General features: G+C 37.3%; 1 protein-coding gene and 3 non-coding genes across 4 annotated transcripts; 2 read left to right on the top strand and 2 right to left on the bottom strand.

Moving 5' to 3' along the window:
- The first annotated feature begins 3,780 nt into the window (after positions 1–3,780).
- On the top strand, positions 3,781–3,853 carry TRNAF-GAA. Its single transcript has one exon. It is a non-coding gene; the product is annotated as a tRNA-Phe (tRNA).
- Positions 3,854–32,637: 28,784 nt separating this feature from the next.
- TRNAF-GAA lies at positions 32,638–32,710 on the bottom strand. Its single transcript has one exon. It is a non-coding gene; the product is annotated as a tRNA-Phe (tRNA).
- A 1,441-nt stretch (positions 32,711–34,151) lies between these two features.
- Positions 34,152–34,224, bottom strand: TRNAF-GAA. The gene has a single exon. It is a non-coding gene; the product is annotated as a tRNA-Phe (tRNA).
- A 24,921-nt stretch (positions 34,225–59,145) lies between these two features.
- LOC121058517 lies at positions 59,146–68,666 on the top strand. The gene is made up of 4 exons (XM_040534145.1): positions 59,146–59,534; positions 62,167–62,514; positions 63,808–63,908; positions 66,867–68,666. Exons 1-4 carry the CDS (start codon positions 59,483–59,485, stop codon positions 67,038–67,040), a joined length of 675 nt encoding a protein of 224 aa, XP_040390079.1. The 5' UTR covers positions 59,146–59,482; the 3' UTR covers positions 67,041–68,666.
- Positions 68,667–72,089: the final 3,423 nt, after the last annotated feature.

The raw sequence follows: 72,089 nt of genomic DNA, 5'->3' as shown, positions 1-72,089 counted from the left end.
AACTCAAAATGAATTATAAGCTTCTAACCCTTCTAAGCTCACATGAAATGTTTTGCACGCCAAATTAAATCCCTACTGGCTTGTTATTTTACCAAGTATCAATTAGTCTTCAAACAATTACTAATCAATTACTATTAGGCTTGGAGCTTCCTACACCCTACACACACAGACACACAAATCTAATATCTGATTTTGAAAGAAAAAATAAAATGCAAACTTACTGGAAATAACTATACCTTGTTGAATGTGTTAGTTATAACTGCCTGAGCACACTATTTTTATGACAATATTCTCTTGCATAGGTAAAAATTAAAGAGACACAAATCCACTATTTGATATGTGCTATCCTTCAGAGGGACCTCGACAGGCTGGAGGGTTGGGCTGAGAGGAACCTCATGAGGTTCTTCTACAAGGGCAAGTACAGAGTCCTGCACCTAGGGAGGAATAACCCCAAGCAACAGTACAGGCTGGGGGCTAACCTGCTGGAGAGCAGCTCTGCAAGAGAGACCTGGGAGTCCTGGTAGACAGCAGGCTGACCACGAGTCAGCAATGTGCCCTTGTGGCCAAGAAGGCCAATGGTATCCTGAGGTACATTCGGAAGAGTGTTGCCAGCACGTCAAGGAAGGTGATCCTCCCCCTCTGCTCAGCCCTGGTGAAGCCTCACCTGGAGTATTGTGTCCAGTTCTGGGCTCCCCAATACAAGAGGGACATGGAGTTACTGGAGCGGGTCCAGAGGAGGGCTACGAAGATGATTAGCGGACTGGAGCACCTGTCATATGAGAACAGGCTGACAGAACTGGGCCTGTTTAGTCTGGATATGAGAAGACTGAGGGGAAGCCTCATTAATTTATGTAAATTTTTGGGGGGGGGTTGGTTGTCAAGAGAATGGAGGTGGTCTCTTTTCAGTTGTGCCCAGAGACAGGACAAGAGGCAACGGGCACAAACTGAAGTGCAGGAGGTTCAGGCTGAATATGAGAGGGCAGTTCATTACTGTGAGGGTGACAGAGCACTGGAACAGGTTGCCCAGAGAGGTTGTGGAGTCTTCTTCTCTGGAGATATTCGAAGTCCACCTGGATGCCATCCTGCACAGTGTGCTCTGGGTGATCCTGCTCGGCAGGGGGTTGGACTAGATGATCTCCAGAGGTCCCTTCCAACCTCATCCATTCTGTGATTCTGTGATTCTATGATTTTGTGGTAGGGATCAGATCTACCTCTAACCATTGTGTGAGATGTCTGTCACCAAGCCTTTTCATTTATTATTTTAACCTGCATTTGGCAAACAAAAATACTAACTGTATGCATATTGAAAAAGATAAATGCCTGTCAACAAATGACAATCTCAGTGATGATATCCTAACTATTTGCATGTAAAGACATTTCAACTCTATAAAGACCTTTTATTTTTTATAATATAGTATATTTTACAATATAGTATACATTTCCATATATAGTTATACTGTGATGCACGCAAAGTTTCTTTCTCCTTTTATTACATTCTATCTTCATTTTCTTTAGCAATGATAGTAATCAGCTGACAGCATCAAACCTTTATTATTATTATTATTATTTCAAACTAAGCGGTTTTTTTAACCCCTTTGTTTTCAGTTCTTCAGATGAGTAAATAATCTGTTTATCATTTGTAATCTACATTGCAAGTAGATTGACTATCTGTATTATGTTGTTTGTATCAAATATTGGATAAACAATTATTTGTTTTTCTATTCTAGATAAATCATTGTAAATAGCTTTAAAATATATATGTTTTTAAATCAGTCTGGTATTTTCAATTACCAGACAGTTTATTGTGTTTAAATGTTATACCTGGTTCAGTTATTAATCTGTTTTGTAACTCTAATACAGAGAGTGGTACTTAAAAGTCTGAAACAAACAAACAAACAAACAACAACAACAACAAAAAAAACCTCCAAAACTGTGCTAAACACACTGTAGTTTCTTTTTGGCTTGCTCCACAGATTGTGGCATAGCACAACATATGGAAATGAATATTGCCATTTATGTTCTTGGTCTTGAACTATCATTTATTCTTGCATCTCGACCAAAACTTTTGGGTCATGAATAACAACCAAAACAAGCTTACATGTTTCTCTTTAAGAACTATTAGCTATTTAAATAATAATAACTTAATTAACTTAATTATTGTTAAGTTAATAACAATAAACTATTTAACTAATAACTAGTATAGTTATTTAATAACTATCAATTGTCATTAAGAGAAAAAATTTTTTTTATTGTTGACATTCTAAAGTAAGTTCTGTTTTACAAATATCATGATATATCTTCTTGTGGCTGACTTTTACAACATTATAATAATGAAATCTCAGTTAAAATGTCAAAACTGAAATATTTCTAAAAACATTAATGAAGAAATCTTCTGGTATAAATTATAGTGGCATATTTGATAATATTTTCAGCAAAATATATTAGAAAAAAATACAAAGTCGTAAAAAGCCTTTCAGTACAAATCATTTTTTCACTTTTATTTTGAAAAATAGTTGTGCTCTTATATAGAAAAATAGATTTGATATCTATCAACTCATTCCAAAAGTGTAGGCTGATTACTATAGTTTACTGAGTCTCCAGAGAAAAATTCAATTAACCTGCTGTTAAGGGCAAAAATCAGCTGCATAAACGTAGATGACTAGTGATATTTTCAGTGTTGTGTGGTATAGAGTTGTCCATTCCAGAAAAGCACGTCCCCAGTAAGTCCCATATCATGTAGCAGCCACCAAAAATATTTCAGATTCCTTCAAATAATCACAAGATAGCTGAGTTTGGAAAGGAACTCTGGAGGTCATTTGGTCCAACATCAGCCGCCAGCCCCATCCCAAACTCAAGTTGGGCAACCTATAGCATTATGCAGGGGAATGTCCAGATATCTTTTGAGTATCTCCAAGAATGGAGACTCCACAACCTCTTAGGACAATCTGTGACAATACTCAGTCACCCTCACAGTAAAGAGGTGGTAAAGTAAGATGTTCAGAAGGAAGCTTCTGTTTTTCATTTTGTGCCCATTGCCTCTTGTCCTGGCACTGGGCACCAGTGAAAAGAGCTTCTCTGTCCTCTCTGCACTCTCCCTTCAGGTATTTATAGCTATTGAGAAGATCGTCCCTGAATCTTTTCTTTTCCACGCTGAGCAGTCTGAGCACTCAGCTTTTCCTCATAGGAGAGATGCTCCAGTCCCTTTGTCATCTTTGTGGCCCTGAGCACAACCCTCTCTGGTAGCTCCATGTCTCTCTTGTACTGGGGAGCCCACAGTTAGAAACATTACTCCAGATGTGGCCTCACCAGTGCTGAGAAGAGCAGAAGGATCACCTCTCTTGACCTGCTGGCAGCACTCCTCCTAGCACAGCCCAGGATGCTGTTGGCCTTTGCCTCTGACTCACATCAAACTCGTTATCCCCCAGACCCTTTTTTGCAAGGCTGCTTTCCAGCCTGTACTAGTGCAGAGGGTTGCTCCTCCCCAGGTGTAGGACTCTGCACTTCCCCTTGGTGAATTTCATGAGGTTCCTGACAGCCTGTTTCTGCTGCCTGTTGAGTTTCCTCTGGATAGCAGCATGACCCTCTGGTGTAAGAGCCGCTCCTCCCAGTTTTGTGTCCTCTGCAAACTTGATGACAGTACACTCTGCCTCATTGTCCACATCATTAATAAAGATGTTAAACATTTTTATGTTTAACATAAAATGTTAATCTCAAGAAGAGAACGTTAATCTCTCAAGAAAGACATTTCATTTTAAAAGCTTATCAAATTACTCAGGCAGGGCTGAAGTAGCTCAGCTGGGAGAGCATTAGACTGAAGATCTAAAGGTCCCTGGTTCAATCCCGGGCTTCAGCAGTGTTTTGAGAATCACAGAATATCCCGAGTTGGAAGGACCCATAAGGATCATCAAGTCCAACTCCTGGCACCACAAAGGTCTACCCAAAAGTTTAGACCATGTGACTAAGTGCACAGTCCAATCTCTTCTTAAATTCAGACACGCTTGGTGCAGTGACTACTTCACTGGGGAGCCTGTTCCAGTGTGCGACCACCCTCTCCTTGAAGAACCTCTTCCTGTTGTCCAGCCTAAACTTCCCCTCCTCAGCTTAACACCATTCCCGTGGGTCCTATCACTGGTGATAACGGAGAATAGGTCACCTGCCTCTCCACTCCCCCTCGCGAGGAAGTTGTAGACTGAATCATAACTGTGAATTGTCCAATATGAATTAGGAAGGACTCCTCTAAACAGGTGATGCGATCCATAACCCAGCTGAAGTGCCTACACCAATCCATGCAGCATGAGAAACAAGCAGGAGGAGTTGGAAAACAGTGCAATTAGACAACTATGATCTAACTGCTGTAACAGAAACGTGGTGGGACAAATCACACAGCTGCAACATTGGAATGGAGGGCTATAAGCTTTAACAGGAGAGACAGGCAGGGAAGGAAGGGTGGGGGTGTTGCCTTCTATGTTAAGAAATGAATAGATGGTGAAGAGTTGACTCTGAGAAACAGCCAAGAGCAGGTTGGGAGCCTGTGGGTAAAAATTAAGGACTGGACCAACAAAGGACCAGATATTAGAGAAACCAACCAGAGGAGAAGCGTTACTGGTGCATGACCTGGTGCTCAACAATGCGGAGGGGCTCATTAAAGAGGTTATAACTGGAGGAAGCCTGGATTGCAGTGAACCCTGGACGAGTTTGTGATCTCAAGGGAAATGGGCCTGGCTAAGAGCAAAGTCAGGATCCTGAACTTCAGAAGAGCCAGCTTCCAGCTGTTCAAAGAATTAGTGGATGAGATCCCATGGGACACGGTCCTTAGGGACAGAGGATCTGATCGGAATTGGCAACTCTTTAAGGATATTTTCCTTGGAGCACAAGGGCTCTCTATTCCCATATGTAATAAATCAAGCAGGGTAGGCAGGAAACCAAAATGGCTGAACAAGGACATGCTGGTCAAACTCAGGCAAAAGAAGGAAATGCACAGATGGTGGAAACAGGGCCATCTGGCCTGGGAAGAGTACAGAAACGCTGTCCAAATATGTAGAGACAGGATGAAGAAACCCAGGGCACTGACAGTACTAAACTTGGCGAGGGATGCGAAGAATAATGAGAAGGGGTTCTACAGGTACACTGGCCACAAAAGAAAGACTGAGGAGTGTATACTGCTTCTGACAAACAAAGACCAGAGCAACTGGTAGCAATAGATATGGAGAAGTCTGAGGCACTTAACTTCTTTGCCTTGGTCTTCACTGGTGGTCAGGCTTCTCACATCTCTCAGGTTCCCAAACCTCTAGAAAGGGGCTGGGGGAGCAGTGTCCCTCCCACTGTAAGCAAAGAGCAAGTTCAGGACCTCCTGATGCAACTGAACAGCTACAAATCAATGGCGCACAATGACATGCATCCCAGAGTCCTGAGGGAATTGGCTGATATAGTCGCCAAGCCATTCTCCATCACATTTGAAAAATCATGGCAGTCAGGCAAAGTGCCCGGTGACTGAAAAAAGGGAAACATCACTCCCATTTTTAGAAAGGGTAGAATAGAAGACCTGGGGAACTTTTTTTTTTTTTTTTAATTTAAATAAAATATTTCTATAAATATGTCTTTATTTGTATCATTCTATGAGTTACTTTAAAAAAGGATTAAATTCAAGAAGCCGTACACATTTCAGTTCATGGACATTGATCCTGGCACAAGACCTTATGCTATCTTCTGTTGTACTGACATATTTCAGGGGTCAGTGACTGTGGCATCCAAAGAGAATAAAGGGATAAAAGGAAATAGCAAACAACTTTCTGTACCTCATCCATTTAGGACTACAGAAGTACTAAGCACTAATAAGTACTAAGTGCTTGTACGTGAAGTGAAAGAACTGTGAATAATTTCTTTCCTTTGTGTTTTGCTTCAATATTCAATGACCATGGATGAAAGAATTTTCTTTCAGTCAAAGGTAAAATAATAATAAGAATGGTAATAATAATAATAATAATAATAATAATAATAATAATAATAATAATAATAATAAATCCAGGATTTGAAGATTTGTATTTATTGTTTATTATTTTTTATTATTTATTATTTATTTTTTATTATTTATTATTTTATTATTTATTATTTTTATTTATTTATTATTATTATTTATTATTTTATTTATTTATTATTATTTATTTATTAAAATTGTGCTATCGACAAAACTGAAACAGGGTAGCATCATCTAATTTATCTAATTTACTTCTTAGTCACTTTGTAGCATGTACAAAAGTAAAAAGCAATTACTATTTTTTCTTTCTTAAATTGGCAGACTGACATAAAAAATGCCATATACAAAATGACATGCATAAGAAGGAGGAAATTGTTTTTCTTTCCTTTTTTATTCAGAGTCTGATTATTGTACTGTTCCTGAAATACTAAACCCACCATGTCCCCAAAGGCGCCCTCAGCCCTGACTGTCCCACATCAGCCCCCAGGTCTCCCTGACCTGCCCAGGCCCAGGCACTCACTGCCAGCCCTGGTGCCACCAGCCCCTGCCCCTGCAGCATGGCCAGGATCCAGCTCCCCACAGCCTGGCCCTGTCTGGCCATGTCCCCTGCCCAGATGGGCCCACCTGCAGACCCAGCCTCAGCCTGTCCCTGTCCCCAGGGAAGTGCCTGAGGCATGCTCTGAGGGCTCCTGAGCACCCATGGGTAGCCCAGAGGTGCCCTGACAAAATCTTAAAGATATTTGGAAGATGGAAATTTGTCTGGGCAAAGCTGCTATCACTTTATCCTCTAAAATCCCTTTGGCCTTCAAAGAATCATTGTACAGGGTGATGTCTAAGGATATTTTCAGGTTGTTTTTATGCCACACAGGCATCTCCAAGAAAGGGTGTTGGGAAGCATCATCTCAGAAGGCATGCAGCACCTCAGCAGGCATTTCCACTTCTTTTATAGAAGTTGAAAAGGAATTCAAATGCTTCTCTGTATTTTACTGAATTGCTTTATGCCTCTAGGTCACGGCAGTAAGGCTGTGCCAGATTCTGATGCACTAATTATGCTGCTTTTGAGACTGTTTACCGTTGGATAATGGTGCTCCAGGCAGAAAAGACCGTGAAGTAGTCTATTCTACTTGGATAATAGATTAAGTATGTCAGAACTGCTACTTCTACTTCCAGTTTTTGAAAAATTATTCTCTAGGAGAGATGTGGTGGTTAAAAATTATGCTGGAGGGGTAGCACATAGGTCCTAGTGCACTGAACGACTGTCTCAGGAGCTTTATTCTTCCATTTGATTTGTGCAGCTGTGCCAGGGATGAGTTTACAAATATTTATGCTTGAGGCAGAGAGGAAGCATTGAAAGCAAAAGAGAAAGGAGGTGTTGAGGTATTGGCAGGGGAAATTGAGTTTTTTTTGTGTGTGTTTTTGTTTGTTTATTTTCAGTGAATTGGTAGAGTGCAAAAAGAGTAAATTGGTAGTAATGCAAGTGAGACATAAATCTGATAAACAGAAGTGGTCCTCTTCCACTGGATCAATCTCTTTCAATTTCATCTTCCTTTTGGTCGGAGCTATAAAAGCTAAACTGCATTACTGTGTAACATGAATTCAAGACAAAAGAGAGTTGAAAAGAAAAATATTCTTCCTTGCTTCCAAAGGAAAGGGACAAACAGAACAAACAGCCACTCACAGGGATGTTTGACTTTGTATGTATAGCTTGTTTGAAAAAATAATAGAAATACTCATTATGTATCTTCTGTGAAAGTAACTGAGGATATTTCTTTTAAAGTAAAAGATAAATAACTGATAACAGCTAATATGATATTAGTTAATTAGTGCTCGAGACCAAAGATGAGAACTTTATGGTTCAGTTTAGCTAGTGGTCCTGAGGCAATTTTGTTGTTAGTAACATGGTTAGTATCATGATTTCTGTTACTATCTTAGTGAACTTGCAAAATTACTTGCAATTATTTTCAAATTTAAGGTTTCTTTCTGTTCAGGAGAGGAAACATGCTCACAGAATTATGAGAATCATAAATTGTAATGCTATAATCTTACACTAGAAATTCATCTGAGTTCTTAAAGTTGTATCTAATAATTAACAATTATAAACTCAGTTGCCACTGAAAATTAATGAAGCAATACTTTGCTCTTTTTGTTATTTCTTAAGAACTAACATTGCAATGCCTAAATTTTGGAAACATACATTTGGCATTTAATAAAAGTTACTAGGCTATTGCAATTTCTCTTATTTATTTATTATTTAATTGAAAAAAAAAATCTGGCTCTATACTCTTCTCAGCAGAAGGTAGAAGCAAGAAAACATGTCATTTAGAAATGCTCAACAGCAAGTCTTGGCTTATTTATCATTTCCAGAACATAAAATATACAATGGAAAGTTTTTCTTGTGCTGAGCCAGGAGAGTAGAATGTGTCTCACTAAATTTTTCTATGTATTTCCATATTCTTATCTATCTTGGCTTCACCCAGAGGTGCAAGATGACACAAATTCGCTAGTTCAGTTAGGATCTACTGAAAGATGTTATTCTTTCCCAATACCAAGATTTCAGTATGATAGAAGATATTCTATTGTCACTGCCCATGTAATTGTTGTCCAAAATATGCCTTTATTTCTTCATTATTGAAATAAAAATACAGGGAATTCCTTAAACATTAAAAAATGTCCTTAACTTGAACAAAGATTACAAGAAATTACAATAAAAGCAGTATTTCTGCATAGCAAAATAGTTTCCATATATTACTCAGCCGCTATCAGAGTACTTTGCAAGTCTGATGTACAAAGATATTAACCACAGCACGTTCACAAAATCAACAGTATTGTCACTCTATACATGCTGGAGTAAGAACCGAAAAAACACACTGGAAAGACAGCAACAATCCTCAGTTCTTATGTTAGCATATACACTCACAATTGATCCCTGCATGATGTTTACCTGAGTCATATATATTTTGAATGGCACACGCTGAAGTTTTCCAAAACACACGAGAATTTCCCATATTGTATGCATTTTACTGTCATCTTTCTAAGTGTTGCCTACTGCATATCATTCCCTTCCTTAATAGTTCTGCAGAATCTCTCTTCATATTTAGATTTTTACACAAAACATTGTTCAACAGTCATCTCATTTCAAAATTTCAGTTACATGCAAAATTATGGGTAACAATTTAGTGAAAAAATACAGTTCTGCGTACAATTTGCAAATTACCTTAATTAGTAATCCCTCACATTGTCATCTTTACCAAGGTTTGGGGTTTTGTTTCCTTTTTTGTTTGTGTTCACTCTTCTCTTTTTTTTTTTTTTTTTTTCATAAATTACATTTATGTTTGTAAAAATTTACTCCCAAATGATTATAGGTTATACTATGCTGGCTTACTGAAACATAATTCAGGCATGAACATATGACTGGACATGGTGGTCCCTTTTTATACAACCAAAAAATTATTACACAGAATCACACAGAATCATCTATTGGATATATAATTCAAAAAAATTAATTGAAGTTACCTTTTGACATTAATTAATTGAAAAATATTTTACCAATAATTGTAATAAATCTTCAGCAGAAATTAGCTTTTGAACTGAAATGTGAATGAAGATGATACCATTTTCTTTATGTCATAAAAGGACAAAACTCATCTGGAGCTCAATCTGGCTACTGCCGTTAAAGATAACAAAAAACATTTTTACAAATACATCAACGCAAAAAGGAGGACTAAGGAGAATCTCCATCCTTTACTGGATGCGGGGGGAAACTTAGTTACAAAGGATGAGGAAAAGGCTGAGGTGCTCAATGCTTTCTTTGCCTAAGTCTTTAGTGGCAAGACCGGTTGTTCTCTGGATACCTGGTACCCTGAGCTGGTGGAAGGGGATGGGGAGCAGGATGTGGCCCTCGCTATCCATGAAGAAATGGTTGGCGACCTGCTACAGCACTTGGATGTACGCAAGTCGATGGGGCCGGATGGGATCCACCCGAGGGTACTGAGCGAACTGGCGGAGGAGCTGGCCAAGCCGCTTTCCATTATTTATCGGCAGTCCTGGCTATCAGGGGAGGTTCCAGTTGACTGGCAGCTAGCAAACGTGACGCCCATCTACAAGAAGGGCCGGAGGGTAGACCCGGGGAACTATAGGCCTGTTAGTTTGACCTCGGTGCCAGGGAAGCTCATGGAGCAGATTATCTTGAGTGTCATCACGTGGCACTTGCAGGGCAACTAGGCGATCAGGCCCAGTCAGCATGGGTTTATGAAAGGTAGGTCCTGCTTGACGAACCTGATCTCCTTCTATGACCAAGTGACGCGCTTGGTGGATGAGGGGAAGGCTGTGGATGTGGTCTACCTTGACTTCAGTAAGGCTTTTGACACCGTTTCCCACAACATTCTCCTCGAGAAACTGGCTGCTTGTGGCTTGGACTGGCGTACGCTTTGTTGGGTTAAAAACTGGCTGGATGGTCGGGCCCAAAGAGTTGTGGTGAATGGAGCCAAATCCAGTTGGAGGCCGGTTACTAGTGGAGTCCCCCAGGGCTCAGTGCTGGGGCCGGTCCTCTTTAATATCTGTATCGATGACCTGGATGAGGGGATTGAGTGCACCCTCAGTAAGTTTGCAGACAACACCAAGTTAGGTGCGTGTGTCAATCTGCTCGAGGGTAGGAAGGCTCTGCAGGAGGATCTGGATAGGCTGGACCGATGGGCTGAGGTCAACTGCATGAAGTTCAACAAGGCCAAGTGCCGGGTCCTGCACCTGGGGCGCAAGAACCCCAAGCAGCGCTACAGGCTGGGAGATGAGTGGTTGGAAAGCTGCCTGGCGGAGAAGGACCTGGGAGTACTGGTTGATAGTCGGCTGAATATGAGCCAGCAGTGTGTGCAGGTGGCCAAGAAGGCCAACAGCATCCTGGCTTGCATAAGAAGCAGTGTGGCCAGCAGGTCTAAGGAGGTGATTGTCCCTCTGTACTCGGCTCTGGTGAGGCCGCACCTTGAGTACTGTGTTCAGTTTTGGGCCCCTCGCTACAAGAAGGACATGGAGGTGCTCGAGAGAGTCCAGAGAAGGGCAACGAAGCTGGTGAGGGGTTTGGAGAACAAGTCTTACGAGGAGCGGCTGAGGGAGCTGGGGTTGTTTAGCCTGGAGAAGAGGAGGCTGAGGGGAGACCTCATCGCTCTCTATAGGTACCTTAAAGGAGGCTGTAAAGAGGTGGGGGTTGGTCTATTCTCCCATGTGCCTGGTGACAGGACGAGGGGGAATGGGCTAAAGTTGCTCCAGGAGAGGTTTAGGTTGGATATTAGGAAGAACTTCTTTACCGAAAGGGTTGTTAGGCATTGGAATGGGCTGCCCAGGGAGGTGGTTGAGTCGCCATCCCTGGAGGTCTTTAAAAGACGTTTAGATGTAGCCCTTAGTGATATGGTTTAGTGGAGGACTTGTTAGTGTTAGGTCAGAGGTTAGACTAGATGATCTTGGAGGTCTCTTCCAACCTAGACGATTCTGTGATTCTGTGATTCTGTGAAATTTAAAAATAAAAAATAAAAATTAATACATAGATATATTTTTAGAAAAATCTGCTCCTTAACAACCTAGTAAAAAAAAAAAAAAAAAAAAAAAAGGAAAAATACTTTATGTTTAAGTAGCTTGAAAACAAATTCACACAGAGGATTTATTTATTTATTTATTTATGGTATAAACTTATATACTTCATTAGGATGTTCATCTGTCTCTGCCTTCCTAGAGATACTGAGTAGCCCACTGCCTGTGCTTGAATACAATTGAAAATGTATTGTAAATGTATTCTAATTGCACTGAAAGCATGATTTAAGCTGAAGGACATGAGAAATTAATTCAGATACAATGCTGGGAACTATTTGTTCTTGCCTTAAATGTCTTCATACATGCACAATTAATTTTGACTATTCATTTGCCATTGTGTATCACGTGCAACAATAAGGATGAAGGGAAAAAAAAAAAAAAAGAAAAAAAAAAAGTATTTTATTAAATAACCAGAAAATGTTACTTTGAATAAAACCAAACTATCTCAATCTTAAACTGTGACATGGCTCTAAGGTCTACTTTAAAATGAATTTTAAATTATCAGCTAGTAGTCACTACTCAAATTGAGATGATAGTGCTGATATAATGCCCAGTACAAGCTAATACATGGTATCAGTTGGAAGGATCAGATTGATTAGGAAGGAGAAAATTCTGTTAAGATACACATATTTCTTGATCATTAGCAGTGAAGAAAAAGAAAGTACAGATAAAACACAACTGAATTTAATGAGATTTTTGGTGTATATATTCAATTTTGGCACCCATTTCAGTGTTACCATTTTTTTTAAAAGTATTGTTATGTCATTTGTAAATCTCTTACTGCAAGGTGTATTTTTAGGGCCAGCACCCCAAAACCTAGAGATATTAAAGCAGGCGCTCCCATTCAGAATGCACGTTTTTGAAGGCAGTTTTAAGACTTTTTGGCAGCTGCATCTGCTTTTGTATAGGGTTGGAGATGAGTAGCAAAAAGGACTAGGTCTCTGTAGTGGCTTAACCCGGCCGGCAGCTAAGCACCACAGAGCCGTTCGCTCACACTCAACCACCCCAACCCCAACCACTCACTCCATGGGATGGGGGAGAGAATCAGAAAAAATAAAATAAAATGAAAGCTTGTGGGTTGAGATAGAGACAGTTTGTTATGATAGAAAATGTAGGAAAATAATAATAATAATGATAATAGTACTACTAATAATAATGTGTACAAACAAGAGATGCACAATGCAATTGCTCACCACCCGCTGACCAATGCCCAGCCTATCCCTAAGCCCCCCACCCCGTCCAGCCCCCCATATTAATTGCTCAGCATGACGCCATATGGTATGGAATACCCCTTCAGACAGTTTGGGTCAGCTGTCCTGGGTCTGTCCCCTCCCAGCTCCCGCTGCACCCCCAGCCTGCTCGCTGGCAGGGCAGCGTGAGAAGCTGAAAAGTCCTTGGCTTAGTTTAAGCACTGCTCTGCAACAATTAAAACATTAGCATGTTATCAATATTATTCTCATCCTAAATCCCAAACACAGCATCATACCAGCAACTAGAAGGAAAATTAACTCCATCCTAGCCAAAACCAGGACAGTCTCTTATTTTTACTTTTCTGTGTGCATTTTATTTATCCACATCAGTGTTCTGGATGGGGTCCCCATGAATTTACTTTGTCATATAGAATCATAGAATGGTTTGGGTTGGAAGAGAACATAAAGATCATCTAACTACAACCCCTCTGCCGTGGGCAGGGACACCTCCCACTGGACCAGGTTGCCCAAAGCCCCATCCAGCCTGGCCTTGAACACTTCCAGGGGTGGGACATCCACAGTTTCTCTGGACAACAGCTTCTCTGGGCATGTAGTTTAAGCTCCTTTCCCACTTTCTGCTTCCATACAGCTTTTATTTGATTCTTGAAGGACAATGAAATAAAGAATAGAAAAAGACCATGTAAGCATCCTGAGCTTTGCCTGCTGTAGCATGGAACTGATTTTGAAAAGGGCACTTCTGAGTAGGTGGGTAGTTAGACCTGAATTCTATTTTCCAGAATTTCCATCCAGACAAATTTGCACAGAAGAAAACTCTGATCCTGCTCATAGCATCTATAAACAAATGCAAAAGTTTTTGAAAGACTTAGATGAGGAAATGAGAGAAAAAAACTATGCACAAACTAAGTTAATTGGGAATACAGTAGAAAAGTCATTCGTGCTCTGTAGACGTGTATTCTTTCAGATCAGGTGGCAGCCTAGGTCTTGGCTTTTGTGTGTTACACATCAGGCAGGCTGCAATTATTAGAAAGCTGGCTGGATTCCTCCCTCAAAGAACTCCTAAATGAAGATCCTTCAAAGATGCTTCACTGAAAAACACCTTCAAGAACTGGTCTCTGAACAAACCCTTCATCTTCCAGTTCTCAGGCTGTCCTTGCCTGCCTGCTGGGTGGCTCTGGTGACCAGCCTTCTGTCTGAACACTTCTATAGGTTCACACAGATTCAGTCTTTTTAGACATTGCATCCATCTGAACATATATACATGTCACACAACCTTCTGAATAGGATAAATTTTGTTAAACATTGGCTGTTGATTCAGACTAAATATGAAGGTAATTAACCACTTTGGGATGATAGTGAGTTTGAGGTGAGAGATTCCCAGCCTCTTTCTCTTAAACACACCACAACAGTAAGAGACATGTCTTTGCTTCCTGAAGAATTTATATCAGTGTGCTAGAGAGCATGTAAGTAAAAACAGGTGGTATGAAAAGGCAGGGAGAGGCTTAACAAAGTCTTTGCAGGCCTGAATCTTGCTGTAGTATTAGGTGTTTCTCTGAACCCCTCCAGTAAAGGCCAAACTCTGTTATTAGTCATATCAAAGGTATATGATGCCAGCATAATCATGGTCACATGATACTTCATGTAGATACCTCATGTACTTTTCTTGGATTTCTTTTACCTTCACCCCTCACATTTGTTTCTGTTTCTGAACTGTTTTGCCATGTATCACTCTTGTTTTTCTGTATTTTTAACCAAGTAATAAATCTCTTTTTATAGGGGTGGTGGGAAATACTGTATGGCCACGTTTTTTTTTCTTTTTTTTTTTTTTTTTTTTCTTTTATATGTGTATTATTTGCAGTTATATGGTTTGTTTGTTTACATTTTTATTTTCCTGTGTGTTATTTACTTCTTGGTCTATATCTGTTGCTTTGCTATATCTTAACCAACAGATGTTATGTGGTCCATTTCCTTGGTGGTAACATGTGGGTGTATTCAATACTTGTTTTCCACACATGCTATAGATGTGGGAAAATGTGGGTTGTCCCTGGGAAGAAATGGAGCTAGAAGCATAAGAACCATTATGGGTCCATGTCTGTAGGGGAGAATGGGCATGTAAAAGTCATGAAGAAAGCTCTTTCAGAATTTGTCTCTTGGGGCTTGAGAAGCTTGATTATGTCTTGTCTCTCTGTTAGAGAAAAGGAGACCTGAGAAAACAAACAAAACTTTTCTCCTGTGTAAATTCTAAGAAAATAACATTTCCCCTGGGGATGGCAGAGGGAAAACATCGAAGCAAATGAAAGCAATGTCTTTGTGGCTAGGAAAACTACTTAACAGTTGCAGTGAAATCTGTTTAGGATAGCTAATGTTTAGAATAACTAATTTTCTAACCATGCAGGAATAAGTTTTGTTTATGAGGCTGAGCTGATACTGCAATCTGGAGTTTTGTGTGTGGCTTGAACCAGGATGTGTCACAGTCATTGACCAGCAGACCAAAATGATTCAAGAAACCATAGTCCCAACTGCAAACCATGTGGAGTGGATCTCTACCATTTTAACATAGATTATTCAAAATACGGATATCAGACTCCCCCTTGGAGTCAGCCAACAATTTATTTTGATGCTGTGTGAGCTCAGGGCCCCATCAAAGCTGTTTGTGATCCTGGTTTTTCAGGAACTATGGCACAATGAGGGTCATGATGGTTATATTGTGCTATCCACACTGAAGGTTTCACACAAGATTCACAGAAAATTATGTCTCTATGGGAAAGGAGGTCCCAGCCTATCCATGTCTGAAGACCTTTGAGCTGCTGAAAACAGTCTTTACAAGTTTAACTGCAGTGAGGATTTATGACATCCATAAATCTGCAAAAGAAGCCATCTCTGAGAGGGCATTGCCTTTCTTTATTACTTGATGCATTGCAACACCAGTTTTGTGAGAAGCAGATGAACTGTAAACATGATGTGTGTTAGAAAGGGCTGTAGGCACAGAGGATTATCACAGTCTATTAAGATTCTATAAATTGTCCTTTAATTGGTTGTCATGTTTCTTATGCCATTAAGTTTCTCACTATAGGCAAAAGTTTCCCCTTTTTGTGATTAGAAAGTCTGGTTCTAATGGGGATGTGCTCTACTCATATTTTGTTGCACACATAAAGCAATCTTCTGTCAAATCTGCTATTGACCCTGCTTTTTATTATTATTATTATTATTATTATTATTATTATTATTATTATTATTATTATTATTATTATTATGTGAAACATGGTGGTTTGCAATGTGGGGACAAGAGAAAAAAATAAAAACCAAAATGATAAACAAATGCTGTAACCATTGGCGGACTTTTGCCACTTATCACAATATGAAAAGGTTGGTTTCTGGCTGGATAACTCTGAAATCTGACTTACATATTAACAGCTGGGAGTCAAGGTAGGCAGTCTCTTTTGGGCCAGACTCCAGTGACTCTTATTGTAAAGCACTTTTGTCTGCAGGGAATAGAGAGCTACATGAACTCATGAATGATCAGTCACATTCTCTTACTGGATTTGATTACTATCCAACCTGTTTTTGATAAAATGATTTCATTCTTCACTTCATCGTGCTTTGATTATACTTGTCAATATAGCCAGTGATAGCTGCAGTCATTGAATATAAAAGGGCTGTAGTGAGGTATACCATTTATGATACTTTTCTTCCATTTGTCTCATCAGTCCTGTGTGTTGCAGAGGTGAAACATCTCTCCGGTACTTTGTGGTCTGTGTTGATGAAAGCCATGCTTTATGGGCCAGTTTATGACTCCTTATGTCCATATTGTTCAAGGTTGCAATATGCTACATTCTTACGTCTAATGACAAGTATAATTCTGAAAATTGTAAGATGAGCTTTTCTGACAAACATACTTAACCTGACCAACATCTCAAAATGACCTCTCTGATGCCGCTCTTGCAAGAGTTGTCACTCCAATAGGCTTGACTACTGTTGATCTCTTGTAGGTCTGTGTATAGTTTCATTAGCAGTAACTCAAGTGCTAGAGTCAAATCTCCCATTACCAGCCATCTGGAACATACGGTGTTTTTTTAGTCACTTAGTCAAAACTGCCCAAATTGTACTCACTTTCCTTAGAGGTGAAGTTAAAGTAAACTAGCATGTAGAGAGTGCACTGTAACAATTTACAAGGCCACCTGCAGGGTGGAAAACTAATTTTAACTGCTTGTAATCCACTTTTAGTACACATATGCCTCCTTCCCCAAAGTAATGAAAAACCTTGTTATGGATCTTTCTGAACAGCCTCTTTAAATAACAATGGCATATACCAAATTAAATTTGAGCAGAACAGCTCATTTGTTGGGACTGAATTGTCTGATGACTAATGCGCATATGGCAGTCATAGATGAGCTTGACCGCTCTGGCTTTTCTGTCCTCGTCACAAATATATGCTTTCAATCCTAAACACATGGAGTTTAGCAGAGCATTAAGCCATATATCATCTAGAAAGTATTAAAATTAAAAGAATTGAGGATGGATAAAATGGTTTGTAATTTATTTTGGAAAATGAGTCATTTAGAAAAGGTTCTTTCAAAGGACAAAGTGTAGCTACACAGGAGATAAAGGGTGTAATTTCAGATTGGTAGACATTATCATGCACAAATTTTATTTTTTTTCATCAAAACTCTTATATGTACATTTTAATATTGTGTCTATTAAAATTTATTTCAGAACATATTGATAAAGCTCTAGGACGTGAATGCAAAGTAAGAAAATGTACCAGACTGATGTGTGCTTATTCAGAATGTGAGTATAATTGTTTTGATTTTAGATGAACAGTCATATTTCCTATCTCTTTTTAAGTGTTGGAAGGTTTGTGCTAATCAAGAGATAATAATATCTGATTACCCACTAACTCCTTTTTAAGTATGAGTGTTATATTAACTTATTGTCTTTCTGCTCATATTCCTCAATTTGACTATTATCATGTTATCTTAAATTTTAGACAATTTCCTGTCAGACAAAAATGGCCACATGTTTCTGTTACACTGTGTATATTGACAGTCATCTCGTATGTCCATATCTGTAACAGAATTATCAGTTTTAATCACATTGTAAGATTTCCTACACATTCTTTGAACTGCTCCAATAGCAAATACAAAAATTAAAATGAGAGAATTTTTGAAAAAACATGAAAAATAATAACCCTTTCTGAAACAGTTTCCAGTTTTTCAGGTATTCACAGTTTTATGTATTTTTTTGTTATCCAACTGCTATTTTTGTCATAGAATAATACAAACCTCCCTAGAAGCAGTGCCAGGATCTCTGACTTAGAAAGCAAAAGGGATAAGCAAAAGATTTAAGGTAAGGAAAGGGCTGCCAGAACACAAAATAAATAGAAATTTTTACTCTAATCTTTTTACTTTTTCATACAAGTTGTCAATCTTCCCACACTTCTTAAGAGGGGAAGGTGTGGAGAGCTAATAAGGAGACTGTCAGGACAAACTAGATTTTTTTTTTTTTTTTTTAATGCTAAGATCCTTGCTTGGAAATATTAATGTAAAGCATGGAAAAGTATTTTACTTTCTGGGTGAGATTCAGAGACAATATAGATTTTCCAATCTGGCCTCCAAAACGTTTCAGAAAATTTCGATAGGTTACACATCATATCTGCTAGGCCTATACAGAGGACCTAGACATCCAAGGGAATCAAGACAGCACTAGTTATCAATATTTAAAGAATATAATTCTATTCTATTTCTGGCTTATTCATCTGTCAGCCATAGCTTTCTCTTCCTTAAAAAAATTTAAAAAAGATTAAAAATTACTGTTCTGTTCTTGTTTCTCCAGATTGTTTTCTTCTAACAGTCATTAATTCACAGGTATGCCAACAGTTAATTCAAACCTACATCCACCAATCTGCACCATCCCTCTTCCCAGCTTTCTGCCTCCACCTCAGCTTTGTGTTTTTTTTCCTAGTGCATTGTTTCTGAGTATTAGGAACTACTCTACTAGTACAGTGGTTTCAAAACCTGGTGCTAAAAGGCTCTAAATCCTTTCACTGCATTGTCTTCTTTCCTGTAGTTTTCAGCCTGCTCAGAATTCCTCTTCCTAAGGAACCTTATCAACTCTCATAACCTAAACCAACTGTGATGTTCCTTCCAACTCACAGAATTGGAAAGGGTTTGTAGAGCATTACTCTGATACTGAAAGATATGTGTTCAGTTCAGCTACTAACACACACCAAAGAACAAAGAAAAAAAAAACTGTCTGGGCTTTATGGCTGCTGTATTGGAAAGCACTGTTTTTAATAGAAACCAGGGAATAAGATGACTCTCTGAACCAGTGTGCACAGGAGAATGTGCTTGTGAAGGAAACCTCTATTTCGAAGTGATATGCTAGATAACAGAATATTTGCATTTAAATGTAGAGGAACTTCAATTCATTAAGTGGGAAGGGATCAATTTACATATCTACAAATACAGTATTCTTTTACCCATGTATCAGATGGTTAGTTTTGTCTTAGCGAAGAATGTTTATTTCTGTATCTCTCTATAATAAAAATTGGGAAGATAAATAAAGTCTGTTGTATAAATACTAAACATTTTGTGGAAAAGAGCAATACCTAATCTCATGCAGTGTGCAGAACAAATTACTTTTTTTTTTTTTTTTTTACAGTATACAATGCTTAAAACCACCTGGGCTTTCTTCCAAAAGTACCAGCAGTATTGGAATTGCACTAGACCCAGCTTGAAGCTGAACTTAAGGTTGAATTCCATCATACAGAAATTGCTTTGAAAACAGAAAACTATAGGTTACAACAACGAAGAGCAATACAAGACCTTGTGTTAGTTTCTTATCCTTGTGCTATTGCTTTGCAGCTGTAACAAAGGACAAGTCTAATTTTCTATTCTTTGTGAAGCGTGACTTTGGACTTCAGTAAAGTTATAACTTCTTCACACCAATCCAAGGAAGAGAACTAACATCAGACTTCAGTTTAAAGTCACTGGAAGAAAATGAAGTGCAAAATGGCATGTATTGCATATGACACATCTGCAGTGTTTGGGGTTATAATCAGGGACTCACTGCAGCTTAGAATAAGCATTGCTACTGAGACATCAATATTCAACTGAAATATCATGAATGCGGTATCTGAGTCTCTGTATATATTCAGATTTCCTTAGTGTTTGCTTTGATGTTCAGCTCTTTTTAGGGACAACTTAGCTCCAAGATCAATAATTATTCTTCAGGTATAATTAATGGTTAGCCTTTAATATATGGACTTATTCCTGTAAGTCTTTGAACATGATTTAAAATAAAAACTTCCCCAAGGAGAAGAAAAGGAGATTTATTTAGCTTCCACTGGATTTTTTTTTTTTTCGTTTTCTTTTATTACAGTCATGATATGGTTCATATCTCAGAACTTGTTTTAACTGACTGTGTTCAGAATGAGCACATCCACATATGGTCTTGAGTGATACATATAATAATTGTAGAAAGGATCCCATAAAAGATAATTCTATTTGAATTACATTTTCATTTATTATTTCCTTGGATTTATATGAGTATAAATGAGAACAGAATTAAACTCTGCAGTAGACCATGTCCTCTGCTTCAGTGAAATAAGGGGGAATCATTTCAGAGCTGCACTCCTGCTGCAACATATAGTTTCACTTCCACACTCTACCACCACAAAAAGAGTCCCTGCAGAAATCCCCTTCACAGAGCAGGTGCCTGTGAAGGGGTTTGTGGCAGGTAAGGAGGAAAAAAAAAAAAAAAAAAAAAAAAAAAAAAAAACAAACAAACAAACAATTATTCTCGTTGACTTAAATAGGAACAGGAAAAAGCCACTATATGGATGAACAGTAACAACAAAAAATGCACTTCATGTTCAGCCTGGAGAAGAGGATGAAGGCTCTGGGAAGACCTTAAAGCAGTCTTCCAGTACCTAGAAGTCCAGCCTACAGGAAGGCCTACAAGTTGGAGATGGACTCTTTATCAGATGGTGTAGTGACAGGACAAGGAATAAGGGTTTAAACTAAAAGAGGGTAGATTTAGATTAGATATTAGGAAGAAATTCTTTACTCAGAGAGTAGTGAGGCACTGGAACAGGTTGCCCAGAGAAACTGTGGATGCTCCATCCCTGGAAGTGTTCAAGGCCAGGTTGGATGGGGCTTTGAGCAGCTTGGTCTAGTGGGAGGTGTCCCTGCCCATGGCAGTCAGGGTGGAATTAGGTGATTTTAATGTCCCTTCCAAACCAAAGCATTGGGTTCTATGGTTCTATGATTCTATGTGCAAGCTAATTCAGTATCTCTGAAAGTAGCCATTTATATAAATCACCCAGACATAATGGCCTAAGAAATCAGTCGAAGAAGATTACAGACACAAAGTGAACAGGCCAATATTTTAATCTCTTTTTTGTTTCTCTAGCATAGACAATATGAAAATGTTGTTCTCCCAGTGGAGTATGTTAATAAAGCAAAAACATTTATGTACTCTGGCATTCAGGTTTATTTGTTTTGCTCCCTATAAAACCTCCATGGTTGGTTTCTGCCCAAGGCTTGCTGGAGGGCATAAACATTTAAGGTTAAGCACACTTTTTTAAAAACTACTTCAGGGAGACAAGCAGATCACTTCTGAGTTCTGAATGATACAAGGTTCTTGCATGCAGGCTTGTATCTCAGGGTCATTGGTCTCCATGTAAACAGTCAAACTGAAAGATATGGGACCAAAAATTTGGTTTTCTGTTCCTTGTCTGGTGAATGCCAGTGGTATTCTGACTAGGTGAAAAATTTGAGTGATTTTACAACTAGAAGAGTGTTTCAGTCAAAATTGAAGCATTAACATGTCATTTCAGAGCAAAGAGCAGTACATTAACTAATTGGCTGTTTAAAGTTTCCAGTTGTAAAAGTTGTCTGTCAGAAGTGTGGAGCAAACCCTTTGATTTCAATTTGATTCATTTAGCTTTTACATCACTTTTGGTTACTCAACAGTCTTTTTCTCTGTGTTTCAGTTCTAAGAATGAAATTTCACATTGTGCTGAGGGAATTTAAGTTCATCTGGAAAATTGAGCTTAGTATGCATAGTTTTACAGTATAACAGAATTGTAGGGGTTGGAAGGGACCTCCAGAGATCATCATGTCCAACCCCCCTACTACTATTGCTATATCTAATTAAAATAAATAAATTAATTAATTAAATAAATTAGAATTGGACCATTTAATTTTAAAAATAAAGGGAGATTGTTTTATGTCATTGACTGCTGTGGAATAAAGATGTCTAAATCAGTAAAATTATTTGATGTTTAAAGTTAATTTTTGGATTCATTAGTTTATTGCTAGATTATTTTTTTTTTTAATTTTGAAAAACTTGAAAAATCTAATAATTAATCATAACAGATTATTACTTTAGCTTTCTATTAACTCATGCATTTGCAATTTTTGGTGCCCCATTGTGAAAAGTTTTGGATGTTGAAGTATCTATATTTAATCCAATTTATGTAAGGGAGATATATATGAATTTATAAGTTTATCTGTGTCTGCATAGCAAATTTTAGACTGACTTTTATAATAAAAATTATTTAAAGGGACATGTTTTACACATAAAAGACAGCAAGGCTTCTTAGTGGCAAAATATTTCCTTTATCACCTGAACCTGTGTACTAAACTTTTTTTTTTTTTTTTTTTTTTTTTTGTGATAAACACCTAAAATCAAAGTGTAATTAAGTGTAAATTGTCCTTAGCTGTACTATCTTATCTCTAGATACAACCTTCATAATATCAGTGGTTCTTCTGCTGGCATAATGTATTATTTATAAATATTCTGCATTTGATACTGTTAAATGATTTCTAAAATCTTATGGAACATAAAATGAATATTCTATTTAATGCTCTGCATAGTGATCATTTTAGGGTACAGTAGTGGTCATTACATGGTCATCAAAACTACATACTCAGCCTTTCCTTCTATATCTGACTAGGGTTTTTTATTAATTCAAATTCCTATTTGAACTTCCTATTCATGTTGAAAAATATTTATCATTGAAAGTGTTATGATACTCTGCCAATTTCTGTAATTGTTAACAAATTTTTTCTTTGGTACTTTTCCTCCATATTATTTTGAAGGTTTGTTACCCTTGTGCATTGTTTTCCAACACAAGGCACCTTTCCTTCTGTCGCCATGAACACTGGGCATTTCGATGGTGCAGGAGTTGCTCAGGTGAGCTCCCAAGTTCCAGCTGAGAAGAAGCCTCAGCAGGCAGAGCCTAAAGCTTTTCTCTTGCCAGGTGAATTGCTTAGAAGAGCAAGTAAATTAAATGGTTCTTTAATAGTCTAGAATAATAACATTCTTCTTTTGTAATAAACAAATCACACAGACGTAGGTGTTGTGGTAAATGAATGTCAGGATGACAGAGAAATACTTGTTTAATGAACAATACTGAAGATATTGATATTGATTTGGAAATGTACTTGTACACAGTTGACTATTAAAAGCAGTCATTCAATTTCTTATTTAACAGGAATATATATTTACAAAAAACAAGAGGAAACTATATATTTTTGGTGTGTTTTTTTCCTAAATAATATATTCAATAATATTCAATATTTTAATATATTTAGAAGACTTTTTTTTTTTTAATCTTTAATCACATACCTTGCTAAAAAATTTAGTAAGAACATTAAGTCATTAATAATGATAGATTATTTTAAAATTTTGTTTCACGTCAGAGCTAGGGAAGTTTGAATGACTTTCTGTGCCTGTTGTGGTTTAGCCCCAGCAGGCAGCTATGTGCCACACAGCTGCTTGCTCACTCTCTCAAGGTGGGACTGGGGAGAGAATCAGAAAGGTAAAAGTGTTAAGATGGGTTATTTTAACTCATGGATTAACATAAGGACAGTTTAAGTAAAGCAAAAGCCATGTGTGCAAGCAAGGCAAAACAAGGAATTCATTCACTGTTTCCCATCGGCAGGCAGGTGTTCAGCCACTTCCAGGAAAGCAGGGCTCATCATGAGTAACGGTTTCTTGGGAAGGCATACGCCATCACTCCTAAGGTCCCCCCATTCCTTTTTCTTTATTCCAGCTTTTATTGGTGAGCATGACTCTTTATGGTATGGGATATCCATTTGGCCAGTTTGGGTCATCTGTCCTGGCTATGTGCCCTCCTGGCTCCTTGTGCACCCTCAGCCTCCTCACTGACAGGGAAACATGAGAAACAGAAAAATCCTTGTCTGTATGAAAACACTACTCTGCAACAAACAAAAACATCAATGTGTTATTACCACTATTTTCATCAAGAATCCAAACCACAGCACTGTGTGAGCTTTTATGAAAAAAATTTACTCTGTCCCAGCCAAAACCATGGCAGTACCATGGAATGTTTTGTTTCTTTTTACTTCAGTCTTAAATATGTAAGTCCAGAATTGATTATTGTTAAATTATAATCAATTCTGTTAAATAATAATCAATATTGTTAAGTAATTCAATAATAAAAAGATAGCTACAGAATTCCAGTATTATTTAACCTTTCCAAATTATTTAAGTGCCTTCACAAGTTTAGCTGTTTCAAATAAACATGTCAATTGTATAGGAAAAAAGAAAAAAAAAAAAACAAAAAACAAAAAACAAAACAAAACAAACAAACAAACAAAAAAAACAAACCCCACCTTGATTCAAAGCTGTGGAATGTAGTCATAGACAAAATACACTCAGTCAAAAAGACATCTGTACCTAAACACATAATTAAAACTATATTCTCCACAATTCCATCACAGTTTTGTCAAATACAAAACAAATAACAAAACTTCAAAGTACTGGTGGCTTTTGAAGATTGTGACTCCAGTCATACATGATTCCAAAGGGTTTGAAGAGCCTTGTGTATCCACTCGATATAATCCAGGTTAATATAAAAACTGAGGACCTGCTGTGAAGTTTTATTTCACTTCATGATTCATTCAGTTGCAAAGTGCAACGTGCAGGGCCTAATCTAGCAACGTAAGATAAACAGGTACTGTTTTCAAACCTTCAGTTTAGGAAATGAAATGAAGAAAAGTTAAAACAAGGAGAAATCACCACAGTACATTAACAACAGCAACAAAATCTTTGCACTCTGGAAAAGGAAGTAGTAGGGAAAAAAAAAAAAAGTCAGGTACATTTTATACAAATCTTCATAAAGCCTTACATTATTCTTGAGATCAGGGTCCACAGATGCCCAGGATGAAGCGAATAAACTACATAATTTGTTTCTTGAAATTCTTCTACTCTGTTTCAATTAAATTAATTTCCCTCAATCCTAACAAGCAATATTATTTTGGCTCAGCACGGGGAGCTTGCACTGACATAATTCCTGTTGGAAAAAACTCACCATAGCCTCCACAAAGATAGAGAAAGCATACTTTCTCATCTTTCATAAATGAGAATGTAAGAAGTTGCTTGCTTTCATTTTTATCTACATTTCCTTAGAAGCTTTCTTTGAAAAGGCTATGAGGAATTGTGGGAGATAGGCTCAAGTAGTACAAAAAGAGATAAAGGAAACTTTGTAAAGAACAAGTCAAAGAGATTGGAAAGAAACAGACAAAACTATTACAGAATATGCTACAAAAATGTAATTTTAGTAATCCCTAGAAAGATTGCAATATACACCAGACGTTATTGTGTCTATTTCTTTTACCAATAGATTGGTAAAATTTCATTCTATCTCCTTGATCAAAGTTGGGGTAACCATCTCTTTTTTGAATACGTATTTCTGTTAGTCCAAATAGACTTTTACTAAAGCATTGCCTTACTGGTAAGCATAATATCATTCTCACAATATCAGCTGCAGATTTTTCTTAACCAACCATTTCCCTGTGAAAGACTGTTGTGTTTTGTTTCTTTTTTTTTCTGAAACTATCTCCTTCATAATGAGACTGTTGTTAATATCTCTTGCTCACCACAGTGAATGATTATGAATGCAATAAGAATCACCTACTGTTTCCACCATCTTCTAAGAAGGTGGTCAGGAGATGAATCCTGTTAATGTTTGCAAATATATTGGTGAACTATATGAGACAGGTTATATCATTTCTCCTGGTCTGATAATTTCACTGCTGTAGATCACTGAGCATTAAAAATATATATTTCAAGAGGTTAAACTGCAGTATAAGCTTTACTGGCAAATACAGTACAAAACCCTGAAATAGATTAAAGGTCTCTTCTTTTTTTTTCTCCTTTTTTTTTTTTTTTTTTCCAAAATGATTACAAATGTATCTACAATATTCTTCCTCCACAGAGAATTTAAAGGTATGAAACAAATTTACTCCCGTGATATTGGCTGTTGCAAATATGCAGAATCGAGGATCCAAATTTAGTTGGTAAATAGAGAAGTTATTAAAATGGGATGTGTATTTAAGAACAATTTATTTCAAACTGCTGGAGAAAGAAGAAATAGCTTGTTTTCCCCAAACAAGGGGTTATACTGTAGCTGAAAGGATGTGAAATTAAATGATAATGACCTGATATAAACTAGTTCTAAAATTCTATTTGCTAATGTTTTAGTTAATGTTTATGGACCCCTCTGACCCTAACACCTAATTCAATGGTTTTTCTATAGACCTTCTATGAAGCTATTTGCTGAATGATTTTTGTCTGCTTGTTTTAAGTCCTTGAACTCTGCAATCTCTACCAGCTAGGCATGATTTAGTATTGATTTGGACAGTTCAGGTGAAAACAGTTAAAGACCTGCTGCTCCACCTGGACTGTCACAAGTCCATGGGGACAGATGGGATCCACCCGAAGGTGCTGAGGGAGTTGATGGATGTGATTGCTGGGCCACTTTCCATCATCTATCAGCGGTTATGGTCATCTAGAGAGATGCCGGATGACTGGAGACTTACTAATGTGACACCCATCTATAAGAAGGGTCATAAGGAAGAACCAGGTAACTATAGGCCTGTCAGCCTGACCTCGGTGCCAGGAAAGGTGATGGAACAGGTCATCTTGAATGCAATCACACAATGTATGTGGGACCACTGCGGGATCAGGCTCAGTCAGCATGGGTTCATGAAAGGCAAGTCCTGTCTGACCAACCTCATCTCCTTCTATGACCGAGTGACCCATCTGTTGGATGAGGAAAACCCCGTTGACGTAGTCTACCTAGACTTCAGCAAGGCCTTTGACACGGTCTCCCATAGTATTATCCTGGAGAAGCTGGCAGCCCATGGCTTGGACAGGTATACTCTTTGCTGGCTTAAAAACTAGATGAACAGCCAGGTCCAGAGAGTAATAGTGAATGGAGTTAAATCCAGCTGGCAACCATTCACAAGCAGTGTTCCCCAGGGGTCGGAGCTGGGGCCCATCCTCTTTAATATCATTATTCAGGATTTGGATGAGTGGATTGAGTGCACCTTCAGTAAGTCTGCAGAGGACACCAAGCTGGGGGGAAGTGTCAATCCGCCAGAGGGTGGGAAATCCCTGCAGAGGGACCTGGACAGGTTGGATCGATTGGCAGAAGCCAATGGGATGAGGTTCAACATGGTTAAGTGCTAGGTCCCGCACTTTGGCCACAACAACCCCATGCAGTGATACAGGCTTGGGGGAGAGTGGCTCAAAAGCTGTGCAGAGGAAAAGGATTTGGGCGTGTTGGTCAGTGCTTGCCTGAACATGAGCCAGCAGTGTGCCCAGGTGGCCAAGAAGTCCGGCAGCATCCTGGCCTGTATCAGCAGGATCAGGGAGGTGATTGTCCTCCTGTACTCTGCTCTGGTGAGGCCACACCTCAAGTACTGTGTTCAGCTTTGGGCTCCTCAGTACAAGAAGGACACTGAGGCCCTGGAGAGTGTCCAGAGGAAGGGCTATGAAGCTGGTGAAGGGTCTAGAGCGCAAGAGGAGTGGCTGAGGGAACTGGGTTTATTTAGTCTGGAGAAGAGAAGGCTCAGGGGAGACCTTATTGTTCTCTACAACTACCTGAAAAGAAGGTGTGGGGAACTGGGGGTCGGCCTCTTCTTGCAGATGACCAGCAATAGGACTAGAGGGAATGTCCTCAAGTTGCGCCAGGGGAGGTTTAGATTAGAAATTAGCAGACATTTCTTCTCAGAAAGAGCAGTCAGGCACTGGAATGAGTTGCCCAGGGAAGTGGTGGAGTCACTGTCCCTTGGGGGTGTTCAAGGAAAGGTTGGACCTGGTGCTTAGGGTCATGGGTTAGTGGGCAGCATTGCTGGTAGGGTGGTGGTTGGAACAGAAGATCTTGAAGGTCTTTTCCAACCTTAACTATTCTATGATTCTATGATTTTTATAATACTTAGAAAGCTAGTGAGATAGACCAGGGTGAACTGGAATACATCCCTAAGTGACCCATGAAGCTTGTGAAACTTTCTTAAATGCTGAAGTGCCAGTTTCCAGCAAAACATGCCTACTGGCCTTGGATATATTTTTATATATAACCTTTTGCAGATTAAACTACTATCTAAATGAAGAAATACTGTAGAGAAAAATGCATTCACCTGGGAGGAAATTATTTAACAGGAGATGAAACAAGATCAAAATAATGCAAAATCAGTGAGATCTGAATATTTTCCAAACTTGCAAATTGCACCAGGAAGGATTTCTTTCACAGTTTTTCACTATGGTTGTTGATTTTAGGAGAAATGTGTAAGGTTCCTTAAATCATGAGAATTGAATTCATAAACAAAGGGTGTGAAAGTAAATAATTCTTAACTTTTAACATCATTACATTAAAAGAAACCTACCTCTTGCCATACACAGGCGTTGCTTTATTATTATTATTATTATTATTTATAATTATGTCTTATATTTTTAGTAGAACTTAGTGCTTAAGTGAATTGCAGGAGTGATCTCATTCATTTGTTGTGTAGTAATGCTATTGGGTGACAAATGTGTTTGCAAGCCTCTGATATATACCAAGTTATCACTAAGTATTTATATAAATAACAGGTAAAATAATAGCTTTATTTTGTGAGTCACTTCACTTTGAGGTGAGAAACATTCCAAGGTAAAAAAAAGTTTGTAAATTTACAAAAGTCTGTGAAAAGATATATAATACATATATATAATAGACAAATCATTGTAAAACAAGTCTCCTTTGTGTTTCACATAGCAGTGTGATGTAATCCTGCAATATGATTTTTTATTCCTTTTTTTTTTTTTTAATAGCCAAAATATCTTCTTAAGTTACTAAGATGTACTTGGAAGAAAAATTAAGTGAGAATTTAAGTGAAAATCTGTAATTTTAAAAGTATATAACTACTGCATTGGATGGGGAGGTGGGAGGAAGGGGGAAAGGGTAGGAAGGTGGTGCTCTTAATTAGAAAGTTCCAGAATAGCTTGTGAAACTTTATTTATAATTTAGGAACATAAATGTTTTGGTATGCATTTCACTGTACATCAGTAATATCAACAGCCCAGTGGAAAATTAATTGTTGTTGTTGTTTTAATGGTATTTGATAGTACTGTTCACCCTACTGTTATAAATATATGATAATTAGGGATTTCATTACCAGAACACCTGAAAATATGTTTATCTTTTTGAGATTATGAAACATTAAGCTGTTTTAAAAGGTGAGCAAAGGAGGAAGAAGAAGGACTAATGGATTCAGTCATTAGTGATCTCCAAATCGAAACCTTCTTTAAGTGGTAAAAATTACTATAGGTCCAATGAAGTCAAGAGAACTCTTTCTTTCAGAAATATAAGCTAGCGTAAGTGGTACAATTAAATTGTTCTTTAGCTAGTACTCTTATCCTAAACAGTTCCTTTTTAGTTTTCTTACTGTCAAGGTAATGGAACAACTAATCCTGGAAACCATTTGCAGGCACATGAAAGTGATAGGTCAGCTTGAATTCACAAATAAAAAGCCATGCTTGAGTGTCATAGAATGGCTTGTGTTGGAAGGGACCTTAAAGATCATCTAGTTCCAAGCCCCCTGCCTTAAGCAGGGATGCCACCCACTAGATCAGGCTGGCCAAGGCCCCATCTAGCCTGGCCTTGAACACCTCCAGGGATGGGGCATCCACGACCTCTCTTAGCAACCTGTTCCAGTGCCTCACTACCCTTACAGTGAAGAATTTCCTCCTTATGTCTAGTCTAAATCTCCCCTCTTATACTTTAAGACCAATCCCCCTTGTCCTATCATTATCTACCCGAGTAAAGAGTCCTTCTCCATCTTTTTTATAAGAACACTTCAAGGACCGCAATGGGGTCTCCCTAAAGCCGTCTCTTCTCCAGGCTGAACATCCCCAGCTCTCTCAGCCTTTCTTCATAGGAGAGGTGCTCCAGCCCTCTGATCATCTTTGTGGCCCTCCTCTGGACTCTCTCTAACAGGTCCACATGCTTCTTGTGCTGGGTGCCCCAAACATAGTTGCAGCACTCTTAAGTGGGGCCCCATGAGGGCAAAGTAGAGGGGGACAATCACCTCCTTCAACCTGCTGGTCACACCTTTTTTAATATAGTCCAGGATGCGGTTGGTCTTCTCAGCGCCAAGCATACACCGCTGGCTCTTGTCGAGCCTTTTGTCCAACAGAACCACCAGGTCTCTCTCCACAGGGCTGTTCTCCATGTATTCTCCCAGATTGTACTCCTGTCTAGGATTGCCTGGACCCAGGTGCAGCACCTTGCGCTTGGGTTTGTTGAACCTCATTCAGTTCGCATGGGCCCACACCTCCAGCCTGTCCAGGTCCCTTTGAATGGCATCTCTTCCTTCTTTGATATCATCTGCACCACTTGGCTTGGTGTTGTCCACAAATTTGCTGAGGGTGCACTCAGTCCCATCATCTATGTCATTGATGAACACACTGAAAAGCACCGGTTCGAAGACAGACCCCTGAGGGACACTGCTTGTCACCGGTCTCCACCTAGACGTAGAACCATTGACCACTACTATCTGGGTGTGGCCATTGAGACAATTCCTTATCCACCTAATGGTCCACCCTTCAAATCCATGTCTCCAATCTAGAGATCAGGATGTCATGCTGGACTGTGTCAAAGGCCTTACAGAAATATGGGTCAATGACATCAGCTGGTCTTCCCTTGTCAACTGATGCAGTTACCCCATCATAGGAGGTCACCAGATTGGTCAGGCTTGTTTTACCCTTGTTGAAACTATGCTGGCTGTCCCAGATCACCTCCTTGTCCTGCATGTGCCTTAATATCGCCTCCAGGAGGATTCGTTCCATGATCTTGCCAGGCACAGAGGTGGGGCTCACTAGTCTGTAGTTCCCCAGGTCTTCTATTCTACCCTTTCTAAAAATGGGAGTGATGTTTCCCTTTTTTCAGTCACCGGGCACTTTGCCTGACTGCCATGATTTTTCAAATGTGATGGAGAATGGCTTGGCGACTATATCAGCCAATTCCCTCAGGACTCTGGGATGCATGTCATTGTGCGCCATTGATTTGTAGCTGTTCAGTTGCATCAGGAGGTCCTGAACTTGCTCTTTGCTTACAGTGGGAGGGACACTGCTCCCCCAGCCCCTTTCTAGAGGTTTGGGAACCTGAGAGATGTGAGAAGCCTGACCACCAGTGAAGACCAAGGCAAAGAAGTTAAGTGCCTCAGACTTCTCCATATCTATTGCTACCAGTTGCTCTGGTCTTTGTTTGTCAGAAGCAGTATACACTCCTCAGTCTTTCTTTTGTGGCCAGTGTACCTGTAGAACCCCTTCTCATTATTCTTCGCATCCCTCGCCAAGTTTAGTACTGTCAGTGCCCTGGGTTTCTTCATCCTGTCTCTACATATTTGGACAGCGTTTCTGTACTCTTCCCAGGCCAGATGGCCCTGTTTCCACCATCTGTGCATTTCCTTCTTTTGCCTGAGTTTGACCAGCATGTCCTTGTTCAGCCATTTTGGTTTCCTGCCTACCCTGCTTGATTTATTACATATGGGAATAGAGAGCCCTTGTGCTCCAAGGAAAATATCCTTAAAGAGTTGCCAATTCCGATCAGATCCTCTGTCCCTAAGGACCGTGTCCCATGGGATCTCATCCACTAATTCTTTGAACAGCTGGAAGCTGGCTCTTCTGAAGTTCAGGATCCTGACTTTGCTCTTAGCCAGGCCCATTTCCCTTGAGATCACAAACTCGTCCAGGGTTCACTGCAATCCAGGCTTCCTCCAGTTATAACCTCTTTAATGAGCCCCTCCGCATTGTTGAGCACCAGGTCATGCACCAGTAACGCTTCTCCTCTGGTTGGTTTCTCTAATATCTGGTCCTTTGTTGGTCCAGTCCTTAATTTTTACCCACAGGCTCCCAACCTGCTCTTGGCTGTTTCTCAGAGTCAACTCTTCACCATCTATTCATTTCTTAACATAGAAGGCAACACCCCCACCCTTCCTTCCCTGCCTGTCTCTCCTGTTAAAGCTTATAGCCCTCCATTCCAATGTTGCAGCTGTGTGATTTGTCCCACCACGTTTCTGTTACAGCAGTTAGATCATAGTTGTCTAATTGCACTGTTTTCCAACTCCTCCTGCTTGTTTCTCATGCTGCATGGATTGGTGTAGGCACTTCAGCTGGGTTATGGATCGCATCACCTGTTTAGAGGAGTCCTTCCTAATTCATATTGGACAATTCACAGTTATGATTCAGTCTACAACTTCCTCGCGAGGGGGAGTGGAGAGGCAGGTGACCTATTCTCCGTTATCACCAGTGATAGGACCCACGGGAATGGTGTTAAGCTGAGGAGGGGAAGTTTAGGCTGGACAACAGGAAGAGGTTCTTCAAGGAGAGGGTGGTCGCACACTGGAACAGGCTCCCCAGTGAAGTAGTCACTGCACCAAGCGTGTCTGAATTTAAGAAGAGATTGGACTGTGCACTTAGTCACATGGTCTAAACTTTTGGGTAGACCTTTGTGGTGCCAGGAGTTGGACTTGATGATCCTTATGGGTCCTTCCAACTCGGGATATTCTGTGATTCTCAAAACACTGCTGAAGCCCGGGATTGAACCAGGGACCTTTAGATCTTCAGTCTAATGCTCTCCCAGCTGAGCTACTTCAGCCCTGCCTGAGTAATTTGATAAGCTTTTAAAATGAAATGTCTTTCTTGAGAGATTAACGTTCTCTTCTTGAGATTAACATTTTATGTTAAACATAAAAATGTTTAACATCTTTATTAATGATGTGGACAATGAGGCAGAGTGTACTGTCATCAAGTTTGCAGAGGACACAAAACTGGGAGGAGCGGCTCTTACACCAGAGGGTCATGCTGCTATCCAGAGGAAACTCAACAGGCAGCAGAAACAGGCTGTCAGGAACCTCATGAAATTCACCAAGGGGAAGTGCAGAGTCCTACACCTGGGGAGGAGCAACCCTCTGCACTAGTACAGGCTGGAAAGCAGCCTTGCAAAAAAGGGTCTGGGGGATAACGAGTTTGATGTGAGTCAGAGGCAAAGGCCAACAGCATCCTGGGCTGTGCTAGGAGGAGTGCTGCCAGCAGGTCAAGAGAGGTGATCCTTCTGCTCTTCTCAGCACTGGTGAGGCCACATCTGGAGTAATGTTTCTAACTGTGGGCTCCCCAGTACAAGAGAGACATGGAGCTACCAGAGAGGGTTGTGCTCAGGGCCACAAAGATGACAAAGGGACTGGAGCATCTCTCCTATGAGGAAAAGCTGAGTGCTCAGACTGCTCAGCGTGGAAAAGAAAAGATTCAGGGACGATCTTCTCAATAGCTATAAATACCTGAAGGGAGAGTGCAGAGAGGACAGAGAAGCTCTTTTCACTGGTGCCCAGTGCCAGGACAAGAGGCAATGGGCACAAAATGAAAAACAGAAGCTTCCTTCTGAACATCTTTACTTTACCACCTCTTTACTGTGAGGGTGACTGAGTATTGTCACAGATTGTCCTAAGAGGTTGTGGAGTCTCCATTCTTGGAGATATTCAAAAGATATCTGGACATTCCCCTGCATAATGCTATAGGTTGCCCAACTTGAGTTTGGGATGGGGCTGGCGGCTGATGTTGGACCAAATGACCTCCAGAGTTCCTTTCCAAACTCAGCTATCTTGTGATTATTTGAAGGAATCTGAAATATTTTTGGTGGCTGCTACATGATATGGGACTTACTGGGGACGTGCTTTTCTGGAATGGACAACTCTATACCACACAACACTGAAAATATCACTAGTCATCTACGTTTATGCAGCTGATTTTTGCCCTTAACAGCAGGTTAATTGAATTTTTCTCTGGAGACTCAGTAAACTATAGTAATCAGCCTACACTTTTGGAATGAGTTGATAGATATCAAATCTATTTTTCTATATAAGAGCACAACTATTTTTCAAAATAAAAGTGAAAAAATGATTTGTACTGAAAGGCTTTTTACGACTTTGTATTTTTTTCTAATATATTTTGCTATGGGCCATGGGCTATGGGTCACATGACGTTTTTAGAGGAGTCCTACCTAATTTGTATGGGATGATTCACAGTTATGATTCTCAAAACATTGCTGAAGCCTGGGATTGAACCAGGGACCTTTAGATCTTCAGTCTAACGCTCTCCCAGCTGAGCTACTTCAGCTCTGCCTGAGTAATCTGATAAGCTTTTAAAATGAAATGTCGTTCTTGATAGATGAGAGGGGATCAGTGGATACTGCCTATCTAGATTGCTTGTTTCCCATGCTGCATGCATTGATGTAGGGGCATTTCAGCTGGATTATGGGATGCATCACCTTTTTAGAGGAGTCCTTCCTAATTCGTATGGGATAATTCACAAGTGTTTCCCTGCTGTTTTCTATAGTATTGGCATTCAGGGGTTCTTTTGTGTCATTTACAGGTACATCCCCTTACCCCACTGAATCTAGTTTAAAGCCCTGCTAATGAGTCTAGCCAGCCCGCTGCCCAAAACGCTCCTGCCCCACTTGGTCACTTGCACCCCATCCCGTGTCAGCATGCCCTGTCTCTCAAAAGCATGCCCAAGATCATAGAATCCGAAACCCTGAACACGGTACCAGCTACGCACACAGTCATTCACCTGACCCATATGCTGCCTCCTCTGTGGGTCCCAGTCTCTGGCTGGGAGGACTGAGAAGAACACCACTTGTGCTTCTGATCCCTTCAGCATCTTTCCACGAGATATAAAGCTCCTTTTGATGTTTCTGAGTATCCTTATCACAGCCTGAGTTGTTCCTATGTGAAAGATCAGGAATGGGTGATAGGCCTCCGGCTTAACTAAGCGTGGTAGCCTCTTTGTGATGTCACAAATGAGGGCCACAGGCAGGCAGCAAACCCTTCTCTAGGGCTTGTCTGGGCTACAGAAGGGCACATCAGTGCCTTTCAGAGAGGAATCTCCAATTACCAACACCTTTTTTTTTTTTTTTTTTTAGAGGAAATGGTTCTTAAACAAGCAGTATGCTGTTCTACATTTTTGCAGTTGCCATTTCCTGGGTCTTGACCATTACCATAGTTGTTGTTGATGCTCTCTCCTTTTTTGAGCCCCAGAGCATCATATCTTTTGCATAGGGGTGTTTCAGGGCAAGGGGAAGACTCCTCACTCTGTTCCGAGCATAGGACTTCTGAGCTGAGGAAGTCCTCCCATACACCTGTGACTTTTAATGGCAGAAATTAAGCAATTGCTTCTGTATGGCACACAGATGGCTGTCATATAAACAGCTCCAACAAATCATTTTACGTTTTATCACTTACATTTTCATGGTTTTACTACAAATTCATAATGTATCAATTCCATTAAAAAATAAATATAAACACCATAAATCTCAGCCAAGCAGGCAGAGTGAGCTGTAATCAGTGTGAGATGATACAACAGCTACTTTCTGATATGTTTTTAATCCGGAACTGCAAATATTTTTCAGTCAGATATAGCATGTAATTTTTAGTAGATGAATTACTTCAAGTGTGATGAACTGGCCTCATTCAAAACTATTTTGCAGGTGTTTGAAGAGGTGGACTTAAAGGCCAATTCATTCTTCCATTGTATAGGTGCTCTAACCACTAAAAAAAAGAAAAATGTTACAGATAAAATGGACATCTCTTAGGCTTGGAGAACATATTCTGTGCTCAGTTCTACTCGATTTTCCAGAAACACTTCTAGGTACTTCTAAGGAAATAGTACTGACTGTGTATGGGGGACCAGCTCTGAGAAGGGTAATACTGGACTGGAAAAAACTATGATTTCTTATACAGGCTGGATCATAAAGTTTCATACTGGTCAGATGGTTCCAGGCATGTTGCCTGCTGGGACACTTAGCGCCACTCTTATACTGCAGACAGAAATTAGGTATTTCATGCAGTGTCCTCCATTGGTGAAATACCAAACCAATATTTAAATGTAGTATGATGCTAGCAGCAGCACAGAGTAAATATTGTATGCTACTTTTTGCTTCAAGTTACCATTCTTCTTAGACGACTTTTATTTAAACAGGCTGCATCTTCCATCTGACATAAAAAAGAAGTCTTGACTGTGCATGACATGCATTTAAATTTAATGAGTACAGATAAGAATTTTGTTCTGAAGTCTAGCAAGAAAGAAATGTTAAACCTGATTTGATATCCCTGATAAACATGTTAGCAATTGTGACAAAAGAAATCCTGATAAAAAGTATCACTGCAGAAAATACTGAAATGAATGAAAGAGGATAAGAATCAGTTCTTACACATAGTAAATGGATAGTAAGGTGCCAAATTTATGATCCCATTACTAGAAGCAATGTTTATCAGACATCAAAACCAGACACAGACTTTATATATAATACATACACATATTTACAACATAAAATCCTAGAAAAGTTATTTATGGTTACCTAAAGAAAATATAGTTATTCTAGACCCATTTGTAATACTGTGTTTAGGAGGCTGTTAAATAACTCACAACCATATTATTTGTCAAATAACTTGTTCAACATACTTTTCAAATAGAGTATTCTTGGAACATTTTGCTTTCATTAATTCTTAACACTGCTTATGAAATTTCTGATATTAAAAAAAAAAAAAAAAGAGTTTATCACACAGGGTTCTTATTTGTTCTTTACTGGCATGGAGGTTCAAGAACATTTTATGGGAAAAAGGTGGAAGGCATTCAGACTGTTTTGCAGTCAACTCATGCAGTCAAGACTGGAGTCAAGTATGTCTTCACCCCACTGTCAGCAGTGCAGGCACTTCTAGGGGGCATATATGCATAGTGCACCTGAACCTCAGATGCCTGCTGCACAGAGAGCTGGTAAATCTTTGAGATGATGTTGAGAACATGGAGGTAGATTCCTGAATCTGTAGCTGCAGCTATGATTGAAATTTACTACATTGTGTTTTGTTTGTTTGTTTTTTTTTGTTTTTAATTGTTATTATTATTTGACAGAATTTCCCAACAAACTGCACAACTGCTGGGAAACACTGAGACATAGTATGATCCCTGCTCCTCGCCTGTTTTCTTTAACTCCATTCGCAAAACACAACATAAGTCAGGACCCCTTATCAAAATGTACTCTCAAAGATAATGTTGAAGGTTCTACCCTGGCAGGAAAACAAATCCAAAAGAATTATAATGAATTAACTATCCTTCCTTGTGAAATAAAAAGGTATACTGTCTCCATTCCCTAAGATTCTGTTTTTCTTCCCATCCCGTTTGTTTTGTATATAAGTGACAGAATATAGTTAAAAAATGAAAGATTATTCATATCTTATGTGTATACCTGAGATATTCAGTCTTGATCATATAAACTAGTCTTTCAGTTATACTACAACCAAATTATATATAATGGTGAAATCAAGTGTAAGAATAGGTTTGAAAAAGACAAAATGAAGAAAGACTGAAACTGTATTCAAGACAGGAGAAAGGTTGCAAAACACTTCTGACAAGATAAATGACTAGTAGCGTATTAAGTATTTTCTTGGTGATAGAGAAAAATATTTAATAATTCTAGTCTGTTTTGTGTTTTCCTACAAAACCACCCCCAAGAAGGGAATAACTGTCTCTGGAAGACAAGGCAAGGTTGAGCCTAGAGAATTCCTGCTACTCAAAACATAAACGGGAAACTGCAGATGGAGCAGAGTCTACAGTATTAGGAAATTTGTAGCAAGGAAAACATTTGGTCTTTCACAGGAGAGGTACCTTGGGATGTTTTTTATCCCCTGCCCTGTAACAAAGAGTGTCTGGAAAATCTAGTGCATTTCATAACCTGTCTCTCTCTTCATGAAGAAAGAAGATACAAAAGAACAGAATACTATTAAGTTCCTTATTCTTTTCCGATTTCAGGCCCAAAGTGTCAAACATATTTCAAGTATTTTGCATTTTCAACACAAAGATAAACTCTTATCTATCAAAGATAAATTTTAATTTTAAGAAAAGGAGACTAATTTATTACAGTTGTTCACGTTTTTCCATATTTTACCAGAATAAAGAATAATGTTTACTTTTCATATTCTTGTACTATTGAAGACCCAGGCAGGTCCACAGCATCACTTTGTTCAAATATTCGTGAATTCCTTATAGGAGATCATGTCTGACTGTGCTCTAATCTAACCTACATCATATTTCTGCATTTTCTTAAAATTTATGATATTATCTCACTGTAAAATCTGAACAACAAAAACACAACAGACTGCTAGCAAAACCTATTCATAAATAAATGTAGCTGCAACATATTTTACATATTACAATTTAAATCTTCTATGCCAAATATGAAAGATTTCACACCTGTCCAAGAAAACCAGGATTTCTAAACATTCAACAACATCTTGAATCTATTAGAATCTCTTTTTTTCTGGTCCATGTCTTATCCTTCTTTCACACATAAAAGTAAAATACTGGTATCCTCCTCTCTATAGCAGGCAAACATAAGTAATAATTGACTGTGTCAAAAGAAGCAAACAGCTTGAAATTTACAAGTCATGTGGCTTGTCAAATCCTAATATTTTATAATAATAATAATAATAATAATAATAATAATAATACACACCCACAAACAAACAAAAAAACCAACTGGGAACTGTATGTCCAGTTTCAGTTACTTTTTTTTTTTTTCTTTTTCTTTTTAACCTTATAACTACTATCTTTTTCTTGAGAAAACAAAACAAAACCTTCAAATGGGATTATTCACTTTAAAATATCTGTTTAATTTCTCATGGCTGTGTAATCAGGCAGCCTCTATCCTTTAAACAAGAAGATATCAGAATCAGGGTATATTAGAACTTCTTACTGGTAAATCAGCAGAATTTATGCCATAAACTGATATTCTGACTATGAAAGTAGAAAATAATTGTTACATGCATAGATGCAAGTGTGAGAACACGCATTAGCAGGAAGAGCTTTGGGTGTAACAGGAAAAGATATAATAGTTGATGAGAAGCTTATCTTATGAAGCACCAATTTCTGGGTTGATTTTCTTGTAGAATACCTCCTGCAACACACATACACTTTATCTTATTTGGCTGCAAGGTGTTTTGTTGTTGTTGTTATTTTGTTTTGTTTTTATAACTGGTGAAGACAATTGTTGAAGACATTTGGTTTAAAAGTTGTTAATCCCTAATGTTATTTTTAGTTAAGTAAAATTCAGTTCTATGTGTAATTCAGATCACTTTCCAGAGCTTTCTTTGGGAGACATATCTCCTTTACGGAAGACCTGTTTTTTCTCCTGTTTTTTAGCATCATGATCCCATCATTGCAATCACATACACACACACGCACACAAGATATTTTCAATGACCATAAAGGAAAGAGTAAAGGAAAACTACAGCAATGATTATATTATTAATTTAGTATTTTTGATTTCCAAAAGAACTTTGACTACAAATCATAATACAGGTAAATTCTTGAAGGTTTTGACTGCAATGTCTGCTATTTTATGCACAGTGGAGAGAATGGACAGAGAATTATATATGCAAGTTTTCTTTTCATAGGCAAAGTTTAAGGACACATTGATGACTTTGAAGAAAGACAAAAAGCAGTTTCCTGTTAGATCTCTGAATTGTATCTGAGTTAGGAGTAAATGTTATGTATACTGAAATATTTCTGAGGCTTCAAGATATTTTATTTTCTTTATTTTTGCCTATGTGAGGAAGCATCTCCAATGTGATAAAGTTACTTCAGTTCATAAACTAAGGAAGTCTACAGATTATAGCTGTTCTGCTGTTACTAATCTTGTACCAGCTTATTCTCAACAAGCACTGATCCAGCACATCTCACAAGAAACAGAGCTAATCCTTAAACTGCAGGGGAGGGAGGGGGGGAGGGAGGGAGGGAGAGAGAGAGGGAGAGAGGGAGAGGGAATACAAAGATTCAGCATATTTAACACAACTTTCAAAGTATTTGGGATTAAGCATTTTGTTATGTTGATTTATAAAAGACCTTTACAGTTTCCTAAGTGTTATTTCTATAGCAATGAATGGAAATATAATGAGATCCTAGTCTTGCTGAAAGCAAAAAAAAAAAAAAAAAAAAAAACATTCCTACAGACAGGGAGTCACCCTACAGTTTTCTCAACAGTCTCTGACCAATATATATATTGGTCAGAGACTGTTATATATATTATTATGTTATATTATATTATGTTATGTTATATATTACATATATATAACATATACATATATTACGTATACATATATATTACATATATATATATATGTATATATGGTCAGAAACTATAATATATATATATAGTTTCCTTTTATACGGTGTAAGCTTTGTAGATGAGCAGAGGAAATTTACATCCAGTATCAATCTAACAACACAAACAAACAAACAAACATCCTGTGCCTCACAGTAGGTAGGTGTTTCAGTTCAGATTTTGTAGGAAATAAGAAAAGTAACTGTACTTTTCACTGTTCCACACAAACACACACACACAAAAAAAAAAAAAAAAAAAAAAACAACCGTTGAAGCATGCTGATAGACTTCGTTGGACTTTGAGTATGAAGCTGCGGTAATGCAGCAGCTGAAACTGCAAGAGCTCTGCATTTGAATTTAAGACACCGTGTGACTAAAATAACTGAAACATAAAAATAAACTGATGGATTTTCAATATGCCCTTACCTACAGAAACCAAATGTTAAAATCCCAGTGGTGTCTTTTGTGAGGCAAAGTGATAAAAACCTTTCAGTGATTGAGATGGAATTTGAGGGGATTTAATTTAATAATAATGTGAAATTGGATCTAGTTTTTAAATAACAATTTGGGAGATATTTCATTTTTCTTGTTCTGCAATGTTGTAAGATTTTTATAATGAAAGATTTAGCTCTGCTGATTGTGGCTAAGGAGCACTTCAAACTAAAAACTCTGAAAAGCAGAAAGATTTTGCAAAAACAATTCATGAAATTCCTATTCGTATATTTAGATGCAAGGACTGATGTATTCAGGTGACTTTGCTCCTCTTCCATTCAGCAAAACTAAGGAAAGGTCTATCTCAGTAAAATGGCTTGAAAAAGCCATTTGAGCCAAAACTCAAAAGTCATGGGTTTTGGATATAGTAGGCCTAACACAAAATCTGTCTGGTGGAAAATCTTTCCTGATTGAAGCCACTCATTAAGTCCACTGCCTCCTCTCTACTGTTACTTTCTGTGAATGTCTTTTTCTCACAGCTTGGAGACCTATACAGGGCTTTCAGTGTCACCAGAAAATCCCAGTCTTTGCTTCCAGCTCCAGAGATATAGGCAGAAAGATGAGTCAGTTGTAATTAGACCTGGAGACTGTGAAATCATATTCCCTGTACAATTTCTCCATCTAATTCTCACTGGAAAAGTGATCATTTCTCTTTCCCCCTCTCTATTTCTCTGCATCTTCTGATCTTCCATATTCATACACTTTAGCAAATGCACAATAATACAGCAATATGGTTGATATGACAGAGTTAGGCAGCTGACAATTTTCTACATTCAAGATCACAGTATTATGGTTTCTAAAATATGCAAAGCAGATAAATAGTGGTTATATATTGCTGATAATGGGGAATAGTCTACTGGTTTTTGTTATATCAAAGAATGACTTTTCACAGTAAAGATATTCAAATCTACTTTAAGTTGATTTGACAGATGATTGCTTTTATTTCCTCTTTACATTTTCTGAATGTTACCAAACTTCTCTAATGCTACAGCTCTGTTCCATACCTATGGAATATTTGATGGTGTAATATCAAAATTTTATGGAATAGGAATTTGGGATAATTACTTTAATCCCTAGTAAGAGCAATGCAACAAGACATCTCCCAAAGAAAGCAAATGAAAATTTCATGCCGTACTACGCAATTTCATTCCTATCCCATTCTGCAGCAATACATATGCTACAAAAATAAAAGCTATTTTAGGTGCAAATTTGTTGCATATGTGACAGGGTATTGTCTTCTGGATTGTATATACTTATCCACAATTTAAAAGTAATATTTTGAAAATAACGTATTTGTAATATTTCTGATTTTTTGAAAGATGTGTAGGAAATGATATTTGGATTAACGTTGCTGAGGTACTTTTGTTTTGTTTTGTTCTGCCCTCTCCCCCCACCTCCCAGCAATATTCATCATTTCCAAAACATAAGGTTATTTAGGATATTTGATGACTAACAAGATATTCAAGATGAATTCCCATTTGAAACAACAGCTTTAAGATGCACTGCTTCACCGTATATCTCTGGAATATGACAGTATTTCAGCTGCAAGATATATGCAATATCTATATGTATATACTTAAAAATATAGGATGCTTTTATTTGTAAGAATTATTTCTACAACATTTATTTAATCTATTCTGTGCATGGATTTGTTACAGTGTAAAAATGTTTTCAGTTTAAATAAGGAACATTTGATCCTGAGGGGAAAACAACAAAGACTTGATGCAACAATAAGAAATCAAACATTTTCATTTAAATTTGATCAAAAAACATATTGCAGCTAGTCCTCTTTTCTAGTCTGTCTCACACATGGAACAGAGACTTGAAGTTTTAAGTAATCCAAATCCTTAAGTAATCCAAATTACAAGACTTTAAAGTTGTGACTGACCTAATTTCTAAAGACATTTTCATCAGCATTTCAGGAAGTATAGATAACACACATGGTTCTTACAAACTTTGATCTTTTTAGGGCTTCTCTCTTTACTTATTGTGACCATTTCTTCTAGTCCAAGTTATAACATTTTCCTGTACAACCAGGAAGAATTTAAGATAAATTTTCCACATTCATGAACACATTTCTATGTGCACTTCATTTAATAAATAAAAAGTAAACAGTCCTTGGATAGTGGCATATTTTAAATTGTGATATAAACACTATCAAGGAAAAAAAAAAAAGCAAACCAACAACACATCATTCTTTTCATCCAAGTTTCAAAAAAAAGTAGGGTTAATTCCTCCAGGTAGTTGGCAACAAATTCAGTTAAATGAATATTATTCCTAGTTATTAAAGTTGAATTTCTATGTAAAGAGCCCTTTTATAGGATATAGATCCTCTGTATCTACTTTTGGATCAGCTTCAGAAGAAGCAAATGACATAAAAAGAAAACTTTGTGCAAGCAAAATAAATATTTATGAGGGTCTCAGAAACTTATGTTAAGAAAAATTAAATAAATTTTATAGAAAAGACATGAACCAAAATAGTCAGAAATGAAGTTTGGATTTCTACTTCCTCTGCTCAGTAAACTTTGTCATGCTATGTATGCACCATTGAACTTTGTTGTTGGAAGCAGTTGCATATAGTGTCATTGTTTTCACTCACCAAACAGAACAGGGAATATTAGCACAGACTTGTGAGAAGGGAATACAAAAATATATGTGAGATATGAAATAGCCATTGCCGCAGTCACATGAAAAACATCCTCAGTGCTGTTATGGAAAACATAGTCATTATAGGAGAGTGACCAAAGTGAGGCTTTTGAAAATTGACTTTCAGATTTATATATGGTGAGCAGTAAGTGCTCTAGGAATACTGAATATGAGTATAATATCAATCTTATTTAATATTAAGATAAAATGGTGTTTGTAGCTGCTTGAAAATAATCACTGTTCAATTATACTGTTGTAGCCATGTCATGACTCATTATGAAATTCAGAAAAAAAGGTTTTATTTAATATTGTATTTATTTTATTTTATTATTTATTCTATTCTATTCTAGGTAAAAAGAAAACAAACAAAAAACACTAACACTATAATCTTGTAATTAAGTGATAACAGAATTCTCAAAGGTACACAATTCTTAAGCATTAGAATCTTAAGGATATTATTATCTTAAGGATAAAGGATTTCTGCCAAGAATGTCTTGTAAGTCTTACATAACTTGATAAGTGTTGTTTGCCAAGCTGATGTGATTTTTCTCTCACTGAAACTGTTTCATTAATTTGATGTGTGAGAAATAAATATTTGCTGTGCAATTAATTGAAGATTATTATGGTCTAATGGAAATTTCCCACACAAACCGATATTTGGCCTTTTAGATGCATAAAATGCATATCAGTACTTGGTAAACAGAATGAAGCTGTGGGAAAAAAAATGTGAAAGGCATGTAACTGGTGAACAAAATCGATGTTCCTGTAATAGTTTTGTTCACTACTTTAGTTAAGTATTAACTGAAAATACAGTTTCAGTAAGTCAAAACAAACCAACCAACCAACCAAACAAACAAACAAAAAAACATAAAACAAAAAGCTTCCACCAATAAAACAATTACCATGTGTGCAGATATTTGCCAAAGCTATGGAAATGGTAATGACAGTACAGACAGTAAACGATTATTTTATTTTTTATTTAACAAAAATATATAAACATCCTTGTTTTCAGAGTCTCATGCATTCATCTTATATACACAATATTTTATATAAATAAATATATCACTATGTTGAGTAAAACAGAAAGTGAAAACAGACACAGAAAACTTTGGGCCAAAAATTGTATTACTTAATAGCAAAGATATTTTTGTCTATGCTATAGTAAGATATATAGATCCATTCACCGTATCATCTAGACTGAAAATTGCAGGAAAGATAAGACAGACCTCTTGCTCTCATATCAACACTTAGCCACATCCCTACTGAGGGATTTGATCTAATAGTACTTTTGGTAGTAGCACAATACATAGCTCATAGTTCAAAAGCTATGATTTATTCAGTTAACATAAGTAAGCTAGTAAGTAAGTAAGAAAGCAAGTAAGTAAATAAGAGGAAGTCCTGAATGGTAGCTGTTCCTAAGGCTGCATTTCAGAAGCAGCACATATATAACAAGACTAGTAAGTGTACTCAAAGTGAAAATGTATGCAGAAAACTAAGAAACTAGATAAACTGAGAAAATATCACGGAGATAAATTATAATTGATTGTATCTCTAATATACATATGGAAAAGTTCAGCAAGGTTATTCTAGATATCCAGTTAGAAGTCATTGTCCACCTCTTTTAAATCCTGCATCTACTTTTTTGTGCTTTACATTCATGATAGCTAGCACAATTGGTGCAAGACTCCCTACAGTACTAGTCCTTCCCTGTGTAGGATAATTGAACTTTGTCTGAGAGACCAAGGAAGTGCTACATCCAATAGAAGATAAATAAAACTAGAATAAAGATAGGCTTGAATCTTGAGAAATATTTCTCTTGCAATTGCAGGGAACATTTGAAACATCAATATGAATATAAATACGTAAATCTAAATCCAAGTCTATATCTGAATAAATATGATGAATAAAATGGGTCAAAAGGAAAATCTGGGTTCTACATCTGAAAGAGGTGCAATAGGTTTTCAAATACCTTATTTCTGAAACTTCTCTAAATGTCTGGGTGTTTTGTGTGTGTGTGTTTGTGCTTTCATTGTTGTTTGATTGTTTTATTTTTTAATGCCAGCTGCCATAACAGGAAGTTCCTTAAAAATCTCTAGATTCAAGAACAGATCTTCCTTACAATAGAAAAATAAATTTCAACATCTTAGGAAAATGTAGCCAGAAAAAAGATACAAACGTATGTGCCTCATGATTCTTGAGAATAACGTTAATTAATTTTGTTTGGAAACTCACTTGTTAGTGCTGTGAGCTGTTATTTTGGCTAAAATGCCAAGCTATATTACAATATCAAACTGTGTTATGAATAGGCTTTAAACTTTGGTCTTAAGGTTCCTGTTGGTACATAATCTTTAATGTCAGTTACATTACTGACATATATATAATATTATATTATATTCTTCAATATAACTATGAAATTAAATGGAAAGTAAATGCATTAAAGGAATATTCTGGCTCCAAAGGTCAGCATTCTAAGAATAAAAACCAAGCAAATGAACAAATAAACAACAAAAAAATTTAGATAGATATCACTGTCTATCTGTAAACTAGAGAAAGGAATAATATTTATTTTTATTCTCACTGCTCAATAAGCAAACTTCTTTCCCATTAATTCTGTAGTGACTATCTTGTGTGCTGAAGGCCTAATTAGATCAAGAAATGCACATTATTTTAGTGAGATCTATGGGCTTCAGAAAGCTTAGCCAAAGTGTTTTGTTATGTGAACAAAAGCTAACTCAAAACAAGGCACAGATTTCTATGCCTGAGAGAATCTAGAAAGACAGAAAATATTTATTCTTTATAAAGTGTAGGTCTATTAAATGATAGATTAGGTTTGTTCTGTAATGTATTTAATGCATAAATGGCAAATGTAAACATAGAATAAAGCAGAAACACAGATGAAGAAAAATAGGGTCAGGTGAACGGAGCAGTAGCAGGAAAAGGGTCTTGCTGAATTATTTAGTATCATTAGAGAGGATACTCAACACAATAGCGTAGTTGCAACATGCCTTTTCTACAAAACACCACATTGGCAGCCATGGGAGGTCCTTCCATAAATCTTTCTTTAAGCTATAGTAGAGAATACATTTAAATGACAAGCTTTTATCCACAGGTATCTACGGACATAGCAAGGTATTCCCCAAATATGTTCAATATCTAATCTCAGAGCACAGGGAAGGAAACTGAAACAGAATATTAGGCCTGGATCTCAATATCAGAGGTGATACCACTTTTAAGGCAATTCACAGACAATTGCTTTCCTCCTTCTATTTAAAAATTTTGGTAGTATTGGAGCAAGCAAGCTTTACTTTCCAACCCCAAGTGCTCGTAACCCTTTCTCCTTGGTGCTTTTTCAGTGCATTTCTGGCTGCTTGCATGTTCTGTCAATTTAAGTGACATGCATGCAGAGTGCAAGTGTCCCGAGCTTCCTAGTGAGCAGCTCCCAAGGAGCATTTCCTTTCCTGACATTAACTGCTCTGATCTCTGCCCTGAGGTGAGGTCAGGTCCAGGACCATGGCTGGCTCTAGGGGTCAGCTACACGGAAAGTGCTAAAGGGAAAACATCCTGGTAGTTACTCTGTGAGAGATGACAGAAGAGCAACATCCTCCATCAAAAACAAATATCGCAGTAAGGGATTTGCCAAAGCCAGCAGCAGGCAACAATAACTCTTCCAGGGTTTTTTGGTCTCTTGTGAGAGTGGTACATTAGTTTTTGCTAATGCTTCTCAAACAAGTAAGAAACAGCAGCATGAGTCCTGAAAACAGGGAAAGGAACAGCAGCAAGTGAGAAAGCTGTTGATTCCAGGGTGACATCTCTATGAAGTCACACAAAAACACATACATGGCTTCACCTCTACATTAAACCAAAGCAGTAATGTCTCACCATTGCTTCTTCACAGTCAGAATCCCAGCCACAAGCAATTTGTTGAGCAAACGGCATTCTCACACCAACCATTGCTGATGATGCAGTATAGGTGCAAAGATGTGGAGAGTTTAGAGGGCACATGTTCCTGAGGCAGTTCTTGCTGCAAAGGACAAACAGGCCTATTAATTTTCAATTTATTTTTTTTTTTTGCCACAAAATTTTACAGATTATAAACAAAATGTCTTCGCCGTTAAAGGGCCCTGTTAAAAAGCCCTTTATAAGGCAGTGATATTAAGAAATATAATACAATTTCCTTTGTAATAGTACTCTGCCATAGAAGACAATGCAAGCTTTTGTGGTATCGTAATTATGATGAAGTAGCCACAAAACCAATATTTCATCTTAGGGAAAGATAAACCCTCTGCAACATTTTAAGAGAACCTGCCTGCCAACTGTAAAAACAGATAGTCTAGCTAAAACACGAAAGGAAACCTTCTCATTTAGGGCCCCCTGAAGGCCATGTGGTTTCCTTGGTTAGCAGTGTGTTTCTTTTGAGGGTTTCAGAGACACAAATGTTTTCTTTCTGTTTACATTTGTTGTCACTGGGAACTACATTCCTCTCATTTCTCAACTACTAGTAGTAATAAAATAACATAGCTGGGGGCAGACTGCCAATTGAATAAGATTGTAACAGTCCATATTAGAAAATGTTAGGGCTGTTACAATGATGATCAAAAATGAAAGAAATATTGCAATAAAAAGTAGTAAAAATACCCAAAACATAACTGTTCATAATCAATGGCAATAACATTACGCCAAGAAAGGTTATGGGCAAAGGGTAAAGAGCTGAACTGAAATTATGGCTAGTGGAGATTTCTTCAAACAGCAGAATTTTTGAAATTTTTTACCACCTGCTGATTCTCTCTATCAAATCATCCTCAGAAAAGTACATCCTTTGGGCAGTCTGTCAGCAACCCCTTACACTGAGGAGAAGCTTGCCTTAAGACATATCAAATTTTTAACATTTAACCTTGCCTTTCTAGCTCTGAAAATGAAATTTCACATATCTGTAATGAAAAATATGACTGCATACTTAATAATATTTGAAAAGTTTAACACTTTTTCCATTTTCATCACAGCAGAGGGAAATGGAAAACTTGAAAAGATACTTTAAAACAGTAAGCGTCTCCTTAACACACTGCACCGACATATGACACAGAGGTGAAATTGAACTTGCTACTTCTTCCTTCAGCAGTTGGCCCTGGTAATTTCAAAATGATCTGTCAGTTCCCCATCATGCATAATACATTTTTTACTTGCCTCACCTCTCCCTCTTCTGCTTCCCCTTTAGAATGCATAATCCACCCTGTAAGATAGTAGGGACACTTACATGCAATTTATTATCTATATTTTTATTAAAAGACCCTTCCATGCTGAACTAACAACTAAAAAACAAACAAGCAAACAAAAACACAACTTAAATGAGCTTTGTTGAATGTCAGCATGTGTACAATAATGGAGAAAGATGCTGTTATGACATGTATTTGGTTGGATCTGACAGCTGGTTTAGATTCCACCTGCTACCCTTTAGGGATGTCATCTGAGAGTGATGTTACTTATACATCATGATGGTCAATTGCTGCCATTTATCCAATACTTATGGTTCAGCAAATAGAAGCAGAACTTCAACAACAACAACAAAAAAGCATTTTGCTGCTACAGGTGCTGCAGAAAACTGGGCTCCTAACGTGTCTGGTTCTATAAAGTAAGAAATTCCTAAAGTATTTCTAATGTGAGAATAGTATTTGATTCAAATTTCAAAGACAAAAATGATATTCTGTTCCAGCACTACAGTGATAAATTAAATTACTTTGGGCTCAGGACTATTAACTATAGTCTTTTAAGAATCTCCTCTGTCATTCCTGTTAGAAATAACTTCCTAAGAACATGGATTAGTGCTTTATATTGCAGCATCAATACCTATTTTGTGACTCTTTACTATGCTAAGTAGTTGGACATTTCTCAAATACAGTCCCTGCAGCATTCAGGAGTGTTTTTTGGGAGTGTAACAATTATAATTTAACTGTAATGCTAACAATTTTAAACTCCACAGTCTTATTCTTGCTAACTTAATAGTCTCCTCCCATCCTACAAAACAAAACAAAACAAACAACAACAAAAACTGAGAAACCGCCAATTTAAACAGACAGTTGACTTGATGACAGTGACAGGTCTGTTAGAGCACAGCCTTTTAGGAAAAGTCAGACTTAGCTTGGTTTCCCCTACCTACATACACAGCTTTGTTCCAGTAGAGGTTACCCATGATCTTTAGATGCCATCACAACCTTAGAAAGATAACACATCAAGAGACCTGAAAAGATTTTCCTTCTTACTTTACATAAGTAACTAACAGGAGGTAGTGAATATGTTAGAAATCTATATAATGGAAATAGAAAGCAAAACGATTACTCCTCCAACTTTACAAAGGTAAAAGGTAATAAATAAATAAATAAATAAATTTTAAGAGGGCTAATAAAGGTTATATACCTATTCTGATCCTTATGATGAAATTTCCCTGCATGTCTCCCACATATAATTATCCACTATTTTTTACAATAATAAACATGATTAAAGCAAGTAGAATAAAATTAGATGTTTTAATATGTATGTATAATTGTAGATCTAGTTGTATGTAAGAGATAAATTAAAGCAGATTAAGCAATACTTCTTATCATACTCTAAATATTTTATAGGTGATCACATTGGATGAGTTTTAATAAAAACATAATGTGCTATGCCTAAAAAATGTAAATTGTAATTGCACAACTTTAATATTAGGATTTTCAGATTTCAGTATAATGAGAAAACTCATGATGTAAGAGAACAGAGTAAGATAAGTATGTACAATTTAATAATTCTTTTGACATTCAGCCATTCAAACAGGAAATTACCATCTTATACAAAGTACAAAATGAATTCAAAACAGGGGAAAAAGAGAAGGAGAGAAGCATAAGTGAAGAAGTTGTCTACTTTTATTTTTCCCCATCTCCTCAGTCATCCCCCACATGATTAACTTACTTGGCATTGGATTGGTCAACCACCTTCCATTACTCAATGTTGTTAAAGAGAATTTGAAAAATTCCCAAGTTTCTTTTTCAAAAGCAGGATTTGCAAACATCAGAAGAATCTGTGCCTTAGCTTCTGAAGCACAAGGAGAGATGCTGATGCTATCAACAATTTTATACTAATGGAAAATGTATGTGTGCTCATCATGGACAGAACAGAGAGATCCTGCAAAAGAGACAAAAACAATCAAAGCATCACATTTTCCTTTTAGGATCCTCCCTGTAAAACTTCAGTGTGGTTGGCCTTAAACACTCAAAAGTTGTATCAAATTAGACTCTGAAACAGTTTGCCTGTTTACCAAGATCACATAATAGAGAACTGGGCCTTCAAATTTCTGGTGCTCAGAAGCACCAGACAATGGAGAAAAGTGGGATGGTTTCCTTTTTGTTTAGTTTCATTGTTGAAAGCACAGGAGTAGACACCTGCAGACATTTTAAAGATGTTCTTACTTCAAACAACAAATACTGTTCAGAATGGTTAACAATGCTGTGAAATTTTTGGAGATGGAAAATGACTGTTTTGTTTGCTTTAAATATTTTGTTTTGACTTTAATATATATATATGTATTTCTTGGTTCATATGGTTCCAAATTTATTTTAACCTAACCAGGACAGGGAGTTGTGTATGGCCAGATCTTGAGTTACAGTAAAGTCCTTTCAGACTGAAAGCTGGAATCCCAGTCCCTCTTTTCATCTGAAGACACTCTAGAAACTGGCTGTTATGACAAATGAGTTGCAGCAGCTTCCCTTTCTCTGGCTGTGTTAGTGAATGAAAGTTGTCGTGGGTGCTGCTGCTGAACTCAGTCACCTTGGCTGATTCTGCTCTGAAATTGCACGGGACCCTTCAAGGGACTCACTTACATAGAAAAAGATTTAGTTTGGAAAGATGATGTGAAAAGGAGGGAAGGGAAGGGAAGGGAAGGGAAGGGAAGGGAAGGGAAGGGAAGGGAAGGGAAGGGAAGGGAAGGGAAGGGAAGGGAAGGGAAGGGAAGGGAAGGGAAGGGAAGGGAAGGGAAGGGAAGGGAAGGGAAGGGAAGGGAAGGGAAGGGAAGGGAAGGGAAGGGAAGGGAAGGGAAGGGAAGGGAAGGGAAGGGAAGGGAAGGGAAGGGAAGGGAAGGGAAGGGAAGGGAAGGGAAGGGAAGGGAAGGGAAGGGAAGGGAAGGGAAGGGAAGGGAAGGGAAGGGAAGGGAAGGGAAGGGAAGGGAAGGGAAGGGAAGGGAAGGGAAGGGAAGGGAAGGGAAGGGAAGGGAAGGGAAGGGAAGGGAAGGGAAGGGAAGGGAAGGGAAGGGAAGGGAAGGGAAGGGAAGGGAAGGGAAGGGAAGGGAAGGGAAGGGAAGGGAAGGGAAGGGAAGGGAAGGGAAGGGAAGGGAACAAACTCAGCAGGATTTTTAAAGCTCCCTCTTCGACTTTGATTGTTAGAATTCCATGTCTACATGTAAATGAAACAATGTAATTTTTGACAACACACATTACTGGTTTACAGAAAAATCACAAGAGGAAAATGTTATTAGCTTCATAATTATTCATTATTGACTGCAAAATTATTGTAAGGAATTGGAGCTTTTGATCTTATACAGTAAACAATCCTCATCACATAATTTCATTTGTGCAGCTGTCAAAAACATCAAAGAGCTTTATAGGAAGCATCCTGTCTGGGAGCTGTAGTTACACCACACTAATCTAAAGATACATAAATATGATAGTGTTTTTACATTTATCTTTAGGATATCCTCTTCCTCTTTTTCATCCGCCCTTTAACATTTTCTTCTTCTACCTCTACACTTCGAGTTTTCTATTTCCATGCATGAAATATAGTTTCTGTAGAGATAAAAGGTCATGGCTTGATACCAGCGTAGAATCTCTATGTTGCAATAATGTAAGTAAGTAGGATTTGAAAGGAGCTAATGCCATGCTTTCAAAGTTCAAGCACCTGTCTTGCTCAGCCCAATTACACCAACACTGACATAAGTGCTAGAGCAACTACCTATACTTCAGGGAAAAATCATATTTCAGGCTTATATCCTCCACCTCAGGTTGTTTGTGAAATTAACAGCACAATAAATAAATAAATATATGAATAAATAAAAAGAAGGATTTCTATTTGCTGCTAGGTAATGTTAACATTAAAGTTAATAATTTCTTTAAAGTGAAAATTAATACATTCAGTCAAACAAATTGCTCCAGTTAAAGTGGATATGTCTCAAGAAGTTGAAACGGATGTATAGTGTAGAAAGACTACATCTTTTTTTTTTTAAACTCTTCCTGCCAACAGGTGAAGAATACTTACATTAAACTTGATAAGTGTGTTGCTTAGTTTTGATATGGGAAAGCATAAAGATGTGTTGATTTAGCAGTAAACAGAGCTACTCTTGAAATGGTTTCATCTTTTCTGTTGGATGTTTGAAAGGGTAATCTTGATAACTAATTATTTTACGTACAGATTGTCTTATACTTAGCTTAGTCTATGGCCAGCAGGACTGTGAGGTGTAGGAGAATTGACTCTGATGCTTTCACTATAGTGATAGCACTCAGGAGACTAAGAAACTCTTACAAATGTTGTCACCTTCTTAACCAATGAAAAGGTAATAGCCAGGCTGGTGAAGTTCAGTCCAGATAAATTCCTGTAATTGGTAGGGTAGAAGCAGCAAAACATAAGGCAAGGTTAGGATTTCTCTAGGGTGTACAGTTGCCACATTTTTGGTCAAACAATGAGATTTCCAGCCCACTGTAATGTCAGTTTATATTGCAGCTATATCATCATTGTGCAGACAGGATTTGCAAAAGCAAGATTTACAAGAAGGGGGTTGCTTTGTTTTGTTTTCTGTGTGATAACGATGTCCTGCCTACTGATATGATTGCTCCTGTCTAAAGAAATATTCTTATTGGTTTACTGGAACTTGTGTGTTTGCAGTTTGAGACTGCAGAACAACCTGAATGTAGTTTCACCTCAAGGCAGTTTATAAACCAGAACATGCATAAAAATATGTGGCTTTGTTATTGAATTGATTTCTCAGTGAGAATAGAAAACATGATATTTTGTTCTTTGCACTAGCTGCATTTAAATTTCGGTGGGGATTTTAAAGGTTTGATGTTGATCTATAAAGACCAAAATAGTTTTGTTTCTGCCGTCTATGGTACAGCAGCAGACAGTGAAATACACGGTAGTAAAAATTTCCTCAATTTAACACAGAAAATAGTATTTCCAGGCCAGAGGGGCAACTTCAGTGTGGTTCTCCATTTTCAACACAGAAGAGAGCAAAGGGAATGAGGATGGAGAGAAAGAGAGGTAAAGATGTAGAGAGAGGCAAAGAAGAGTGTTTTGACTCTAAAATAGCATTATTCATACTGCACTCTGTGGAGTTTTCTGAAATGTAGAATTTCACATCAATAAGCTGAGGAAGAACTGCAGCTTTCCATTTCTTATGCAAGTGCCATATAACGTCAGAAAAAAATGTATTCATTACAGCATTGTTGAGATGGGCTGAGAGCTGACCACATGTATTAAGAATACTCTGAGCATGTGTGAAGGATTGGTCTAAAGCTATAGATGAAATCTCAGAGTAGCATACACGATTAGGAAATTGTGCAGTTATCACTTTTGGGTGTGTCCAGGATCAGAACACTGAACTACTATGTTTGTTCTGGTAGAAATATTTTGATGCATCAGGTAATGATGCAGCCTGCTAGAATTCAGTGTCACTATCCTGCTTGGGTTGTTTGTTAAGCATTTAACTACTATTTGTATTTCTCTGAACTAGGTTCAAGAAAAGAACTCCCAGGAAGGGTAAGTCATTTTAATATACCGTGGAATCCCTGCTGCTGGTCAACAGAAAGATCCCATAGAATCCACTGGATAACCAGACTGCATTTCCCTTGATGGTGGTGTCAGCTGTCAGCAAAAAGAGACTCAAGAACATTCCACTCCTACTGAGAGAATATGGAAAAATCTTCCAGAATGCAGAAGCACACTTCATTGCACAATTAAAAGCAGCTCTGCATGTGGACATACCCAGGAGATCAAGAAACTGTTAGCAGGTTCCATATTTCTCTGCGTGGAAAATCTCAAATTCCTGATCAAGCTAGAAGAAAAGATGCCACCCATTAATGTTTTTTAAAGCGTTTTCTTAATCACACGTTTTTAAGTCCAATAAAGCTATTTTCCCCCAATCATTGTATTTAAACTGCAATTAATTTTTTTATTTATTAGTTACACACAATACTGGGGCCTGAAATCAGCTGACTTCATAAACAACTTGCTCTAAATTCAACTTGTGAGCTGCAGATCCGCTACTGATATACACTGTTGGCAGTTTCATCCATACCAACTTATGGAAAGGAACAGTGAAAAAATTTGGTCTCCAGATTTCAAATGATTAACAGCACTTTTAATTCATATTGGTTACTAAAGAGATTTATACACATGGTAAATATTCTGCTAGTACTGAAATTTTCTCTCTTGGCTGTAAGAGTTAGGAATAGTTAAATAATTAAACTCAGCTAGTAGTTTTGGTCAAAAGAGATCATGTACTCTTTCCACATTTCACCTGTCATATCCATCCAGTTTCTTGAATTGTGAGTGAGGGTACAATTGAAGTATCTGCTTTTCATTGTGAATTTCATTTTTGCTCCTGTTTTGTTCTGCCTACCAGTAGAAAAGATTCTGCAATGCCTTTAACTTCCTACTAGGCTAAGCAATGCATTACTACGGAGACACCCAGCAGGAGTTTACAGAGTCTGCATTACCTGGGCAACCTGAAGATTTTCTCTTAAGTTTTCAGGAACAGTCATGGATATAAAGCAGCTTTTGATGTTCTCTCAGTCTGTGCTACTGACAGCCCTCCTCCATCTTGTACATCTGATTAGAAAACATAGGGAAACCTCGAGGCCATAGGCAATAGTCCCGGATAGGATCCACTGCTCCCATGTCGTTCTTGACACTCATCTTTCTCAAAGGTCTCCAGCCTCCCCGGAGAATCTATTCCAGAGCTCTGCTACTCTTACCATTAGGAAGCTTTCTACAATGTTTACCTGCTTTCTTGGACTCTAGGTTTATGCTGAATAAACCTAAACAATAAACTGGATGCAAGTTATCTTATTTGTTTAATATATGCTAAGGAGATGTCTGCTTCAAGCAGTTTTACATTGTAAAGTAGCTATTTTTGGGTAGTCATGAACTACAAGGCACTCTTTTATTTCAAGCTGCCATATTCACCTGCATTTTTATAGACACTCATAAAATGCTTGATTGTTTTTCAGGGATAAATACCTCCAAATAAGGACCGGTGAAGAGATATCACTCTGAGATTGTTTGTATCTTCCCTCATGTCTTATTATCTATTTTCATGGCTTCAGTAGAAATTAGCACAGAATTTATTTTCTCATCTCTTGGTGATACCATTATAAATTTTCAAAACAGATCGTGTATTTGTACTTCATTTAGAAATTACTTAACTGTGCCATTCCTCCAGGCTGCAACCACAGAGCAGTGAGACATCTGCACAGTTAACACTCTCAATTTTTCCTCTTAGCATAGTGAAAACAACTCTGCTAACAGAGAAGCTACAGCCTACTAGGTAAATCTATCCATCTTTTTCTTCCAGTCCTGTAGATAGACAATAATCAGCTGGAATCTAGGCCTTATAAATATGTATTGTCTCTATTATAGTCCTAAAACTAATCCTCATTTCAGTGGATAATTAAAAATATAATTTTAGATAAACTCAAGTTTCCAAATTCCTTGAAATTATAGCTGAAGCTGGTAATAAGAAACCACAGAGGAGTGAAAGAAGTCTAAAAGTAAGTGTGCTTATATGTTGGTATTGTTCTGATATTTTAATAGAGATGATTCTTATTTTCATCACTGTGGGATAGTCCTGAAGAAGACCTACATCTCAATCACCATATCCTTAGGTTGTGTGCTTCTTTTTAGAGAAGAATGTTAGAAGGTCATTGTACAGTTATTAACTTAAGTTTCAAACTTTACCTATGTCATGTATAGGAAGAACATAAAACATTTAAAATTAATCTCTCTCCAGTGTTAGAGAGTAAAAACACTTTTATGCAGTGACATTTCAATATCTCCTATTGTATGTCATGATGTAACATTTCTAGATTTGATCTTTTTTAAGATCTTAATTATTTCAAAACCTTTGACATGTTTTCTTGGTCACAAGTTTCACTCACATAGCAACTGAGCAGTAAGCACAAAAATCATCTGATTTTTCATGAAAGTGTTTATGTCACATACACATCATTCCTATGAGACACAGTTTCTTTTCAAAAAAATATTACTGAATAGCAATAGATTCAAGCTTATTGTTATATATGAGCATAAATATTTTGGTTAGCTGAAACTCAGAGCTCTGGCAGGACTTCATTTCACTAGGAATTTTGTCTATCATTTGAAAGAGCTGTATACTTTTTTGCATTGTATAACATTAATACATAAACTTAAGGCAATTAAAATAATAATTTCTTAATGGATTAGTCAGTTACAACTGTAGGCAAGCCTTTTTGTTTGCTGAACACTCACTTAGCCAGTAAACTAATGCTTATTTACATCCCAAAGTTCTACTTTGTAGTATAGTTCAACATTATTGTAATTACATATGATTGTGGAGTCTCCTTCTCTGTAGATATTCAAAACCCACCTGGATGCCATCCTGCGCAATGTGCTCTAGGTGATCCTGCTGAGCTGGACTAGAGGATCTTCAGGAGTCCCTTCCAACCTCGTCCATTCCATGATTCTGTGATTAAAACCAGGTTAAACTTTAGCTGAGTCCAAGTCATTAGAACAAGATACTGAGATAAACACTGTGTTAAAATATAGACTAACTCTATTACTATCAAATTAAATACATTCATTTTATGGAAAACAAAATAAAACAAAACAACAACCTTCTGATACTGGATAACTACTCAAATGTGTGTGTGAATCCTGGACCAGCTGCATTAAATTCCTTATGCTTGCCTTTGATCAGTTTTCTCTGAATCATTTATTGCTTATTCAAATCAGTATCTTAAGGGCTTTTATCACTGTTGTTCAAAATGTTATAGCTAAAAATAGTGTTATATGGGGAGTTACTTCCTAGAAGCAGGAAATTCAAAGAATTTTACATTTCTTTTATTTCTCTCTTTAACCCGATTAATATCAGATATGATTTATAAGAATAATATCCAATTTAGCTGTTATATTTACACCTACTATTTAATTACCAATTAATATTGGTAATTAAATACAAATGTTAATCCGCTGATAAAAAATGAGGTAAAGGTTGGCATAGGTTTAATAATACATTCTCTTTAAAAGCTCTTTAAAATTATTTTTCTATGCTTTTTTATTTTTTTTATTTTTTTATATTTTTTTGGGGGGGAATAAGAGTTATTTTTTATCTTCTTGTTGAGATTATTTCCTTTGTATGATTAGTTAGCTATTTGGTGTCTCTAGAACACAATTTTTGCTCTATTTTAATTTTAGTTAATCCATTGATAACAACAGTAAATAATGTGTCCACAAATTAAGTTTAAATAGTCTACAATTTTTATTTATTCATTTATTTTCCTGAGACGTTCATTTGAATGAATGTGGATTAAGGGGATGGAGTTCTTTAAGAAATAGGTGAAAATAATAAAATGATTAGAGTATACAATTAGTGTTTTAAGATCAGCTTAGCAAACATTTCTAAAAGTTGTTGTTGAGGAGATGAAATATATTATGCCTACTGGAAAGTTAGAGGTTTTGGTTCTAGTCTTAGTGCTATTTAATGAAAATGGAATATACTTGTACTGCCTCAGAAGGCAGTGATTCTGCAAAGACATTCAACATTTCGAGTAGACAAACAACTGATAGTGACCTCCTAGCAGCACCCTGCGGAGGAGTATCCTTGTATCTGTAAACAAGACAGAGGGGCAGAAGAGTAGAAATTTGATTTTAGCTCTATAGAAAAATGGTTTTAAGGTGTCTATATGGAATCATATATATCTTATTCAAGGACCGGAGAAAATGTCTTATATCAGGAGCCTTGAACGCTTTTTTTTTTAATTTGAAAACAAATATCAGGATGTTATCCCATATAACATCTTTAAAAGGGCAGGAGGGGGGAGCAGGTGGCAAAAAATGGAGATAATAAAGGACTCATTACATGTAAGGTGAAGACACAGCCTTTCACAGTGGGAATCATTAGTCATTTCAGCAACAAGCCATTGAGTTTATAGATGCATCTCAATGTCTTCAAATCAAAACTAGATATTTCCATAGAAGTTATCTCTAGTCAAACGCAGACATTCAAATCTGTGGGCAGTGCAGTGTGATAAAATCAAGCTTTAGTAAAACCCAGGGGTAAGTGTGCAGGATGAAATTTAATAGTTTATACAAGGAGCTACAAGGAGGTTAGCTGATCTAATGGGCTTCTGTGAATTCCAAAGGTATGTGTTAGGGTGGTAACTACATTGCTTTCTTTGCCACATTATGGTTCTTGGCAGCTAATGTTCATGTATGTTGGATTGCGTGATGATAACTAGACATTCAGTATCACTTCAGAAAAAAAAAAAAAGAAATTATGTTTGTTTTTATTTTTTATTTATTTCTGAAACATTCTTGTGGTATGTTTTATTTGTCTAATCGGACCAAAGCTAGATAGAGCAAAGTCATCTTCGTCCTTCTGGTACTGAAGGCATAAACAGGTCTTTCAGCAAGAACATCAGAGAGAGGTGTCTGTTGACATGTTTGTTGTATTATATTGTCACTGTTGCTACCAATGATTTATTTCTGTTTTTGTCAGCTTTGAGTAAATTCACCACAGAAAACCAATCCTCCTCCTAGTTGTCTGAAGAAAATACTCAGAATGTAAAAACAGTCACGGCAGAGTTCAACTTGAAACTACAATACCAGAAGTTAATCTGTTGCAATGTCCAGGATGTGTGATGGCAGAAAGGGAAATAGTTACAGTGAGTAAAACCACAGGAACCTCCCCTTAGAAACAAGGTTAAAAACATGTTTTTAGGAGAACTTTAATTTATTTTTCAGCTAGTTGCTGATAACTGTGGTTTTAGCAGTCTCAGTTGACCTTTTAAGACTTTTCATTGGCAATTCCAAGAAAATGATGCTGATTGGTATATTAATTACAATATCTTACTTCGTTCACTTTGCAGGTAAGTAGTTGGTTTTTTTGTTTGTTTGGTTGGTTGGTTTTTTGTTTTGTTTTGTTTTTTAACCTCAAAATTCTTAAAAATCTAACTTTTGAGAAAATCAGTGCTAATTTTTAATCAAGGATGAAAGTGTCAAAAAATAAATAAATCTGACTGACATGTAATAACAGAAAGAAACTAGAGCGGGTTCACTTTTGCATATTAGAAATCTGTACTGATATTTTAATATTTAGGTCAATAACTTTATTTCAGGATTTTAGTATAAGTGGGTCTTGGAGTACTTTTAAAACTATTCACTTACACTAAAATTTAAAAGGAAAGAAATATGAATTGTATTTGGAACGTTTTTTTTTTTTTTATTGTATAGTATGATGAAAATGCAAAAGCTATTTCAGATATGACACATCTTTTTCTTTACACTAAGTTGTTTTCCTTCATTGAGTATACTGAAACTGGTTTTACATGGGTTTTGAAATATTGCTATCAATGTGATGTATTGATTTTATTTTTTTTTAAGATAGTTATTTTTCAAGTAAATGAAGGATACAGTCCAGAAACTTCCTTCACTCCTCTGGATTATGTCCATTTAAAAATCTGTTCCATGTTATATTTCAGCAAATCAAACCTCTTTCAAGTACAGAACAGTCATTTCTGAGCATACATTTCTTAGTATGTGTGCTCAGATGACAAGAAGTCTAAAAAGAATAACATAAAAAATTAGAGGTAACCAACTACTTTGAAGCATCATATTAATTTGTTCTAATATTTTTAAAAGCATGTGTTGTCTGTGCTTAGTAATGACTTTCCAATTTTTTATACTTAGTATAAAAATGCATACATAACACGTAAGACAAATGTTTCATTTCAAAGCAATTCAATAAATACAGGATTGTTAATGGTTAAAGTCTAGTTGCAGTTCCTCAGACGGAAAAGATTCATTTCACAGAATTCTGAATGTCTCTTTCATGAATTTATTACTCTACATGAGAAATAGATGTTCTTATAGTAAAGTAAGTAAATAAATAAATCATTCAATCTGTTTAAACCTTTATTGTGGCATTAAATCAATCTTGCCTTTAAATTATTATTTCAGTTTATTGACTAAAAAGGGAGAGTAAGGTTAAGTGTTGGAGTTTCAATGTGGTTATTTAAAGTTTAAATAACTGACTTGAAAGCAGATTAATCTCGTGTGATTTATTAGTTACAATCTCAAAACACTTGGGATGAGACGCAAATGCAGGTAAAGTTTAGTCATATAAAGTGCTAGAAATAGTGAGATGTCACTGCCAGCTGATCTGAGATGGGTGTCAAGTAGGGATTTTTTTTGTTATTCAGAAAAAAAAATTCTCAGAGTTCATCATTATGGGTCCAGAGGAGGACCATGAGGGTTATCAGAGAGCTGGAACACCTCTCCTATGAAGAAAGGCTGAGAACATTGGGGTTGTTCAGCCTGGAGAAGGGAAGGCTCTGGGTAGAATTTACTGCAGAGTTTCAAGATATAAAGGGGGTTTATAAGAAAGGTGGAGAAAGGCTTTTAACCAGGGCCCGGTAAAGGTAGATTTAAAGACGGTGGATTTAAAGAAGTTACATTTAAAGTGAGTGTAAGGAAGAAATTTTTCACAATAAGGGTGGCAGAACACCAGAACAGATTGCTGAGAGAAGCTTTGGATGCCCCATCCCTGGAGTTGTTTAAGGCCAGTTGGATGGGACTTTGGGCAACCTAGTCTAGTGGGTGGCATCCCTGCCCATGGCAGAGGGGCTGGAACAAGATGGGTTTTAGAGGTACCCTAATTATTGTATGATTCTACAACTATGCGTCTTGGAAAAGCCTCTTCACTTATTTCCAAACTAGTAAAGACTTACTTGCTAGTTTGGTATTGACTAAGTATTAACATTCTGGAATTCTTTACATTTAATGAAAGATTGGTCTCTTGTGGTGTATTCTCTTGTTCGTTGCAATCTTATTTTAATTATCAGTTTTATTATTATTATTATTTTAGTTCAAGGCACAGCAACAGATTTATTTCAGACATATTCCCAGTCCTTTATCTCATTGTTGCCTGCATATATGCAAAAAAATTATCCAATATTATCCATCTATGGTCTCACCATCCTTCTGCATTAACTCTATAGATAGTTTACATTCACACAGTATCTGTATAAATCTTTACTGCATATAGACTTGAAGAATTAAAAATAAAATAAAAAATTAAAAAATATATTTTTTTAAAAAGGGCCCTGGAATGTGATGTTAGGAATTATCAAAAAATATTATTTTTAATAAAAAATATGAAAAATATAGAAATTGAGGACTCGTATTGACATAGAAAAAAGATTTTGACATTGCAAAGAAAATATCAGAAAGTGAGTAAACTTAAATAATCCTTATATTTAAAACAAGAATAGAATTTCATTTTTGCTAAAGTTTTTGTTACTTGTGGTTTTTTTGTTTTGTTTTGTTTTGTTTTTTTACTCCATTTAGATATATTGTGTTTCCTTGTTTTCCAGGATTCCTGCACAAAACAAATTGCATGTCAATATTTAAATAATGATGTATTGGACTAATAGGATAATATTAACAGAACATTAACATTGCTTTTAATAAAGGTGATTATTAATTAATTGATAATTACAGCTAGCGGTAGGCCAGAGCTCTCAGTTGTGCAATACCCTGAAGATGCCAGTGTGCTCATTAACTCCACAACCTGGATGCTGTGTGTCTTTGAATACCCCAATGACGAGAACGAGGAGCCAGTTGTGTACTGGAGGAAGGGCCCCAGCTGCAACAACCAGCAGAGTCTTCGGTCAAGCTCAGGCACCGACAGACCACATATACACATTACAAAGGATGTGTTCAGGGGATACTCCATCTTAAAACTGAGCAATGTTGACCAAAATGCCAGCAACTTTTATTTCTGTGATGTGACGCTAACCCAGAAAACCCAGGGCAAATGTGGAAGTGGCACCAAGCTGACAGTACAAGGTAAGAACTGTCTAATACACAGAAACCGACTTGATATATCCAAGGAGAATTAAGTCTTCCATAACTTTTACGGTCTTCTCTCCCACCACTCACTGCTACCAGAAGAAGGTTGGGGAAAAAAACAGTCTACAGTCATGAGTAGGGGAGAGAAGGTATGAACAGTTTATACAGACAGACTTCTCAGGGACAGGGACTTTTCTTTGCATCTGAAATTGGGCAGCAGAGCACTGAATCAACATTTAATATATTCGATAAATTTTTGATATTTTGTATATTATTTTATTATTTTAATTCGTATTCTACATTAATATATACATTACACATTTTAAATATTTTTCCTTACTATTCTGCACACACATTTGATGGATTTTTACTTTGCTTCATACAAAAAACAGAAATCCATGACAATATTTTGTACCATTTTTCATCATTTCCCTCAGTCCTTGTATGCCAACTGTCTTTTTCGAAATATGCAGTTCGTGCTTCCCCTTCCAGTCACTGAAAAATGAATAGTAAATTAAGTACCGTGGGTATTTTTAGAAAGGTTTGTGAAAGTAGGGATACGTAGGAGTGGGAGTTTCTTTCTGTGTAATTATAAAAGCATTTGCATCTCTTTATAACTCTTCCCCAGTCCTCAAATTATCTAAATAATTTCTGTAATCCTGATGGGGACTGTGAACTCAGTGACTAAGGTACACTATTGTAGCGGAGCCAGGTTTTGTGCATGTAGACTTTCCAGGCAAATCTAACTAGCCGTATGTTAAGTACTGCAAAGAATTTCTCTGTTTCTAGATTTCACTTTATGTATAACAATTGTCCAATGCAGTACTTTTAAGTCCCTAAAGAAAAACAGTTGTCAATGAAATTCTTTTGACTTATACACCATAATCATGTTTGGTTTAGTTTTAAAAAGCAAACAAGCAAGCAAAAAAAAAAAAAAAAAACCCAACAACAACAAAAACCACCACAGGCTTTTTTATCATTGCATAAGTGTATGCTCTATAACAAAGATGTTTTTGTATACCCCACTTTGACACCACTGAGAATTTTGTTTACTTTTCATTTTATAAATTGCTAAGAACAGTTTCAAAAATTTCGTCTGAATAACAAAGAAGACAACAGTTCTCACATGAGAGGCTTAACCTTTTAGCCTGAAAAAAGAGTGAAAGAAAATGTGAATAAAAATGAAGACAACTGTGCTGACTAATCCTCACTAATCCTTCAATTTAAATTATATCAGAAAAGCAACTTTTTTTTTTTCCAGGTACTTATTTTTTGTTCTCTTCATTTCAGATTTCAAATGTAAAGACTGTACAAGATCAGAAATGACCGGGTGGTGGTGGTTCCTTCTTGGATACACCATCTTTGTCACCACAGTTATCATGGCTTTTGGTGTAAGTAATAACTTCAAAAATAAATACTACAGATCTAAAGAAGGGTGGCATCTTTTGATGGAAAGAAATGATAAATAGACTGTGCAGCTGCGGCAAAGTAAAAACTCAGTCTGTTTTCTGTTAACTAAAGAGTTAGAGGTAGAACTCCCTGCCTTTGGATGTTTTGAGAGCATGACCATAAAAGAAACAGAAAGCTGTGGCAGTGGAGATGCACAGAGAAATTAAATCTGTTTTCTGAGCTTGCTGACAACTGGGAAGCTATTGTCTATGCTGGTGGTTGATCTAGAGTTATTACTTTTACCTGGAAAGGAAACAGAATTAGAAAACAAAACAAAATAAATAATAATAATAAAAAAACACACAATCAGCATTTTAAAACACATCCTGCTTCCTCCATATTTCTGGGCTCCAGCTCCTAATGAGCTCCACTGGGCACACATGAATGTCTGCTCATCTTTTGTTTTACTCATGTTTCAGTCAGTCAACCAGTCATACCAGGGTTTTATGTCCACCCTGACCCCCCAGCTGATAAGGGTCCCTGCCTGACATTTTCCTGGCCAGCAGTGAAGCACACTGACAACTTGAAAACTTGAAAATATTTTCAAGAGAAGGAGAAAATACTTTTTTTTTGATACAAAACTATCTAAGATGAGAGTGATTTCTTATGCTTCCTATATATTCTACAAATCCTTCCGTCTTCCCTAATCGTGGCTCTGTTCCCCTACTTATAATCATTTTAATCAATCACTTTTTACGGAACAAAAAACTAAAAGGCAGCTCTGAACTAATAGTTTTATTTTGATCATATTTGGAAATATCTTTTATGTGAAGGAAACTTTGCATAAGGAAATAAATCTGAGCTGAAGAAATCTGAGCTATGTCATAACTTGATGCAAATGAGCATTACACAATCTTTGAAGGCAGGGACAGTGCTACAATGTGCTCTAGTTATATTTACAAGGTCCTTACTTCCAAATGTAGTTCAAAGATTATCATTTATGAGACATAGAAAGTTCCTTGTGCTTCATCAACAATCTCCCCTCTCAAAAAACTATATTGTACAGTCCCTTAGAAGTTAACAAATTGGACTAGGAGGGAACAGACAACAAACTTAGCAGGCTTTCTCAGCATGTGAAATTTAAAAGGGCTATTTAAGCATTAGTGAACATAGCATTACGGCAACAGCTCTCTCTGCTGATGCTACTGCACAGTGGAGAATTTCATTATGAAAAGACTTGACACCAGTGACATAAGTTACAAGACCTACAAAGATATTTACGGTATCTGGTTGCCCTTCTGGGTCAAATAAGGTTTGGGTTTTATTTTCTTTAGAAACCCAGTTGTTAAGTTCTGTTACCTCAAAGCCACATCAAAACCAGAAATGTTCACACAGTTCAGGCAGTTGGAGGCAAAGGATGTGTGGTTAGACAGAGTCAACTCAAGACAGAGAGAGAAGTGGTAAGCAACAACAACAAAAAAAAAAAAAAGAAAAAAAAAGAAAAAACAAACAAACAAACTTGCTGAGATACAATAGCACTTTGCACTACCAAGGTGACCATTGCTCAGAGAATGGCTTGGCATTGGTCTGCTGGAGGGAGCTGGTGAGTGATTTCCTGATTTCCTTTGCTTCACCTTTTTTTTTTTTTTCCTCTTCCTCTTTCCTTCACCTATTAAACTGTCTTTATCTTGACCCTGGAGATTTTTCACTTTTGTTCTTCCTGTCCTCTCCCCTCTTCTGCTGGGGACCGGGTTGTGAGCAAGCAGCTCTGTGGTTGCTTGGCTGCTGGCCAGGGTCAACCCACTGCACCAGCTAAAGAGAAAGACACTGAGATTTACAAAGTCAGGGAATTTACAACTTCTTATGGGTCTTTTTTTTTTTTTCCACTAAATGACAAATGTTTTGCATCATGAAAATGTGTATCATGTCAAAATCAGAGCGTGCAATAATGAAAGAGGGACTGAATCACACAAAGGCCCTTCAGCCCTTCTAGGCCACTGGTTAAATCTGGTATGTCATGGTTGGCTGAACCCTTCAGGTAGCTTCTGGAAGGAGCTGCTATCTCAGGAAGAGGTATGACTCACCTTTTCTTAGCCTAAAATTCTCTTAGCTGTTCCCTTACCTCTGTCAAACTTTTTCTGTGCTTCAAAGTCTACAATAGGGCACTGCAATGCACTTTTCCAGTGAAACTTGCACGACAATTGTGTATACTTTATGGAGAAACCATTACAGCTGTCACTTGTTTATTTTCCACAAAAGATACCCATCTCATCCACTCTCCAAAAAAAAAAAAAAACACTAATTTACATAAGAATAAAGAATAAATAAATTATTAAATAATAATAATAATCTCTCTCCCCCTACCCTATGCTCTATTTTTATAAAGTAGCAGCATATATGCACCTTAAGAGATAGTATTGGGAATTGGAGAAGTATTAAATGAAATCACTGGTATACAGTTGGACACACTTTCTACCTACTTTTATGAATTACCCTTATTCTGCTAACTGTAAAGTCTTAGAATTCAGCATATAAAAAGCTAATCAACCAATTTAATAATGTTTAATATTAGTTCTTGCTCTTATTTTAAACTAAAACATACCATAATTGTTTTACTGTATAATAATTGTCTACAGCTGACCATATACCACTTTGTTAAACCATATAGGCTATGACATACCAACATGTTAGTTACTTAGGTATTAGGGTCTTAGCTAACATACCACTGAAATTTATTAAGAATAATAATGAATAGTATGTCAATTCATGAAGTTGTATTTAACATTAGTATTTCCATGTTTACTTGTGGTGTGAAAAGTATTATAACTTTACAAACAACTCACAATAAATACTGGGTTGCTATCCCAGTAAAGTGAGGAATATGATCTCTAAAAAGATGAATATCTGATGGAAACACATTTTTATTGCCTAACAATATGTTTTGTGGAATATTGAAACAGATTTACCAGTGCTGTAAAAAGTGCAAGAATGAGTCAAGAAATACAGATAGCAGCGCTACCCTGAAAAGTGAATGGATTTATGACAAGCCATCCAGACCAGTTAATAATGGGTTTAACCAAGAATATGAAGATATGTCACTAGTAAGAACTTTAGTCACACTGAAAGGAAAATGATATGAAAAATAAACCATACAGTTGTAACTGTAAAGGTGTAAGCATCTGTGATATGTACTACTTCGAAATACGGAAGAAATATACACACAAGTCACTTCATTAGCTTGGAATCTTCCTTGTTCAAGATTTTTTTCATTTGTTCATGTATTTATTTCAAACTAATGAAAGAACGGTCTATACAGCTACAGATACAGTGAGCTTTATTGTACACAGCTAGCATCAAAATACTGTAAAAGTTAAAGATATTCAAACTTCTTTTTAATGCCAACAAGTCTGACCACACATACTGATTTTTTTTTCCATTTCAAACAAAAAGACACAGTTGGAATTTTGCTCTTCCTTGGCTTAAGACAGTTTCTTTGCTTTACAATAGCAATGGCAAATTCTGTAATATAGTATCTGTCCACTGTAGTGATAGATTGTGATGAATTTAAAGAGTTTATCATAGAGAAATTTCTCACATGCTCTTTTTGATCTTATTTCTAACTCCTTATACAACCCCCATGTTTATAAATCCCTGCAAAGTCTTCCACACTTAGTTTTGTAGCCACCTATGCTACTCAGATAACGCGCTTTGGGTACATGCATCTCCCAACAGAATGAAAATACTGAATGTGTTTTTGAAAGTTTTAATTTCTGAAGAAAAATATAATCGCTTCTGTTGTAGGGCTTGTCTTTGCTGCCCATGTGCAATACCTAAAATTATAAGATAAGCTATTTGCATAAATGTCTTTTAAACTTGTTTGAATTAGAATACTTCGGAATTCATGTAAATAACAACAATAGAATTAAGCTGCATAGAAAAAGCTTATCATAATTTGTGTAGTAATTAGGTACTTGAGGAAGCAGTGCCATGGAATACTTATGTATGTGTTGACTTGAAATTAATATTTTGACAAACTACATAAATTGTTGAAAATAGATTTTTTCCCCTCAATTAAATATTGCAAGCTGAATATTGTGTTTCAAATTTGCTTACCACTGAAACTACACTATGTGAAAAGAAAAGATTCATAGAATAAAATGTCAGAGATTACAGCCTTACACATTAATTATGCAGTAATTATAAAACGTGAGTAAACTCTTTTTTACTTGGGGGGGGGGGGGGGGGGGAGGGGAGGGAGACCAATAAGTCACAGTTGATATTCAAAACTGTATTTTAAGAAGTGGATATACATTGCTAACGAAGTTCACCTTAAACTTCATCACTGGTGTCTTTTTCTAAAATATTTCCCTATTCAATCACCAAAGATACCAATTAAAATAATTTTCATTTAAGAAATTCATCTCACTATTTGACTCCTTTTGGTGAAGCTGTTTGATACACTTAGAGAAAGTTAAACATGACTTACAGAGGGACAGGCAGACTATGCTTGAGCATAGTCCAACCTTTAAACTAGTATTAAAGTCTACCACTAAACCATGCTAGACAGCAGGAACTAAATAACAGTCTTCCCCACTCCTCTACCCAAACAGGCACAGATATATAAGTTTCCAGATTCAGGAACCCAAACTCTAATTGTGGATGTAAATATGTGTGTCTATTTTCCAGAGAAATTAGCTCTTCAGAAGCACCTCAAATTTCATATTTTAAGCATCTTTAAAAATAAAATCCTTGTTGTATATAATACATGTCTAACACTTAATTTTAAAGTTAAAATTTTAAATTAGGTTAAATACAGGGCATGTTTATACATTTCAACATGTAGCTTTAGAGAGAGAAAATGTCAATTCATCCTTTACAGTGCAAGGTGTTAAGTCCATCGGAAAGGAAGATTCAGTTCTGTGAAGAGAACTGAAGGCAGGAGTCAGTGAACCGAAGTCACCTTCAAGTACAAGAAGCACAAAGAGGTCAATGCATTCAGTGAAATCTTCCAACTCTGGCATTTTGGCAAAAATAACAAGAATTCATACCTAATCTAGCAGACATAACTAGAGGGCAGATTTAAAAGGCATCTCATTCAGATAACTCATATACTTGAATGAGGCTGTTTTCTTTCCACTTCATAACACTGACTCCACTCTGGATCAATGGCCCTTCAAATGAAGGTCAACACAATTTTGGCACTTTTTCACACGCTTCTCAGAAACAGCCAAGGTATTTTCTACGTAATGTTTCCAAAGAAGTTACACATAAACTTCCAGTGAGAAAGGTTAAGTACTTTGAAAGTTCAGGGGAAATAAAAACAAATAATAAGTAATATGTGCCACTATCTAACACCAATAGCAATAGTAAAAAAAAACATAAAAAATTATGTTGCAGTCAGCAAGGTCATGGAAATTTTATGGCAGCTTAGAACAGAATGACACATCAGGAGTGAATTCAAAATGATTTATAGTGCAAGCACTTAATATTAGACATGAAATATTACTTTTTCCAATTTACGCTTTAAAAAGTCAATGTTGTAGCGTAAGAAATGTTAATATTTATATGTGTATTGGGTTTATGTGGCCAGGTTTTGGTGGGGGGCCTGCAGGCGTGGCCTCTGTGAGCAGAGCCCAGCAGCTGCCCCATGTCAGATCAGAGTCAGCTCCAGCAGGCTCCAAAAGGGACCCGCTGCTGGCCAGAGCTGAGCCAGGGAGCGACGCTGGGTGGGCCTCTGGGAGAGCAGATTGAAGAAAGGGATAAAACCTGCTGTGCAACAGCAGCTGGGAGAGTGAGGAGTGAGAACCAGTCTGGCAGCCCCCAAGGTCAGTACAGCAGGAGGGCAGAAGGTGCTCCAGGCATGCAGCAGCAGTTCCCCTGCGAGCTGTGGAGAGGCCCCTGGTGGAGCAGGCTGTCCCCCTGCAGCCCATGGGTCCCACATGGAGCAGATCTCCACGCTGCAGCCCGTGGAGGAGCCCCCGGTGGAGCAGGTGGATGTGGCCTGGAGGAGGCTGCGGCCCATGGAGAGCCCCCGCAGGAGCAGGCCCCGGGCCGGAGCTGCAGCCCGTGGAGAGGAGCCCACGCAGGAGCAGGGGGTCTGGGGGGAGCTGCCGCCCGTGTGGGACCTGTGCTGGAGCAGCCTGCTCCTGTCAGATTGACCCCGTGGTACGGAGCCATGTGGGAGCAGTTCTAGAAGAGCTGCTGCCTGTGGGCAGCCTCCGCAGGCTCATTTCGGGAAGGATGGCATCCTGTGGGAGGGACCCCACATGGGGAAGGGGCAGAGTGACCGTGAAGGAGTAGCAGAGACAAAGAGTTAGGCACTGACTGCAGCTGCCATTCCCCATGGGAAGGGGAACCTTTTTAGTTTGCTTTTAGTTTTTTGGTGCTCTAGTCTACTAGTGATAGGCAATAAATTACATTAATCTCCCCACCACTGAATCTGTTTTGTCAGTGACGATAACTGGTGAGTGATCTCCCTTATTTCAACCCGAGACCTTTCCATCATACTTTCTCCCCCTTTCCCTTTGAGGAGAGGGGGAGCAGGGTAAAACCATCACAATATCAAACAAATTCTACAGTAAATCACAGAATCACAGAACCATTGGTTAGAGGGTACTTCTGGAGCTCATGTAAGCCTAATCATCCTGCTTAAGCAGGGCCACCCACCACCTAAAGCAGGGTACCCAGGCCCATTGTCCAGGCAGTTTTTGAAGATCTCGAAGGAGGAAGACTCCACAACACTTGTGGGCAACCAGTCCCAGTGCTCTGCTACCCACACAGTGAAAAACTTTTTCCTTATGTTCAAAGGGAAGCTTCCATGTTTTAGTTTGTGCCCATTGCCTCTTGTGCTGTCACTGGCCACCACTGACCAATGCCTGGCTCCATCTCTTACGTTCCTTCCCATCAGCTATTTATACACATGGATAAGATCCCCCCTTAGCCTTCTCCTCCCAAGGCTAAACAGATCCAGGTCCCTCAGTCTCTCCTCATATGTCAGATGCCCCAGACCCCACTTTTTGTGACCCTGCAGTGCATTCTCTCCAGTAAGTCCCTATCGTTCTCATCCCGAGGAATCCTGCACTGGAACCACTACTTCAAATGTGGTCTTACCAGTGCTGAGTAGAGAAGAAGGACAGTTGGCAGCTTTTCTAGAGTTTATTTTTCGCTTAATGAGGAAAAATGGAAAGTTACTGCATTTTTTGTTTTTACACTGAAATTCCGGTTTTCTCAGTAGGTGTCATGTTTTACATCCCTAGCAAAATTAAAATGGAAGCCATGAAGTCCCGCACAGCTGTCCAATTCACAAATATGGAAACCAATTTTCTTGGGGCTTGTCTTTCATTAGTACATCACAACTACACAAGTTCTCTTCCGTGTAATTACCTGAGTGATTAAAAAACTCGCATTTCAAATTTTCCATTGCTTTGTGGCATGTGCAAAAAATGCCACAACGACCTGCCTGAAGGAGGAACGATACCTCCATACAGCTTACATTCTCAAACACAAGCCTATTCATTTAGGAAATACAAAAAGGATTTGAGAAAAAAAAAAAAAAAAACACTGACAAAACAATACCTAAATCATATGAAAAAAAAAATCACTTAAAGCATATCTCCAGAATACAACAGTATCTCAGACTAGCTTCCTAAAACCAGTAAAAATATTTCAGTATAAAACAATCTGTACTGCCTAAAACACACTTTACTATCTATATGCCAAGAGAGAAAGAAACAGATGCAGTACAGAAACAAATTATTTCTTAATAACCTCTTAGGATTTGTATTTCTTGCCTGCTTAAACATACCTCTGCATTTAAATAACAAAAGAACAAAAAAACATGAACAAAAACACCTTAGCATATCCTTAGCATAACCTGAATAACCTCAGAACAGATATACTAGCATTGTGCTTTATCACAAAAATGTGTTAATCTTCAGAATAAAATATTATCTTTATCTGATTTTCTAGATTTGACCATATTGATACTAATGATTTTCAAAAGAATTTGTGAAATGTGAGTTTAAAAAGAAGAAAAAAAGTTTCCTAGACAATGTGACCGGCACAGATGGTAACAAGGTTTCAGCAGAAATGGCGTGTATATATATATAATTAGTATTGCTTGCTATTATCTTCATCACAACCACTTATCAGCAGCATCAAGGTAGAAAATAGATATCAGATTT

This window comes from Cygnus olor, chromosome 1 (assembly GCF_009769625.2).
Source record: "Cygnus olor isolate bCygOlo1 chromosome 1, bCygOlo1.pri.v2, whole genome shotgun sequence".
Taxonomy (NCBI): domain Eukaryota; kingdom Metazoa; phylum Chordata; class Aves; order Anseriformes; family Anatidae; genus Cygnus; species Cygnus olor.
The sequence above is the reverse complement of the archived record's forward strand: the minus strand, read 5'-3'. Positions and strand labels throughout refer to the sequence as shown.

Bases quoted from the DNA above. Each gene is read 5' to 3' on its own strand.
- LOC121058517 (XM_040534145.1), top strand. From the start codon at position 59,483: ATGATGCTGATTGGTATATTAATTACAATATCTTACTTCGTTCACTTT. The intron at 59,535-62,166 runs GTAAGTAGTTGG...TGATAATTACAG, and splicing joins TTACTTCGTTCACTTTGCAG to CTAGCGGTAGGCCAGAGCTC. The intron at 62,515-63,807 runs GTAAGAACTGTC...TCTTCATTTCAG, and splicing joins CACCAAGCTGACAGTACAAG to ATTTCAAATGTAAAGACTGT.